This window comes from Aphis gossypii, unplaced genomic scaffold, assembly GCF_020184175.1.
Source record: "Aphis gossypii isolate Hap1 unplaced genomic scaffold, ASM2018417v2 Contig00322, whole genome shotgun sequence".
In the NCBI taxonomy this organism is placed as follows: domain Eukaryota; kingdom Metazoa; phylum Arthropoda; class Insecta; order Hemiptera; family Aphididae; genus Aphis; species Aphis gossypii.
In genome coordinates, this window is record NW_026083065.1 from 227,761 (window position 1) to 299,849 (window position 72,089).

General features: G+C 30.6%; 6 protein-coding genes across 6 annotated transcripts; 3 read left to right on the plus strand and 3 right to left on the minus strand.

Annotated features, from left to right (window-relative positions):
• Nucleotides 1-21,996: 21,996 nt before the first annotated feature.
• On the plus strand, nucleotides 21,997-23,073 carry LOC126553774 (uncharacterized). The gene is made up of 2 exons (XM_050208890.1): nucleotides 21,997-22,637; nucleotides 22,718-23,073. Exons 1-2 carry the CDS (start codon nucleotides 22,292-22,294, stop codon nucleotides 23,071-23,073), a joined length of 702 nt encoding a protein of 233 aa, XP_050064847.1. The 5' UTR covers nucleotides 21,997-22,291.
• A 419-nt stretch (nucleotides 23,074-23,492) lies between these two features.
• LOC126553754 (uncharacterized) lies at nucleotides 23,493-26,201 on the plus strand. The gene is made up of 5 exons (XM_050208873.1): nucleotides 23,493-23,511; nucleotides 24,430-24,887; nucleotides 24,936-25,278; nucleotides 25,393-25,919; nucleotides 26,103-26,201. Exons 1-5 carry the CDS (start codon nucleotides 23,493-23,495, stop codon nucleotides 26,199-26,201), a joined length of 1,446 nt encoding a protein of 481 aa, XP_050064830.1.
• A 14,691-nt stretch (nucleotides 26,202-40,892) lies between these two features.
• LOC126553755 (uncharacterized) lies at nucleotides 40,893-41,447 on the minus strand. Its single transcript, XM_050208874.1, has one exon. It carries the CDS (start codon nucleotides 41,445-41,447, stop codon nucleotides 40,893-40,895), a length of 555 nt encoding a protein of 184 aa, XP_050064831.1.
• Nucleotides 41,448-42,118: 671 nt separating this feature from the next.
• Nucleotides 42,119-52,514, minus strand: LOC126553756 (uncharacterized). The gene is given in 7 exon segments (XM_050208875.1): nucleotides 42,119-42,582; nucleotides 48,165-48,333; nucleotides 48,401-48,585; nucleotides 48,677-48,851; nucleotides 48,919-49,084; nucleotides 51,780-52,102; nucleotides 52,104-52,514. Coding segments are annotated over 7 exon segments (1,893 nt in total).
• A 1,680-nt stretch (nucleotides 52,515-54,194) lies between these two features.
• On the minus strand, nucleotides 54,195-55,151 carry LOC126553757 (uncharacterized). The gene has a single exon (XM_050208876.1). The coding sequence runs from the start codon at nucleotides 55,149-55,151 to the stop codon at nucleotides 54,195-54,197; it is 957 nt and encodes a 318-aa protein (XP_050064833.1).
• Nucleotides 55,152-58,563: 3,412 nt separating this feature from the next.
• LOC126553758 (putative uncharacterized protein DDB_G0282133) lies at nucleotides 58,564-60,363 on the plus strand. The gene is made up of 2 exons (XM_050208877.1): nucleotides 58,564-59,529; nucleotides 59,587-60,363. The coding sequence occupies exons 1-2, from the start codon at nucleotides 58,564-58,566 to the stop codon at nucleotides 60,361-60,363; spliced, it is 1,743 nt and encodes a 580-aa protein (XP_050064834.1).
• Nucleotides 60,364-72,089: the final 11,726 nt, after the last annotated feature.

The window sequence follows — 72,089 nt, forward strand, 5'->3', positions numbered from 1 at the left end:
TGCATACCTTTGCAAATAATTTAATATCATTAATACCAATTTCAAAATTAGAAGTCTTATTGTCATCACTTAATAATACACTATCTTGAGTCACTGCTACATTGTCATGTTCTGGTTCCTGACCAAGACATAAAGCGAATTGACCACTTAAGTAATATTATCAGTAAAGAGAAATATAATAAAACTTATACCTTCAATAATATATTATCTATGTCACAATTTACAGCTTCTTTTTCTTTTTCATTCAATGCTTTGATAAATACATTTTGAATATTATGACAAAATCTTGCTTCATTCTGTAGTTTTAATCTTTTTTTTTTCCCTAGTTTTTTCAGCTCCTCCTTTAGCTCTTTTATGGTCCATTTTTGTTGAGGTAGCAGTTAGTAAATTACTTACAACAATAAAAAATCACTATTTTATTTTAAAAGTAAAATCACTATTATACTATAGTAATCGTATAGTATGATAATTGATAATAGATTATTAAACAGTCCATAGTGAGATAACTATTTATAGTTTCTTTATCGTAGTTCGATTCGCGACTACAACATTGGTATTATATATAGGAAATATTATACACGTATGATCACCGCAGCCTTGATAAGAAGTTAAAAATCCCGGACTAGCCGGACGAAGATATACTATAATTAGTACTAACTACTGTCCGTGTCAGAACTTAAATTAATTATGATAACCTAGTAAATAATAAATATTAATAAATGTAAAAAAAATTCATGACAATTTATGGCAAAATTAAAAACCGTTTGCGGCCCATGGCAGCCCTTAAGCATACCGGCCCACTGGGAAGTTTCCCGGTACCCCGATGGGCCAATCCGGCCCTGCGGCAATCAGGAATAAATTTGTTTTTTTTAGGCTATGGCTAAACGAAACAATAATATGAATGACTCATTAATTAAATGGTTATCATCGGTAAACCCTTCATGCCTACCAAAAACTAATACCAGTATTACAACCACGATCGATGTCACAACTACAACCAAAATCTCTAATGTCACTACTACAACGAAAATCTCTAATTTCACTACTACTAGTACTGCTAGTGATACTACAACAATAATTTCAACATGTAGTCAACATGTCTATAAGAAATTTGCCATTACCAATGTCAATGAGTTGTTTAGAGAATATGTTTCCAGATTGGTCATTTTGCAACTCGACACGCATATTCTTGCTTAAATGAAGTACTTTGACATGTTTCCACAAACTAGAGGACTTTAGACATGCATTGAGTTCATCAGCTGGCGTTGATCGTGGAATCACCGGCAATGTTTGACGAAAATCTCCTGCTAATAAAATCATTGCACCACCAAATCGGTTATTATTGCTCCGTAGATCTATTAAGGTTCTGTCCAAAGCCTCCAAAGATTTTTTATGTGCTTTGAATGTCTTTGATAAAATGGGTGAATATGGAACAATCCAACGATTATCTATTTCAATATCTTGTTGATTTAATTTGACAATTGTTGATTTTCCATTGTCTGCTGTCGATCTGCGACGATACAATGGATAACCGTCATTACCAGTAATTGTTTCCGATATTAATGTCCGTGGATATCGTTTTGAACATTTACCATCCATCATACACGGTGAATTTTGATTAAGAGTTCCACAGGGACCATGTATCATGTTTTTGATAACTACCTCATGCAATCCAGGATCTACTTGTACATTAGGGATTTCAGCTGATATCACTGCATCAACTTCATTTGGCCTTATATTTTCAACCAACCAAATCAAAATGTGTGCATGTGGCAATCCTCGTTTCTGCCACTCCACAGAATACATCCAGCAGCGTGTCTCACCAAACACATTATGTTTTACGATGAAATCCATTAAAGATTTCAACTTTTGTCTAAAGACTCTGGCTGTAATATCATGACGATCAATGGGTGATTGCCCAGAGAATAACTCCTGATTGATTTCTATCCATCGTGGATTGCATGTAAATGTGATGAACAAATCTGCTGTACCATAATGACGAACATACGACATGGCATCTTGAGCATATTCGTGCATATGCCGAGGGCTTCCGATGTATGTTGCTGGAAGAATAGTCATCCGACCGACATTCTGTGCATTTCCATCAGTATTAATCGCATCTCGAAGGTGAATATACTCTTCAGATCGGAGTTTGGTTTGATTCAACCTGATGAATGTTAATCTTTCCGTTTCAATTTTAACATACATGTCAACAACATATTTGTGATATAATCGCCGACATTTCAATATGTGATTATCTTCATTTTCCCGAATCATTAGGCGGTATGAATAATAGTTCATTGAACTGACTTTTTTGTTGGTTTCAGAACCTGTAAATAGATTTTGTTTTAATAACATTCAAATATAAAATTAAAATACATAATATAATGACTGAGATATTATCGCCATAGCTAAACTAATATTTTAGTTACCTGCAATGGGATTTATCATTTTTATTGAGAAATCGTAGCCATCTTCACCTTGCCAAAATATAAAGGGATATTGCAGTGCATCATATGAGCGGTGTGTTTCCTTTATACGTTGTAATTGATCATTCCGACGATGTAAAACAATATCACGGGATTCCAAGTTTTCTCCAACTACAACGATAGCAACTTCATCAATAGTTGGTGCATTAAAACGTCTTGTATGTTGACCTGCAGGTGTTTTATCAGCTCTGATTACAATTTTGTGATTATCGGATGGCATCAGATCCAGGGCAGTTTTAAACAATGTAATCAATTGATTGTGTTGATGAAATAAAGTTTGTAATTGTTCTACAATAGACCTCTTTACTAAATTGTTATGTGCACAACGCAAATCAATTTCTTGTGGTGAATTGCCCATAAAATAAATTTGCAGGAATTTGTTGTCGCTATCTGACACTGGTAACAGTGAACCTGCTCTGTGATATATTTGCCCTTGTATCTGTAAATAAAAAAAATATTATGGTGTGGTATAAATTAATGGATTGTCGGTGATCAAACTTAAATAATATTTGATCTTAAAAAGTATATATTTAGTTTTAACTAATATCTATCAAATATAAAATATAATAAAAGTGTCACTGAAACTGAAACACCATATAATATGATGACTAAGTGATATATTTCGTAATGATTAAGAATTGAAGATTAGTGACACATCTTAACTTTGGTGACAGAAAATTTTGTTCGCTAAAATAATTATGAGTAACTGCTATAATACATACCTTGAAAGTTGGCATAAAATTTTCCCGAACTACATTTGTTGCCCCAAATGAAGTCATTTGAAAGCAATTGTTATATTGTTGGATATTTGTCAAAAAGTGTATAGAATCTGTTCCTATTCCTGAAACCAATGAGTACAATGGTTCTGGTGGTGGATCCAATGGTATCAATTTCACTTTACCATTTGCGCAACACAATCCATTAGCTTCGTTTTTGTATTTTAATGCCTTACAGTGTGAGCAAACCGAGTTCATAGAACCAATAACAACACATTGGTAGTTACTGTAGTCAATTGACACATCGTAACTGAAAGCAGCTCGATTCAAACTTAGTTAGTTTATTATTAGTTGAATGTCGCGCTCGCGCTTCACGCGTTTGTGAATTAGATCGGTAATTAGCTTGGTTTGTAGCATTTCTGGTTCTTCTACCTAAATTGCTTCGTCTTATAGGAGGCATATCAAATATAAATTATTTTTTCACTAATCACGAACTAAACAAACACTAACTAACTAAACACTCTGCACAAAACACGATATACGAATTTGTTTCGTGTAACAGTTGACAAAAGCAAACTCAGTAGATTAGGTAACAGACAACTTTTTTTTTTTTAAATTTGATATGACTTGAAGTCAAATCCTTTTAAGCCGTACGAATTGTTTTATTTATTTAAAAATAATAAAACACTGTTGGTTGCCATGGATACGATCAGTATTATATTATAAATATTATAGGAAGGGCTATTTTAAAAAGAAAAGGGCTATTTTTAGGGTTTTTCCAGCAATAATTCTAATTTTTCTCGCCGTAAAAACCATCCTTGGACTTCAACGAACATTTGAAAAAAAGATTTGGCCAAATTGGTCCAGGCGTTGTTTGTATGTCTATTTGCATGCATTTTTAAAAACATTTTAAATAAATGATTTATTTTATTAAATGGTTGCCATTGACTACCAAAAATAATTTAGTTGACTATTTACTGGATAGATGGCGCTTCTGTAATTTCATCACCACCTCGTCATATTTCTCTAACCCGATAACTTTCTCAAATTTTTCGTCCGTAAGAACCTTCTCCTGGCAATTACGACCCAAACAAAAAAAGAATGAGCGAAATCGGTCCAGGCGTTATTGAGTTATGCGCTTACAACACTTTTGCGATTCATTTTTATATTATAGATTATAATATAGAATAATAATTATAAATAATTTCTAACCTGTGCTACAATGTGTGTTAGTATTACCCAACCAATTATGAAAATACACCGAAGTTCGCTCATTTTCTTTTTTTTTTTTGAGAGCTTTTTTCCGGAATTCACATCCAGATAATTTTTTTTTTTTTAGACTGTTCCATCACAAAAAAAATATACTTAAACACTTATACTTAAACTGTAACATTCATTAGATACCTTCCAGTGAACAGTGAAGTGAACGCTTAACACTGTTATAATAAATAAATACAACTGTTAAATAGCAGAAAATACATGAATACGCAATGCTTGGTTATCGGCTTATCGCTATCCAATTAGTTCGTCTACGACTGACCGATACAAGTATACAATATTAGTTTATCTTAATTGCAAATTGCTCCGATTGTGTTTTTGGCTATGTCAGTAAAATCATAAAATCGAAAGTATAATATGATATGATATGACGAATGTCTTTTCTTAATCATTACTAGTGTGACTATATTGAATTAAAACTATTTAATTTGAAATACTTGTGTAATTCCAAAAAAAAGATTCAATTTTTCAATATGTCTAAACACTTTTTAAATATTCACTGGCTAAAAAATATTTACTATAATTTAACACAATCCCTGATAGAATATGGTATAGTAGTTTGGGGAAATGCAGCACATACCCATATATATTGTTTACAGATAGCTCAAAACACCTCCTTAAAAATAATCTATCACAAACCCAGGCTTTACTCATCCATACATTTATACTCTGAAGCCAAAATATTAACAGTAAAACAATTATATTATAAAAAATTATTTATTACATGTCAAAAAAAAATTTAATACAACCGGTCGTTCATACTTATAACACAAGAACTGAAAAGTTAATTTACCCCAAAATAGACACAACTAAATACTATAATAGCTATTTGTTAACTGGGTTGAAACTCTATGAAAAAATACCCATTTCTATAAAAAACTATCCCAACTTTGATACCTTTAAATTACTAATTAAGAAATGGTTATTGACAAATGAAGTAAACCCTTAGGTCAATACACATATCACATAATATTACTTTTATTTTTAGCTTTATTTTGCTAGTCTTATTCATTTATGTTATATTCAAAATCTATGTAAAAAAACTCGCGATTGTTATTTGTATATATATAAGTAACAGCAAGGTACCTAATTAATATTATTTATTCAGTTATTTTAATTAATTTATTATTTATCTATTTTATCATTTACATTATATTCTTTTAGAGGCTCACGTCTATCGATACAAGGAAACATCCTTAGTGATAGACGTTGCAGTGTAATAATAAATATTAAGTATGTACATATTATCTAAAAGCTGCTAAATAAACATTCATTCATAAACAAAAAATTAAAAAAATTAAATGTAATAAAAATGATGAGCTTAAAATTTGAAAATTGCGCCCCTCTATGATATAAGCGCCCGGGGCATGGGCCCCAGATCGCCCCCCCCCCTAGGTCCGGTACTGGACTAAGTTCTACCGTAGCAGAAGTATCTCATATCGTAAGCAAGTTGTCAGGAATTTCTGCTTTTTTCCACAACTCAGCACTTCGACCTAGAGAACTACAACAACTGTCTAAGCAAAACTATTTGCAGCTAATAAGGATACCAACATTTTTTCAAGTGCGATGGACAGAATTTTCTTTTAATTTAGTTACCTAACTCAATATTAATTTCATGGAAAGCTCTGGTTATATATATGCAAAATTCCAAAGAGAAAGAGTCCAATGGATTTTTATTATTATTAACTAATAAAGACACTATTTTTTTATTAGCATTTTTGGCAGATGTATTGGCCATATTTAGTCGTTATCAACAAACTATTCAAAGTGATAAAATAACAGACTTGGATCTTGTTAAATATACTGAGTCAGTTCTAAACAAAATTAAATCATTGAGTTCGATTAATTTAGTTGGAGGTTGGGTAGATGTACTCGAAGATGAACTTGTAAAAGGTACTGATGGAAAAGCTCTAAAAGATATAAAATTAATTGTTTTCAAGAAAAACGAAAACACAGGCATAAAAAGAGAAAAAGAAAATTTGATGACCAAACCGAACAAAAAATTAAAAAAAGAATGTTCTAACATTGTACAAAGTAGCCAAGTATTATGTATATAAATATTATTTTAAAAAGTAAAAAGAACATTAATTAAAATAAAATATTTTAAACGTGAATGTTGATGTTATTTTTTTATAATAGGTTAAATTTTAAATTATTCCACATTGAAACTAAAAATGTTATCATTTTTAACTATAGTTTGATATTATATTTCGAGATTATTACTGTTCTATTTTTATAGGCTTATTTTTAAAAATGCGTAGTTGATAAAAATCCTTAGAATAAGCCCTGCAGTTATTATTGTATTAGTGCTAACCGGACTGATGCTATTTGCTATAATAACGTTTTCGTTGACGTCTTGTTTTTTTATAGCTATCGCTTCATGTTTAATATTTTCGTCGTTTTTAATTAGAAGTACACAGTTACTTCGCGGTGGTAATATAATTTCTTTTAAACCGGTTTGTTCGGGTATGGTTAACGTGTTTTTATTATAGTCCATAATGACTTTGTTTTGTTTTAAGAAATTTCGCCCGATTATACCTGATTCGTTTATTGGAAAATCGTCGAACACGACGTCGAATTTTACAAGGACGCCTACTTCGCTAATTTGCATAGTCGTCACTATAGTCCCGATCGTAAAAATAGGTGTTTCATTGATACCTTTGATAGTTCGTTTTTCGTATTCGTTAATAACTACCTGTCCGTTTAATGCGGAGAGTTTAATGAGATTCATTTCTGCACCTGAATCGATTAATAATTTAATATACTGAGGATCGAAATTATGTGAACTACAGATTATGTGTTCCCCCTCGAAATTAGTAACTACTCTTACGTGATTTTGTTTTATTTCACTGACGGTTCGATTCATTGACTAGTAGTGGAATTTTCGTTTTCATTCTCGTTGCTACTAGTGCTATTATTTTTTTCTTCGTTATACCTACGTTTTCTACAATCTTTAACAGTGTGGTTATTTTTTTTACAGTATGTGCAGAACCTAACCTGTCCTTGATATTCTTTTTTTACTACAACGGGTTTTTCGTCGCGATTACTTATGGGATTTCTAAAACCTGTGCTGCCCGATGTGCTCGCGTTACTACGACACTCGTTTGCATAGTGCCCCATTTTATTACATTTATTACATTTAATATTTTTTTTATTCGCGTTATTTTTCCCGTTATTTTTATTCGTGTTAAAGCGTCTATTTAAATTTCTTATGTCCTCCTCTTCTTCGACAGCAAGCGTAATAGCTTCTTCGAGAGTAAGAACGTTTCGCGCTCGTAACAAACTTCGAATTGCGGGTTGTGCCCCGTTAATAAATGCATTGCGCGCTCCCGATTTATGCGTGTTCGCGACTGCGGCGGCGTCATTTTTATTTAGCCCTACCGTTAGTGCGCTTACCAAATCGTGGTAACATTTTTCGGTGCGTGCGGCGAAGCTTTTAATATCTTCGTCGTATTTTTGTTTAATATTGTATAGATTTGTTTGTAAAAAACCGATTGAGTGCGTCGACCCGAATACTTTCCGAAGGTGAGCTTCGAGTGCGGGCCAATCCGGAATACTGCGATAGCGTACTGCTTGAAAAGCTTCCCCTTTAAACTTGTTAACATTCGTTTGAAAATCATAGGTTTAAGAGTTTCGTGGACGTTTTCCATTATATAATTACATTCAAGTATATATGACGCTAAATCTGTCTCAGATCCCCCCGTAAAGGTCGGAATCATGCGTAATGCAGATTCAATTCCTAAAGTTACACTCATGATGGTTGTTCGTAAAGTTTGTGGGTTCTATTTAATTATTTCCCAACACCGATTAGGACTCTCAGACATATACTAAAGAATTTATTTGCTTATACGGCAACTTACAAAGTGTTCATTGTTTGTCCGGTCCTGTGGTTGTCCTGCTTTGAAAACTGCGCTGCGGCTCGCTTCGCTGCTAGGCTCGATTTGTTGACTTGTCGCAACTTATCCGTGATCTCTTTCCGTTGATCCTGATGTTGACACACTCGAGGTCCGCTGATGTACTTGATTTTGGGTTGGATACCAAAATTCTTCTTTCAGGTGACCCCACACCTGACACCAAAAACGTGTAGTGATCTCTCACTATCGTTTATAAATGAGTGCTTGACATCTGCAGTTGGATCAAGTTGTCGAGAAAAGATTACGGGTTTTAAAAGTGAGACAAAGACACAATGTTAATACAAGAGTTTATTAAAATTAAAGTTATAATTTGTTACAATGAAACAAGTGTATAAGAATTTGAGGACAGCACGTTAAGTAGCTGCCCGAGAAAAAGTTAATCTAAAATTTGGACATAGACTAGCTCTATGCGAATGTGAAACTAATTCTAAATTTTAAGACGGACAGAGACCTGTATTTATATGGTTCTCTGTACCCCCTGGTTGTACATGATAGAGACTAGGAAATGGACAAAAAGGTGTGTTATAGAATGTTGTCACTGTAGCTACAAAAGTGGTTTTGCGCCCAAGACACTTAACCCTGGATTGGACTTGTTGTTGTGCTATTATACCAAGGCGTGCGCATCTATGATTTATGTGCATGGCTTGTTTGTCAAAAGGGCAAGAAAAAGTTGTTTGTGGCTGTATTTTCCCATACGCTTTGATTCTTGGAAATTGCCATCAAATTTAATTACGTATCGCTACGAGTATGATAATAAAATATTTAAATGTGCAGAACCTCGTAGTATATGTAAATGAGTTAAAATAGAAAAAATAGTGAGACGACTCCGTCGGCTTACTACAGTAGTTATGTTATTATTTATTATTTAAATTAAAAAATATATTTGTATACATAATTGTATGTTGTATAATATAATTTATACAATAATTTTGTATAATTACCTATTTATCTACTGTATGATCTTTTTTTATAACTTTATTTTATATGAATAATAAATGAATAAGTATTATGTAAAATTATTGAAAAGATAAAAACCGTTTCAATGATAGCATTATAAATAGTACAATTATGTAATATACATAATATTATAATATTATTCTTTTTTTTTAATTATTATCAATTTTACCCATGTAATATAAAACTAAATTAAGATACTAAACACACGTTTTATACTATAATAAATTAATAGTTACAACCTTAATTACCTGTACACTATCTGTACAGATTATAAAGGTTGTACAACAATGCATCGTCGTATGACAGAAGCACAAAAATATATTATTATTTTTATTAATGGCATTTAACAAATTTAATTCAAAACTCAAATGTAAATAACTTTTTAAATTATTGATGCATAATGACGAGTGAAACATCAAAATTTATTAAAAAATAAACCCTACATGAATCATATTTCAAAAATATAGGTTCTCATTTGAATTTTAAAAGTTACCCCTCAAACCTCCCCGTTCCAATTAAAAAAAAAAAAAATTAACATCAAAATAATTTTGTTTATGTGATTTAAAAAGGTTTTCACATAGGTCAATTTTTTCTAATTTAAGGACGTCATGCTGAAATCTGCTGTCACATGAAATTTGGAACACCCTGTATAAGGTTTTGCAGTCTGTAAACATTCGTTCATTTTTGCCAAGACACATAAATCAAGATTCTCTTGAGAACTTCTTCGGAGCAATTCGGTCGGTAGGATCAACAAATCCAAACTGCAATGCTTTTATAGTGGTCTACAAAACATTGGTATTGAACAATTTGGTCTCACCACAATCTCCAGGTGCTAATTGTGAGGAAGACTTCATTGAAGGTAGCTTATCCTCATTTAGAAATTTATTTGATAAGGCCAAACACTTCCAAACGGATTCTTCTTCTTGTATAAATACAGCTGCTGATTTTTCAGAAACAACTAACCAATTGTCACTTACTACTGCATTTGTACAAGGACAAACAAAAACTTTTATTGCAGGATATATTTTAAAGAAATTGAACAAAGATTTATTTAAAAACTGTAAATATTGCCTTAATCTCTTGTGTTCTACCAATGTTTCTAATGACCATCAACTTATCTCTGCTAGAGAGTACAAATCTAGTTATCATTCATTAAAATATCCTTCATTATCTTTAAAATCAATTGTACACAACATAATTTCTTATGTTGGACAAAAAATGCCTATAGTTTGTCATCATGAAAATATATTTTATAACCTTTGCAACAATGTACATAATATTTTCAATTTTGATGATATTTTAAACTGTCCTGAACACTATAAAATATTTCCTGTTAAAATTGTTGAGATAGTAGTTAAATTGATGATAAATCATTACTGTAGCGAAGTTAATCGTATACTATTAGGTAAAAAAAAGGTTCGACAAAATGAAAATGACCCAATTAAAAAAATAGCTAATGCTTGGCATCTTAAGCACAGTAAACGAAAAGTACAAGGGAAATTTAGTTTAGTGACTTAAATTTAGTGGTATATGTTCACTTAAAATCATTTTTATTACTTCTAATAACGTCATTGTAACAATTATAATAATTCTAATAACAAGACTTGACATTTAATTAATTAATTAATTATACTTAATATTATAACATGAAAAATCATTTAATAATTTATTTTTGTATTTTACTTTATTGTATTGAAATAGGTTAAGAATTCAAATTTAAAATTAAAATTCTAAAAAATAAACTAATTGATTTAGATAAATATTTTTACCATCAAAATTTTTTTATATTGCATGTGTACCACAAGTGTCTCTTAATAATAAACAAAAAAAAAAAAAAAATTAAAAATATTAATAAGAACAAAAGTTATTCTAAAAGTCAGTTCTATCTGTTACATCCTGTTACATATTTATACTTAAATTTAATGTTACATTACATCTTATTGTTATTTTATAATTTATTATGCTTTTATATTATATTTATATGTATTATTTAATGTTACCTACTAAATTATTTGTATACAACTATACAATTGTTTGTTTGAAAACTTTTTAATAAAATATGATCTCTTATAAGAAAATAATTTATTTTTATTTATTACTAATTAATTCCTTTGCTATAATTTTATATCTGGACAAAAACATCGATAGTAATGATAGTTAATTATCGATAATCAAAATTATCGATATAATAATAACTATCGATGCTAGCCCTAATTTTGTTATTTCGTACAACCACCGGGGGCGCTGAAACGAGGTACACTTTTATAACATGGGAGTTGCCTATCTATTATATTATACTTATCTATGTTCGGGAGCCACGTTTATTATTATCTGAACCTTTGCCTATGACGGATCGCGCGTAAATATACACGTAAATGGTAAATGCAGCTATAATAACCGCGGCTACCTAGTACCCATGCGATTTATGTTTAATACATTATTAGATACTTACTAATTATTTTAAATGATAGTAAAATATGTTACATTCCAATAAGCGATAACAGTGTACATATTAATTATTTTGTAATAATATATAATTGATTGAAATACAACTTAATACAAATTAACTATTATATCATTAGACATTTTTTTAACAATTTATATATCATTAAATAAGTATTAGAGTATTCATAGATAATAGATTAATAACATGAAATACCTAAAATACAAGAATATATATTTCTATTTAATGAAATGTGATATTATGTACAAATTACCTAGGTATGTAAAAAGGTTACAATTACGTATACCTATTATTATTATAATTTATAATAAGTAATAACATAAAAAGTATAACACTAAAGGTACGTACTATTGTACGTATTTATTTTAATGCCATAATAAAAAACCACTTGTAACGATTTAATAATAATAGATAGGTAAGTAACATAATATAGTTTATTGCCGTCAACTAATATAACAGTACAATTAATAAAATATAATTACAATATTATAACCAATATAATTTATACCTAGTTACAAATATAATTCATGTATATAATACAATTTAAAAAAATAATTTCATTTGATATTAATACATATTTTTATTACTTAAATTTTAAATAAATATTTTTATATTTAATTTTGATGGTTTCAAACCATTTCATGCTGTAAATTTGGATAAATATTATGGGTTTTATTCTTATAACGTTGAACGTTTTTTATTTCTAACGAGTCTTCATCAAACTTTTTATTTTTAATGTACATGTTTTTATTAGACTGAGATATTAATTTATGAGTAATACTAGAAAAAAAACCCCCTAAAAGCTTTGTACTCCATCCAAAAGTTTTGTACAAAAAATGAATATTAATACCTGCATCGATGGTTGTAACTATTAATTTTGCAACAAAGAATATCCCCATTAGCCCCGACACAAAAGTTCCAACTGTCGTAAACCAGCCCCATAATTTGAATAGCTTATCTTCCACCATTTTTCCAAGTGTGTGTTTATCTATCAAATATTTAAATTGTATTCCTTGGTTTACTGTATCATAACCCATGGTCTGTCTAACTAAATTATTTTTGACTGCGTCCACTTCTTGGGGGTATATTATATGTTGTTGGAAAGCTTTCATTGTATCTTTTGTATACAAGCCGGAATTCATTAAAAAGTCTAAATTTTTGTATGCCCATGTCCATGCTGTATTTGGTTTCAATTTTGGTGGCGTTTTTATTTCCTGGACATTAGGGAAAAATCCATACCAATTACCATCTAAATTGAACGCAGGTGGATACATTGAATTACAATTAATTTGTGTTCCATATTTTTGCAAGGTATGTGTTTTTGGAGCCATATAGAATGTATGGTTGTTATACAAGACTGGTAATTCATTATAACATGAGTCTGTTTTAGTTACCTTGACTTTAACTTTTTTGCATTTGATTAAATAAATTATTTCAGCGTGCTTGATGGCCGTGAATCCAGGCCCTCCGCCCATAATATACGCGAACTCCGGAAGATTGTTTGAGGCTAATGTAAGACGTCCATGAAGTTGGCCCACCGACATTGCACAATCCATTCAAAATCTATGCCAAAATTTTGCGAGTAATTTGCTAGAATTTGCGAGTCCATTCTCGAAATTTGCTAGTCATCCCTTCCACCCCTATTCAAGGGAGGGCCAACTTCAGGTAGCCCACCCACCTTACTCGAAACAATCCAAAACGGTATCAAAAGTTTCGTCTCCATTTGCTAGTATTTGCTAGTCCATCCCCGGAATTTGCTAGTCCTCAAAAGCACCGATATGAGCTTTCAAATTTCTTAAATTAAAAATTCATATACCCATGAATGATATTTTTTTAATAACAAAAAACCGATTAAAAACGTTATTTGAAATTTGAAATTAAAATAACTAAAAAAAAACCGTTAAAATTTTTTTTTTTTTTTGGTTACAGAATGGCCCACTCAGGTAAAACCTTGCTTTAAACGTTCAACCCTTAATTATAAAAGTTAAACAATTAATACATTTTTAACTACAAAATCATTTTCAAATTTTAAATTTAATACATTTAGTCAATTTCAAATTTCTTAAATTAAAAATTAATCAAAAAAAAATCGTGCCTATGTATTTTTAATATTTTTTTAACTGCTATTGTAAAAATGTATTAGGAGTCTTGAATTAAATTCAATGTCACGCTTTTTGATCCAACAAATACAATTTTATTGACATTCATAAAAAAAAAACCTAAAAAAATTTGAAATTGTAGATATCCTTTAACAAAACTAAACAAATCAAAATAAAAATTTTATCGTAAATACAACACGCTAATATAAACAACCAGTCGAAATTGCATGTATCTACGGTCATTTGTTTTAGAGTTACACCAAACACCGAAATCGATTTGATCAAAAACCGGTGTTGTGTAAAAATTCCCGTTTTTCCATTGTTTTTTTGGTTTTCCTGACACTTGAAAACTACTAGGGGTTTTCTAATTTTTATCTACGTATTGCGTAATGCACCGAGAAAAACACAGCTGAAGACAAAAATTGAAGCTTTAGTTTGACAAGTCATTGTGTAATCTTGTAGTTATCATAGTAAAATCAATACATTTATCGAAAATAACTGAGTGTTCAGAATCTAAAAAAAATATTTGAGGAAAATTAGATGATAAAAAAAATAATAATAATTGCTGCAGTTTTATTTTATTGAATTTATTCATCTTTATCTCAGAACATCATACCTTTGATGAAACTGTTTACATTTAAATTATTTAATTATTATTATTCTTTTGTGTATTATGTTATGCATATAACAAGTGGGTACTGGGTAAGTTCATATTGTAAGGGTTAAATAAAAATAAAATTAGGTTATTCAGTTCTGATATAAATAAGTATATGTGGAGTTACTGTTTGCCGATTTACACGTTTCACATCCTTTTCTAAATCATTATATATTTCCCAAATATTGTTCATCCTTTTAGTATATGTTACATAATGACCCGAATTATGTGTAATTGCAGCAACAAGAACATATCTGAAAAAAAATGATTAGTGAATGTTGTTTTTCACTGATTGAATGACATACAAACTGTTATCCATGTTTATTTGTGTAGGAATATCTGTTAATTCACAAGAAAAAATATAGTCTTCGTAACATAAGGCATCGAGTTCAATGAAGGCATGTTGTTGTAGTATTCTTTTAATTGATTTTTGCCCATTACAAGTGGACAAATTTGATTGCAACGTGCATATTTGTGTTTCTTGTTCATGATAGTTTTCCAATATTTTTTCCAAGACGGATATACCATTAGCTATAATTTGGGAACCTTCGCTTGGACTTAGAATAATTGTTGGAGAAGACGTAACTCTTTGAAAATTACGACATTTGTAATTACTACAGTTAATATTTTGCACACAGCTAGGTTCTTCCTTCAATAATCCGTTAATAATATGATATATATTGCACTCAGCATTAAGTAAATACACATTATTAATACAGTTTTGTGGTTCAAAAATAGTTCGTAAAAGTTGTAATCGACTGTTATATATTTTTGAAGAAGAACCATGCAAAACAATTTCTTTTATAAACATCAGTAATTTATTCTCGGACGAATTAATGTATGAACGATATGAAGGAAACTCAATATATCCCATGGAAATTCCAAACACCAATGAATCAAACGCACATGTATTGTTGACTATAAATTTTTTTTGTCCAGTCTACAAGGAGTTGTCAGATTTCCATTTTTTAATAGTATATTTTTCGATGAACGAGTGTGTGCCTTGTTAGTGAGGAGCCGATCAAGTTCTGGACAGGGTTCTAAATATTTAGTCCTCCTTTTTTTTGGAGTACTTGGCATTTGAATATTTTTTTCTCTTGAGTTTATAAGTGGTCCTGTCTTTATATTTTTTAGACCTCTCCAACATTCTTCTGCATTAAATGTATCATCATCACTTATAGACTTTGTAGATAACGAAGATGTCAAATTTCCAGTACTACTTATCACATCATTAGTATTGAGGTCATCGGCGGTTATATTTTCTAAAGAATCGTCTACAAGAAGTTTTTTTGTTGGATATATTTGCTCACTTCTTACAATTTTCATATCGTTCTCTATGCTTCTTAAATGTGTTACTACAAAGCGGTCTGCAGATAAAAGGCGAGATTCTTGTTTTAAAATTGAATTTTTCAGCTGAGAAAATTCACCCTCCACAGAAGCCGAACTAGCTGTTGTATAAGGAGATTTGAAAAATGGTACCATGATGTTTGTCCACATGGGAAACTTTTTACAAATTCTCATTAAGCTAGTTTTAAACTCTGGTACATAATATGCACTCAAACGATCTCCTGCTGTTAATGAATTAGTACAAATTTTAGTTTCAATTTCTTTAAAAAATATATCCAGGCAAGATGTATTTTCTTCTTCTTCAATATCATCGGTATAATCAAATAATTCTTGTTCTGAGTCTAATGCATGATGTTCGGATATATCAACTATATTTGCGAAATTATGACCTAAAATAAAAACAAAAACAAAAAAAAAATATTGTTTTCCAACTATTTGAATAATTTACATAGTAATTACCTTTTATCAGTTCCAACAAACTAATTCTTGCATTTTCAGAAGGTGTATTAATTTCTGAAGAGTCTTTAATTTTTCCATCGTATTCATTTGTACATACAGTTAGTATATCAATTAAAATATCTTTAAATTGATCCAAACTATCACAAAAAATAATAGAACTGTGCACCTGTATTTAAAATGTAAATTTTGAGAGTTAGAATAACACATATATGTTAAATATATATCATCAAACAGGTTTGATGTGATCATATTTAAAAATTATCCCGAGTCAAAAAGCACGAGTAGAGATAATTATAAACATAATACGAAAAAAAAATAACACTAATGTACACATTTTATTTATTTATGTATTATAACATAAAATTAATTATCTGGAATATTTAATATTAAAATACGATATGTACCTGACAAAAAATTCCTTCAAATGATGCGACTTTGAACCTTTCCAACATTTCCATCGACTGATCATTTTAATAAGATTTGCAATGTCTATTCTCACAAAACAAGAAAGTTAAAGATTTGCAGTTTTTTTGTATGTTAAAATTTCTAAACAGGATTCAACATAAGTTCGGACTGTCATACCACCGCAAAAAGCTCTTGTTATTGCTCCTAAGAGTGCCATTGAAAAATCACATACACTTTCTTGTGGAGCGGATACGCCATCATTCATCCATAACATTAACCAAGAAAATATTGTGAATGTGTCTTGTTTTTCACTGATCATTTGTGTTACTGAAGTCTGGTATGCTCCATTTGAAACAACGGCTTCATACAAAAATATGTGGCTTGATAAAATATTTTGTGTTGATCTTTTGATTTTCTTCACAATACTCCCTGTTGCATCGATTGATAGGCGAATGTATGTTTTTCTTATGCTCTTATAAACTACTAACTGGCATGGTGTCCAATAGTGAACAATAAATGGCTTGGCACACACTGTATGAATGGAGCCGGCATATTGAGTATGACTTAATTCTATCAGTGACATGATTGGGCAGTTCTCCGTTATTCCTAGGGTCTTATCTCTCTCTGATTGCTTACATTTCCATAAGACTGCATTATTGTACACATTAGCTGGTAATTTTTCGCCAAAACTTAGAGAGGAAACTGCTTGTCGTCTCCAATTACTAGCACACTCTTGAAATAATTGCATACCAACCTCATGTCGTTTTTCTCCGTTTAGAGGCCTTTTTGATGTGTGTTGATGCAAAGTATCTATATTATTCATTATAATATTAATAGTCAGAGGCATACCATCATCTGGTTTTTTATTTGACCAGCCGGTAACTACAGCTGAACAATCTTTACACTTGCCTGAAAAATTTAAGAAATGTTTAGCCACACTTGGGTCACTTGCAACTAGACATCGTTTGTATATTATGTTGCAAGGGATGTTGCAATATTTAATAAATTGATCATTTATAATATTTGTCCATATGCCTTGTTTTAAAACTGTGTACTTTTTTTTGTTTTTTTTTTTCCCATATACCACATCAACCGGTGCCATTTTAACATAATCTCGATATGGAATATCAAAATCAAAAAATTGTTTATTTTCAGATATTCCATCTGATCCATAATCTGTATCCGTTGAAGACATTTTCTGTTTTTCATTGTCGGAGTAAGTTGGTTCACACTGAGTAATTGGTTTTCCAACAATTTTTCTTAATTTGGTTTGGCAAAAATGACGATCTTGTTTGACGCTTAAGTAAATTGAATGAGCACTCAATTGACCATCAAGATTTTTACTTAGCTGTTGCCACAATGGGTGAGAATATTTGATAAGATTACCATCTACATCAAATAGTTCTTCAGCAATGGAGGAAAATAAATCCATAATCAAATCCCAAGAAACGCGAGGTTTTCTTCCAGCATTACACTAACAAAAAATTAGTTAGAAAAATTAATTTGAATCCATACTTTTAAATTCCAATTTTATTTATTATTTATTAGCAGAACACAGAAATATTTATGAAATATATTATGAAAAAAAATATAGAAATTGTTGAAAAATTCTCATTTTTATGTATTAAATATTATTGGCATTATTACATTTAATTATTTATTTAAGGATAAACTAAATATTGCCAGTATATGCTAGAAAGTGTTATACTGAATGATAGTTAGTAGGTACTGGAACATTTTAAACTGACTGAAATAGAGTGGTTGATGCTAAAAATATACAAACCGTGTAAGTGACACATTTTATTTTTTAACCATATTATCAATTAACATAATATTATGTAAAATATATAGATTTAGTTTTTTTTCCTAGTAAAATTTGATTTATATACTTATTCGTATTCATTTTAAAACATTATGGTTTGAGAGGAACTTTGCGACCATTAATGCGTAATAAGAATAAGTTGGGACATTTAATCGTAACCCATTTACTCAAAAACAATTCTGACCAAAAAATTGAGGAGCGAAGACGGTTTTGAAGAGTGTACCTATTGATTTTACAATGATGAGTGTTTTATTTATTTATTGTGGTAGTTTGATAAAGGACTCGATAATTTTTTTTTTCTGAAGGAACAATAGCCCTACACCCGACACCCCAATCCATCTTTGATGAATAATATTTAGAGATTAATAAAATTAAGATCTCAAATAATAATCAAAATAATACGATGTAAATAATATCACTAATATCACTGACATGGATAACAAAATAATATACTTATAGTCATTGCTGTAGGCCTAGCACTAAATAAAAAAAAAAAAGTTGTCTAAATCATCAAAAAAACCATCAAAAATAGGTTTTAAAAAGTCGGCAAGTGAGTACCGCTCTGCTGTACATTAAGGGGTGGGGTGGACCTCAGACTAGGGTAGGTTAAATTTGAATGCAATGATAGGTATCATTGTATACGAAAAACGATTCTGAACGGAGATGATTTGTCAGTCTAGAATATTTAACGTTAGATATAAATACAAACAATTTTATGAATTTTGAACTACAAAATAATTTGCAAATATTCATGATTTTGACGAATTTTTGTCAAAATTTGAACTTCAAATGCTAATAAAAAAAAATTGTGCCTATGTTTTCTTATAATTTTTTAATCACAATAAGAATAACTCATAAGGAAACTTGTATTAAATTTTCAAGTTTTTGTGGTCATCCAAAATTTTTTTACCGACACTTCAAAAAAAAATTCACATAAAAATTCAGTAGTCTATAAATAACTCAAAAAAAGTCAAAAATTTTTGAAAATTTAACTGTACATAGATAACACTGACATAAAAATTTGGTGAAAATTTCAAGTATATACATTGATTAGTTTTTGAATTACAACCATATAAAAAAATCGATTCGGTCGAAACTGGTTTTGCGTAAAAATTCCCGTTTTTCCGTCATTTTATTTTTTGTTTTTCTCGATTTATTTGAAAACTGTTGGAAAATGTTTACTTTTTACCTCTATAATGCACCAAGGATATTCACTTTTACATCGGAAACCACCACCGAAGTTTGAAATTGAAACATTATTTCGACTAGTTATGCTGTACACAGACACGAAAAAAAAAAACATACATCATTGTAAAATCAATACATTCATCACTCCGTTTAGAATCTAAAAATATATTTATCACAAAAACTATAACTTACATATAATTGTTTATTTTACGATTTAAATGAAACATTTTGGACTTGGATCGCTTTGCTCATTCACACAATGACTTGGACCCAATTGATTTCTATGTTAATTTTGATTATTTTAAAAAATATTATATTGATAATAAATTATTATAGCATTAACTGTTGTAAATTATATATAAGTAAAAATTATAATATTATATTGAATAATTTACAATTTTTATGATTTAATGTAATAGTAAAATTACACTGTATTCCAGTTAAATCTAAAAATTTCTTATTGCCAATTGCAAGACTCACAAATTTACTCTCTCTGTTCATAGTATTTAGTATATTTATATAATTTCTATAATTGTAGTGATTTTTAATATTATTATTATTATGTTGTGTAATATTCTGTGTTACCGCCGTGCGTCGTGCAGACCACGGCGACAGTATTAACAGTCTATTTTTATTTGTTCAATTAACTTTTTATTATATTATTTTGTATATATTGTTTTCGGCGTGTGCCGATCGACGACTCGAACCGACCACGACTAAGATTAGATTGCAGTATGTCCTCTCACTTCTCAGTCTGTCTGCACTCGCTCGCCGGGTTGGGCATATTATTATAAATATATAGATGTTGTACATTCTGACAAACATTTTTAATGAAGGTGACCACTCTCCCATCATAATATTATATTCTAAACCTGTGTGTTAGTTTGTGCTTGACATTATAACACTCAAATTATTTAATATGCTAATTTACTAACAGGTAACAAGTTTGGTTGACTTTTTATAAAACAATAAAAATATAAATAATATTATTAGTATTTGGTGATAGTTGCTTTTGTTGGCACACTATCAGCCAGACAATTTACGAGCTTCGAATGGAACTCGAAGTGGAGAAAGGTAATTATTACAAACGAAAAAAAAACAAGCTTGACGAATAAAACTTTTTATTGCATAGCAAGATCGAGGTAAACGTAAAAATAAAATAATACACGAATGATTGTCGCGACCGAATAGGGTAACAATGTTCGCGGTGACAAAAATGTACGCGCGGCGTGGGTTCGTGTCGTCGTAAATAAATCCCAAAGTCGCGTGACGGAACGAAAGTTTGCTGTACCGAGAACCAGTGACTTTCCGGTTCGGATGTCGACAAAAGAGTGCCAAAACGGGAACCGCGAAATCCGCGTAACGGCCGTAACGAGCCGAGAAAAGCGGATCGGTCGCTCGCGCGGGCTGGCGGGGGGTAGCGCGAGATCGCGACATCGTTACAATAGGCATATATAGATATAACACAATAATAAATAATAATACAATAATACAATAATAAAATAATACAATAATAATAATGGTACAATAATTGTGCGCTAGCGCGGCGACGATAAACACCGCGACACTGCGTCCGCGGTGTAGTGGTGATAACACCGTATCACCACAAGTATGCTGATAATAATAACGTTATCAATAAGGTTGTGGTGATAGTCATGAACTAAGATATACACGAGCGCTTCCCCGCAGTAAGGCGTTTGGCTGGCTTATCATAAAAAAACGTTATCATATTGTTATCATTAGAATTTCAAATTGTAAAATAATCATAAATATTAAATACTAAATACTAAAAAAAATATAAAGTTGAAGTACTATTATATTATAAAGTACTTTCGCTGGGAGGGCTTCTTTATGTCACTATTTTGTCTTGATATCTGTGCATTTATGGTACAGTACTACAGTTATTACCTGTTAATCTATTTCATGTCTGTTTAGAGTAGACAAATATTATATCATTATATAGCAGACATATTATTTTATATTATAACATTACTGTGGAGCTAGAAGAGATTACTTTTGATTTAAAAGGTACCTATACATTAATATATTAGGTATATCATAATATATAGTTTTATATGTTATTTACATTTGATGAAACACATTACATTTGTCTTAGTTTATGTGGTAGATAGTGGAACAAATGAATAGTATACTATTTCTTTATTACATATTAATTACTAGAAAAATGCAGTTGTTTTTTTTTACAAGAATGGAGTTAAAGGTCTTAATATTCTAATTATCTCTTTAACATGTTTGATTTATAAAAGAGAATTATGTTTGTAATACACTCAATCATAGGTAACCGTGATCAAATATTTAAATGTATTATTTATGGTGAATACTAAAATATTCATTGTTTTCAGTGTCAATTCCATCACGAATAGGTAGCATTTGGTTCATTTACATATAATTTATATACAATCATTGTTTTCTTGTTGAGTATAAAGGCATTTGGCCAGTAATTATTTTTCTTTTTGGATATTAATAACAGGGTCAATATGGAGAAAACTGCAATTAAATGTCCAGATTGTGAAGCAACATTTACATTAAAAAAGAATATGTATGCTCATTGCCGTAACATTCACAAAATTGAAAATTTAATCAAAAAACCAAAAATGTCTCAATGTCATATTTGTAATGTAAAATTTGTGAATAAAAAGTGTTTATCTCAACACATAAAAACATTTCACGATAATTCTACGAATGAAAAACATACTAGAATAATATGTCCTTATGATTTATGCGAGGAAAAGTTATTTACATCTCTTAAATTAAGAGAACACTTGTGTGTTAAACATAATATTACAGTAGAGTTGGAAGAGATAACTTTTGATAATTTAAAAGGTACATTATACTATTATAGTGACTAATTATACGTCCCATGTTATGATAGATTTCCTATTCATTTTTTTCGTAATTTATAGAATTTGAAACATGGAAGCAAAAAATAGAAAAAGAAACAGTTTCGATGTATGTATTAGATACTGGAGCAAAAAAATTGTTTAATGGAATTCTTAAGCAATATTATTTTTGTCATCGCTCATTAAATTATCGAAAATCAGGAAACGATTTAAGATTAATAAAGTCGATGGGGAGCAATAAAATTGGTAAAACTTGTCCGTCAAAACTTGAAACAACACTAGTAGAAACTAATGGAGTTGCTTCAGTAAAAGTAAAATATTGGAAAACACACTGTGGGCATGCTCAAGAAATTGGTCGATTGAAAATTGATAAAGAGAATAGAACAATGATTGCAGGTTCTTTATTTATATACATATAAATCTTATACAGAATTATTAAATGATAATATTGATTTATGTCGTTTTTATGGTTTATGACTATTAAAAACTTTTATGTGCTGTATGGTGAAGTATTTACTAATTAGTAATTTTATACTTTGTGGGCAAATTAAATGTTTTAATAACTATTATTGTTACCCTTCATTAATTATCAATTGTATTTGTTATTTATTTCATGTTTTAGTTAATTGTGAATTTATTTTATGTTTTAATTAATTGTGAATATATTCTATGTTTTAGTTAATTGTGATTTTATTCTATGTTTTAGTTAATTGTAGTTTTATGGTAGTTTGTCATTATTCATTTGCTAAATTAAATCTGTAACATTTCTTTAGTGAGTATGTTTAAAAGTTCCAAAAATCAGAATTGATTCCATTACTAAGAGCAAAACAGGGGTATCATGCTTGGTGAATCATACTGTATAATAACATTTGTAACTAATATCAAAGAACAAACCTAATATTCATGTTGTATTTTTAATACTAGCTTATTAACCTAATAAATATTATGTATTTATATCAAATACAAATATACAGGGTGATTATTTTTATCAAATAACACTCATTATTTCCAAAAGTATTCATTTTTTTGAAAATATTTTTTTACATAGTTTCAAATTGTTAAAAAAACAACATTTTTATAAAAAAATTATATTTTTAAATATTTTTTATCCTTATAATTTTTTAAATTTTTTACTTTTTAGAATGACAACATAGATTTTTAATTTCATATTCCAAAGCAGAATAATTTTTTGAGTAATTCGATACATAAAAATCAAATTTAGGGTGAGTAGTTTATGAGTTATACGTATTTAAAGTTAAGCTGCGCAGAGTGGAGTGGTACGGGGTTACCCCGCAAAATGTTTGTCCACTACTCCGCTTGTCTAAACTTTGAATAAGTATAACTCATAAACTACTCACCCTAAATTCGATTTTTATGTATCGAATTACTCAACAAATTATTCTGCTTTGGAATATGAAATTAAAAATCTATGTTGTCATTCAAAAAAGTAAAAAATTTAAAAAATTATAAGGATAAAAAATATTTAAAAATGTAATTTTTTTATTAAAACGTTGTTTTTTTAACAATTAGAAACTATGTAAAAAAATATTTTCAAAAAAATGAATACTTTTGGAAATAATGAGTGTTATTTGATAAAAAAAATCACCCTGTATAACAGAAGCACAGACAGGATTTTTTTTGTAACGGGTTGTGCTTATAGTTTCCACCACTCCATCTATGTGCGCTACTGAATATATATGTTATTATTATTATTCATTAAATTCATGTATAAAATGGATTTGTATTAAAGTTTAAAGTATTAAAAATTATTTCAGCTAAATTGAAGGAAGGTGTTACTTGGGAGCATATTTTGGACTTTATTCGTGAAGGTGAAATTACTGATGATACTAATAAACGAATACTTCTTCTTGAACGACAAGATTTAACTAATATATCCCGTGACTTTAACATCAATTATGCTACAAGAAGACATAAAGATGATGCAGTTAGTGTTGACCTATGGGTCAATGAACTGAAAAATCAGCTTAAAGAAGATTGTCCTATCCTTTACTATAAAGCCCAAGATAAAGATGATGATTTTTTAGAAAAGAAAGATTTTGCTTTGATTATAATGACAAAATTTCAAGCAAAACAAATACTGAAGTTTGGTCCCAATAAAATTTGTATTGATGGAACTCATGGTACTAATGCTTATGACATTCAGCTATATACCATTATGACAGTGGACGAATATGGTACTGGATGTCCAGTTGCATTTTGTTTTTCAAATAGAGTACATGAAACTATATTTACATTATTTTTTAATCAAATTAAAACTAAGGTTGGCATTATAAAATCAAAAGTATTCATGTCGGATGATGCTCCAGCATTTTACAACGCTTGGGTCAATGTCATGGGACCTGCTGAACATAGGCTCTTATGTACTTGGCATGTTGATAGAAATTGGAGAGATAATTTAAGTAAGATTAGTGGAGGATCTGAAAAAAAATCGCTTGTTTACAAAACCTTGAGAGTGTTGTTACAAATGATATCTATTGATGAGTTTAAAATTTCTCTAGATCAATTTATAAATGATTTATTAGCAGACAAAGATACTGAAGCATTTGGATCATATTTTGTACAACATTACTCAAAACGAACAGAAGTCTGGGCATATTGTTATCGTTTGAGACTCGGCATTAACACCAATATGTACTTAGAATCGTACCATAAGGTTTTAAAACATATTTACCTGGAAGGTAAAAAATGTAAGCGCATCGATAAAACAATTAATGCAGTGATGAAGTTAGCTCGTGACAGTATGTTTAAAAGACTCATCAGGGTAGCGAAGAATGGATCAAATTCGAAAAGTAGAAAAATTCATGAAAGCCATAAAAGCAGTGAGTTGATTTCATCAGATAAAATCCAAATTCTAGAAGGTGGACAATCATGGATAGTAAATTCATTGACGAATCCCTCTGAAAATTATTGTGTTGCCAAAGCTGATAAAACATGCAATGAACCCTGTTTGAAATGTTCAGTATGTAATATTTGCATACATACATTTACATGTGAATGTATAGACAATATAATTAAACTTAACATTTGTAAACATATACATGCCTGTGCACAAGCATTCAACAAACTACCTAATGACAGCAGTAATGCATTTTATTTAGAAGATGCAACTATTGGAGAACAAGAAGGATTGATAGAGATGATTTCTCAGCCTTCTATGAAATGTACTACACTTAGTACACCTGGCATAAGCGGAAAAATTATTAACAAAGTAGAGCTTATCCGTAGTCTATGTGCTACAAGCGAAGTTAGTGAGGAGGAGGACATGTTACTTAATAAAAAATTGGATGATATTATAAATATGTTAAACAAAACAAAAAAACTCCATCTTAATACTGTTGAAAATGTTAATATCCAAAAAAAAATTACTGGCCAAATGCGTTTATATTCAACAAGAAAACGAAGATTACATAAAAATGATATTCATAAGCCAACTGTAAATGAAACAAATGCTATTCGTGATGGAATTGATAGCCAAAACAATGAATATGTTAATATTCACCAGACATTTGATCATGGTTACCTATGATTAGTATGATTAAGTGTATCAACATAATTGATGTATGTTTGTTTTATAAATCACATATTTAAGAGATAATTAGAATATTAAGACCTTTAACTCCATTCTTGTAAAAAAAACTGCATTTTTCTAGTAATTAATATTTAATAAAGTTGTTTAATAAGTCCAGTCTCCATTGCAGCATTATTCATTTGCTCCACTACCTATCTACCACATAGGTACATTAGGACATATAATTTATATTCATCAAATGTAAAGAATTTATAAAACTATGTGTTATAATATACAAAATATATTAATATATACCTTTTAAATCAAAAGATATCTTCTAGCTCCACAGTAATGTTAAAAATTAAAGTAATATAAATTATTATTACCTACTATTTTTTTTAAATATTTACATTTTACAATTTAAAATTATGATAACGTTTTTTTATGATAAGCCAGCCAAATGCCTTACTGCGGGGAAGCGTTCGTAGATATACAGGACTGGACACAGAGCCTTATCAGCCGGTCAGACAATGTTACGCATTACTCCTTTAAGTGGAACTTACGCTATCTGGTGATTAATTAGTATATTATATGTTATTACTTAGAAATACTAAGTAACGAGTAACGACGCACATCATTAACATCTAGTGCATAGTATAAAGAATAATGTTATTCCTTAATATACTATGTATTTTTGATAAAGTGTTTAAGATGTTTTAACTTTTAAATTTTAACCATTTATTAATTGGTTATAAAATATATAAACTGCAAATAAAAAAGGTGTGAAAATTATTTAAAATATTTATCATACTGTATTTATATTTTATATATTTAAACTAAAAATATTAGGTACTTAGTAATATAATTACAATTAAGTGTTTACTAGTTTTGACAATTTTTTTTTTTTTGAACTTAATTTGTTTTGCTCTCTATTTTGAAATAGCCAGATATTGGAGACTAATAAAAAAAGTAAAAACAGATAGTTAAATATTTATTTAGTATTTTTGGGGAACTATTGTATATTTATTTAATATTACTTCATCATTTTATGGATATGGTAACAGTTCTAGCAAAATTTTATTTTGTGGACATGGTAAAAGTTCTGACAAAATTTCATTTTTTGGAGACCACTTAAGTTGTTTTCTACAAGATGGTTGAAGTGGTAAAGACTAAAAAGAAATCTTAGGTAAGAAATACTTAATACATTCCATACCTTAGTTTATTTTTCTCATTATAAGAAACTCTTAATATAATTAGGTTTATAAGGTTAAATAGTTAAATATTTTAATTATTATTTAATTTAGGTACCTCATACATAGACGATTGTAGTATATCAGAACAATAATAGTTACTATTTTATGTTGAAGGTTTGTTATAAACGCCAACACTTAGAGAACTACTAGTAGCAATAATATGTTGATCTAAAAATAAGATGAATTGAATAAATATTTTTTTTATATTATATACATATATCCATGTAATTAAATCATTGCACTAACCATTTATTTCAAAAATTGAAGGAATAGCATTTTTTTTTAGCCTAGGCTTAGTAGCAGACAGTGGAATCACTATATCAGATGAAAAAAATGAAACATTATTATCTGTAGAACTTGAACTAAAAGAAAAAAATTAATTTAATATTATTTTATTACCAAAAAAATTAGAATAAACAATGGTAGGGATTATCAATTATTATAATTATGCAAATAATATAATACCAGACAGTTACACAGTTACCTCTGTTTAATAATAGCATACCTATTACAACTACCAAAATAATTCCTTATAATATCGTCATTAGTAAAGTGGAGTTCACACAAATATTTGACAGTAGTTTGTATGTGATTAACTTTTGATATTATTTTGGACCATATTTCAGAAGTATCTTTACTTTTCGGCGCTTGAAATATCGAGTATTTTTTAATGTGCTTTCGACTTTTACACAGTAGCACAGAACATTTGTTAACCATTTTTAAATTTTTTACCAAGGTAATAACGATATACAAAATTTAAAACAGTATTCTTAAAGCATGTACTGTATAGAATGCTATTATAATGTGTTAAAATAAACATATTTATGATTGATTTTTGAAATATGTATTTATAGCAAGCAAATTGTGTTTTAATTAGATTGCAAAGTTATTCTCATAGATTGCGCCAGATCCACTTAAAGGAGCGGCGTAACATTTACTGACCGTACCCCTCATACCCGCCCACCCAACAGTGTCCTGTATATCTTAGTTCATGGTGATAGTGGTTGGGTTGACGCACTATCAGCCAGCAACTTAGCGCCTGTTGGCCGCGTGTAGGTCGAAACACCGTTGTCTAAAGTAAGGACGGGAGCGTGAGATAAAAGTACTCGGAAGAATTTCGAGTGTTCGAAATAATATTTATTAACAATTTGCAAATAATTAAAACACACAATATCAATAAAAAGCAAAAGATACAAGAGACGAGTACGTGCGAGACACAAAAAGATTAACGTAGATCGTCGGCGCGCGAGTTTATACCGGAGAGTCGGTCGATAACCTGCAAAAAAGAACAGCTCAAAGCTTAACGAACTTGACGGTTCGGACGTCGAAAAAAGAGTGTTAAAAAGGGAACCGCGAATCGAGCGTAACGGTCGTAACGAACCGAGAAAAGCGGATCGGTCGCTCGCGCGGGCTGGCGGGGGGTAGCGCGAGATCGCGCGTCGCTAAAATACACATACATAGATATAACACACAAGACACATAATACAATAATATTATTGTACGCTAACGCGGCGACGACAAATACCGCGACACTGCGTACGCGGTGTAGTGGTGATAATACCGTATCACCACAAGGTCTTAAGTCACAGAAAATCCTAGCAAGAATAACCAAGTCCAAAAATAGCATCATATCAATTGGGCCCAAGTCCTTATAAACATTTGGAAAATTATCTAAGTTCGAATCATATGGACTTGGATCATAATTCATAAATCAAAGTTTATAACGGCCAAACTTTTAGGTACCATCTGACCATTTTTTTTGCTTATTAATAATGTATACGTTTATGTTTTTTATAAAGGGAGATTTTTTTCGAATACCAGTTACCACCAATAAGCTTTTCACATATATAATTTGATTTTAAAAATGTACTCAGGGAGTGCGGTCGCACCATCGCACCTTAACACGAGTTGCCACTGATAATTAATATACAAAACTTATATAATAGGATTATAGGTACAAATAACATGTTAATTGGATGTAGATATTAGGTAGGTACGCAGACGAGACTATAATACGAGTAGGAGGTAATAGTAAAATATATAAAATAGGTAGTAAAAAGAATGACTAGAAGATACCTTCATTTTATTGAAATAAACAATAAATGTAGTGTAATTTGTTTTACAAAACTAAGTTTGTTCGAGACTTCTGACTTAGAATTATTTATATTATATTAAATTACTTACCTTTTTAGTATTAGTATCCATTTTAAAAATAAAACTGTGTAGATCACTGTAATAAAAATAAAAGTAATTACGATAAACCTGACGACAGTCTCATTAAATCAGCGTTTGGCAAATGAATGGAAAATATTTTTTTTATAAATTATGGAACATTACAATCATATAACAAATATTTAATATATGTATATCGAACCATTCAAAGATAAGACATAAACAGACTAATCCAGCAGCATGGGAGCAAACTCATGGATGCTCGAATTTTCGTGCTAAAAATAACATATTAACATATAATAATTATGTGACAAAATAAAGGAAAACCCAGTTCATGTGTATTAGTTGTGATTTATAATAATTATATATATTATTGTAATGTTGTGTATGACTTGTGTACGAAAGCATTTGAATGTAACGTTTATATTTTATATTATTATTTTATAAAAAGCATACGGAATCTCAAGTCCGTGGTAATCACGCTAACAACAATTAATCAACATTTTAATTCATTCTACGGTAACCTATCAAAAGTTATAATAATATACTTTATAAGTCAGCAATATTTACGAGAGCATGTATGTAATGTGAAACTCAATTTTTACTCAATTTAAGTCTCTCTTAGATTACATATTTAGTAACAAATTGGCAATATACACTATAGTTATTATAATACATAATTGTAATAACTAATAAGTTTTAATAAATAATTGAAGTTAAAAAAAAAACAAATATCGTAAGTCACGCATTTTTTTTTGTTTATTATTACAAGTAAGGCTTCAACATCACCGGCCTAATGCAGAGTTATTATAATATGATAATTGTTATTTTTTCAGTTAATCTAACTTTCCTCAAATATTTTTTTTAGATTCTGAACACTCAGTTATTTTCGATAAATGTATTGATTTTACTATGATAACTACAAGATTACACAATGACTTGTCAAACTAAAGCTTCAATTTTTGTCTTCAGCTGTGTTTTTCTCGGTGCATTACGCAATACGTAGATAAAAATTAGAAAACCCCTAGTAGTTTTCAAGTGTCAGGAAAACCAAAAAAACAATGGAAAAACGGGAATTTTTACACACACCGGTTTTTGATCAAATCGATTTCGGTGTTTGGTGTAACTCTAAAACAAATGACCGTAGATACATGCAATTTCGACTGGTTGTTTATATTAGCGTGTTGTATTTACGATAAAATTTTTATTTTGATTTGTTTAGTTTTGTTAAAGGATATCTACAATTTCAAATTTTTTTAGGTTTTTTTTTTTATGAATGTCAATAAAATTGTATTTGTTGGATCAAAAAGCGTGACATTGAATTTAATTCAAGACTCCTAATACATTTTTACAATAGCAGTTAAAAAAATATTAAAAATACATAGGCACGATTATTTTTTTGATTAATTTTTAATTTAAGAAATTTGAAATTGACTAAATGTATTAAATTTAAAATTTGAAAATGATTTTGTAGTTAAAAATGTATTAATTGTTTAACTTTTATAATTAAGGGTTGAACGTTTAAAGCAAGGTTTTACCTGAGTGGGCCATTCTGTAACCAAAAAAAAAAAAAAAATTTTAACGGTTTTTTTTTAGTTATTTTAATTTCAAATTTCAATAACGTTTTTAATCGGTTTTTGTTATTAAAAAAATATCATTCATGGGTATATGAATTTTTAATTTAAGAAATTTGAAAGCTCATATCGGTGCTTTTGAGGACTAGCAAATTCCGGGGATGGACTAGCAAATACTAGCAAATGGAGACGAAACTTTTGATACCGTTTTGGATTGTTTCGAGTAAGGTGGGTGGGCTACCTGAAGTTGGCCCTCCCTTGAATAGGGGTGGAAGGGATGACTAGCAAATTTCGAGAATGGACTCGCAAATTCTAGCAAATTACTCGCAAAATTTTGGCATAGATTTTGAATGGATTGTGCAATGTCGGTGGGCCAACTTCATGACGTTAATGTAAGCCTTTGCTGTAATAATTGTCGTTCAAGTGTACATTGCTTTTGTAATAAGTCATTATATAATGTGGTTATTGTTGATTTAAAAAAATTTTCAATGTATACAAATTTTGTATTTACATAAGCATTAAATCAGTGTTTTGCGGAGAAATGGATTTTTTGAAAATTATTTAAAAACATGGCATCTGTAAGAATAAGTAATTGCATGTGTTCTGTTTGAATTACCGGGATTTCACAAGCGAATGTTTTTTTAATTTGTTTGAGAGCAACAACTATTTTGTCTGTCTCTACAATATATGTATATATACTCGAGTTGTCGTTAGTGATCGAGGTAACTAATGATGCTGGACCATCAAATAAAACAACGAAATCTTGTTCTTCGCAATTATAATGATTATTGCTCCATAGGGTTTCGCCTTTAAACGTATCAACACCATAATTATCAGATAGTTTCATTTTTGTACCCGACGGAAGAATAAGGGTGTTATCTTTACTGTTGGCTATTGCTGTACCTTCTGATAAATTTATTTTATATTTAGCCTGTACTATGGCGTTCTCTCATTCTCCTTTATTAGATTTAAAATTCGTCCCTTTACAATTTCCAAATCTGTCCAGTGATCCTGCTACAGTGTGCGAAACTAATGTTGTTTCATTCATTTGCAAATCCGTTACTATACCCCCTAGAGGAAAAGTATAGGATCGTTTTTGATGAATTTCCCAACATCGAGCATTTCCTAACTCAACAACATCGGAAAAATACCCTCCCTCTACTGATTGTGCATTTTCAAATACCGAGCATCTAGTTATTAAATAATCGACTGATATGAAACACGACTTAAAATGAACAGGATAGGTATCAGTCCTCTGTAGTAATTGTATTCTTGGTACCTGTTGTGTTTTTGATGGTACTGGAAAATCGCAGTTGTCCACTTCTAAGCTATCAAATGACGTGACATTTTGAACAGGCCCATCACAATCGTACGCAATGAACTCGGATTCAGTGAAAGGTATAGTTGTAATTATGATAAGTATTATATTTTTGATACACATCATTTTGATCGGGTTTAACCTATTATAAAAGACAAAATTAAACAAATTAACCAAAAAAAATTAATGTTATTAATTAAATATTATAATAATAACTATACTATACTTTTTACCTTATACTTATACATTTAAACATAAAACTAAAATTATTATAATTAAAATATTTTAAAATAATATATATTTAATGTATATATTTGTAAATTTATTTTAAATATTACACATCAACCAACGAAATTGGGGCGAAATAAATAATTTATAAAATCTTATTTAAAAAAATCTATTTTATTTGTAAAGTATATTTAATTTGTTCATTATTAAAATATAGTAACAACCAAAATATAGGTTATTATATAAGTACACTAAACGACATAATTATTAAAAAACATGCATTTGATAATTTGTAATTTGTTATATTTGTTATTTCTTGGTTTTGCTATTTTTTTTTACTATTCAGTAAGAATATATAAATGTATGAGTTTTAGTGCATATTCTGTATACGTAATGTTGGGTATAATACAATAAGTATTCAGGCTTACTTGAAAATAACAGTAACGCTGGTCTGGAACGTGAACTGATTTGATGCTTGTTGCTTTGATTCCTATACTGTGAATCTTCGGAGCTCCAGGAATGTAGAAAAAGTAGATTATGTACTTGTAATAAATTAACACTTTTTTTATTCGACAAAAATGAATGACAACGCGTAGAAACGATTTGAGATTATAAGCAAAGTATGGCAAAACGAATATAATAGGCCAGTATGTGTGCAAGAGACTGATGTACACGCCTAAGTGGACACTGAAACACTCGATATGAGATGATCTGTTTGGAGGTATCGTATACGCCACGCAAAGGCTTGGCGTATATAACAGATATGTTTCGGTTTCCGATTCTCTAACCGTCAAACGAGTAAATTATCGACACCTGCCGTATGAGTTTAATTTAAGTTCTTCTTTTGGTGACCACGGTAACGAGTGCTGCGCAATAGGATAATTAAATAAAAGTCCAACAGGATTTACACTATACAACTCTAAGGTTATTTTACTCCCGAACAACTGACCACGATAACGAGTACTGGATGTTCGAGGGTGAGTTATCTTTTACCTAGACAAGGTCTTACTCTTTCTCGACTGACCACGATAACGAGTGCTTGCCGAAAAAATAAGTACCACAATGTCTTACTACCTGTTTTTTAAAAGTGTTATTCACCACAACGTCTCTGTACCCACTCGTAAGATAAAATATTTTTCTCCTTCGAAAAAGGAGTAAAGAAAAACAGTGACGCTTTTTTTTAAAAAAGGAAATCAAATATAATAAAATATGTGAAAATAAAATAATATAAAGAAACGTAAAAGTACTGCAGCTCGTTGGCTACCACAATAAGCGAAACAAACAAAACAGCCCCCATCCCGTCGCAGACGTCGCCTTAAGTAGTCGTGGCAATTTTGCTGACTCGGTTTGATTGACTTTCTGCTTCGTATGTTATTTTAATATTTTGTAATTTCATTATATATACAACAGAGGGCTATATTTTATACAATTTGCAGATAGCTGCTTTAATCATTGGTGTGTTGCTATTGTTATCATATGTTAATGTTTGTGTAGCTATTTAAATAATATTCTATTTAATTTTCAAAATAATTATGATATATCCTAATGTCATTAAATGTCATTACACTATTTAACCTTATCGAAACTTTTAAAAATGTTTGAATACAGTTATTAAATCAATAGCAATATATTTAATTTTAAGATATCAATAGGAAGTCTAAGGTCCTAAACTTATTAATTTAGACCAATTATAGATATGTCATGTATGATTATGCTTGTCTTTTTATGACAACCATTTTTACAATTATTAATCTTAGTATAATATGCGCGTAATATAAAAATATAATATTATAATACGCGTTTAATATTATACGCGAGTGAACACGAATCGCTGTTATACTTTTGTCGTTTTGTCATTTCGTGCTCATCATATTTTTTTTAACGTAAAATGGATCCATCGAAAAATAAAAATCGATATCAATCCAAGAAGTTATCGAAAAAAAAAATCTGAGTTCTCGAATGAGGGACCTTTTTGGTATTCGCAGACAAAACAAGTATTTAAATAAAACATAAATAATTTTTTTTAATAATTAAATAAGAATATATTTTAATCTAACTTATTATATTTTATTTTAATTCAAGGGACAATACTGAAGTAATCGAACCTGTTGTGGAACCCATGTTTTTAGGTGCTGATAATCAACCACCATGTTCGTCAAGGGAAATAATAAGGTAAACTTTAAATCTTTTATGTATATTATACATTTTTTATCTTTAAATAAATATAAAAAAAAAATTGCTTTCAATAATTTTGACCATGCCAACAAATAATAAATAGTTTATAAATAATTAATTTTTATTTTAATTCAAGGCACAATTTTGAGGTAATTGAACCTGTAGGAGAACCCTTTTTCCTAGGTGTTGATAATCAACCACCATGTTCGTCAAGGGAAACCATCAGGTAAACTTAAAATCTTTAATGTATTATACATTTTTTAAATGATTAAATGCATAGGCGAAATGTAGTGTAATTTGGTCCAACTTAAAAGATAGGATAGTTTTTTTTCAATATGTATTATTAATAATATGTGCTCAAACAGGAATATTGAGATTTACGATAGAAATTTTTGTTTATAAATGGTTGCTATGGGGGTTATAAGATTTGAGAATAATATTTATTTATTTGTGGTTGCTATGGTAATATATAAAATTAATATAATGAATTACGGATTTTGATAACATTTGGTAACCATTTATAATATGAATATAATATAATATAATATAATATAATTCCTCTTATTGGTCGCAGGAAAATGTGCTTATGTAATACAATTTTAGGAAAATACACCAGAAAAGTTCGGAATCTGGGTGTAAAAAAACAACAACAACTGTCACTGCAGTTGTTCAGCAAGAAAATAAACTATCTTAAGGTCGCTATTGATTATGATTGAATATAATAGTTATAGACCTGATGTTATATTTTGTTAAAACCATAACAATAAAAATAAGAATTAGCGAAATAAGTCAATGGCCACAGTAAATTTAAAATTCACAGCAATAGTTAAATTTAAATTAAATTAAACTTGCCAATCGCGTGAATGCACATTGTGACTACAATAACCTTGATTATTTTTTTGCCAGACGCATCATCGGCGAGCTGGACGCTCTCATCGGATTTTAGTGCGTTAAGGTTGGGTTAGGATTATGTATTAATTGATTAATATAATCCACCGTACTATGTCAAACTTGGTATAACTTTGATATTTATTAGAGTTAAATCATACACTTACATACAAACAGCACTAGGTCCGCGATCTACCGCAGATAGATTGCCTACCTGATAAATGATAATATACTTCAGCAGTTCAGCGAATCAGAATTTTTATTCCGGGCAACAGAAAACTTAAGATAAATCTAGAACATAATCCACCGAATATTAAATAATGAATTGAACAAAGTTTGAGTCATATAGAGTTGGTATATTTAACGAGCAAGATAAATATTAGTTAGTAACATTATAAACATAGATCATTCTTATATTAATTATTTTGAAAATAGTGCTGGGATAATACACAATATAGTATGGTGTATCACATACTACATAGGTATTTAAATGCAATTTTAATATAAAATTTTCATATCTCCGTGATAAACCATATTTATATGTTTTATTAAATTTTCTCATACATAATAACACTAATACATGGCGTACGAAAATGCAAAAAAAACCAACTAATACGCGGGCAACGCCGTGTCGGGACAGCTTGATTATAATATATATATTTAATATACATTTTTTTACAGCAATAGACTAACATAACAAGTTATACTAAGTTTTATTGTTTTACCAACAGGCAACAATACAAAAACCACTTGGCACATTATTGTATTTTACCCACTGTAGTAAAAAAAAAAATGACATAACTTTGAAACTTAAGTGTTAGAAATTATAAAATTCTTATACACATCTCGCGGGGTCCGCAATCTACCACGTGTGGATTGCCTACATGATAATATACTGCTCTCATAATCATAAGAGAGTCTCACGGCAACGGTAAGTAGAATGACTATAATATTATGACTTGAGTAACTCACTGACTGATAAACGTAGAGCCTGAACAATGATAGATCGATGCTTACAATTTACACGGTACATTCGTAAAATCGTATCACAAATTTAGTGTGTAATAAGAAAGCATTTTACAAATTCGCATATTAAAGTGGTGCTTTCACAAGATTTTTGAGAATCAAAACAGTCAATGAAAATGTCTAAGTTTTGAACACCGTTAAACCAAATAGTAAATAACAAATTAATCAAAATTCGAATCTATATAGGTATACATATGGAATTTGCATTTTTAACGGGCAACGAAGTGCACGGGGTCAACTAGTATAATATATATAATAATAAGAGTATAATTATAACATGATAACCGACCTGCTGGATGAGTCCGGGCTGGTAAGGCGACAGCTCTTGATGTCTGAATCGACGAAACTTTAAGTTACCGGAATAACACCGAAGTGTAGCTAATACGTCAAGCCCCAACTATCTTGGGACTTCCGAAATGTTACTACACTTCACGGTATATATATATAAAAAGTGAACGACCACGAGGTCACTGACACACTCGTTCGGCGTACACGAGCACAAAAAAAACGAGTTCACAAAAAAATGGGCATGAGCCGGTACGGGACGAACGGTCCGACCGCTGGTAGAAGACAGCGACGGACGGGGCGCGGACAACCGGTGGTCAGCGACGCCGGTCGCCAAAAGCTCGCGCAAGCGCATCTCGGCGTCGGGAGCGGGCGAGGTGACAAGACAGTTGTCGTCACAGGCGCGAGAACTGGCTCAGGCTCAAACATCATCCCCCTATGGGAGGAATTGCCTCACATATCGTGGAATAAGGAGTAGTCGAAGGCGCAGGAACCTTGATGCCTATCCAAGTGTTGAATACGTTCTTCGTGACGGCGGTTATCGTTAATAAGAAAAAATTTATCACATAAGATGAACATATGGTTCATAATTATTAACATAAAGGGAAAAATACATATAATAATATCAAATATAAAACAAAATATTAAAGTAACAATATGTGGACATAATAAATGGTGGTATAAATAAATGTGGTATAATAAATAAAATAAATACAATAAATATAATAAATAGGAAAAATACAAAGCATAATACAAATAAAAAAATAGTTAATAAAAAATGTTTTTCCTTTTTTTTTTTATATTATATATCGACTAATGGGTCATTGAGCACCCGCCCAACACTGAGCGATTGACAACATCTTTGGTAAGCGCGAGTGGCATAAAAAATTAAACGGGTGGGCGGAAGCAATGTGCTGAAACATCGGCATGCATGGTACCCACAAGGTTCCCCCGTACCTAACACGACAAAATGAATATTACTTGGTGGGTAACAGCACGAGTTTAACCACTGGTCGTACGACGCTACCTGCTTGTGTTAAAACTCGAGCAACACGGACATGACCATTAGTACCGGGAAACAACTCTACTATACGGCCAAGTCGCCACCTTAGGGGCGGGCTTTAGTTGTCTACAACCACGACCATGTCGTCCACCTTCACATTGGGGAGACCCTTCGTCCACTTGGACCTCTCCTGCAACGTAGTGAGGTACTCAGAGGACCACCGGCGCCAGAAGGACTGATGGCACTGGTCCATTAACTTCCATCGGTCAGACAGACTACCGGCGTGCTCTGGACCCGATCTAGGCGGCACGGCGAGAAGCGGTTGACCTATTAAAAAATGACTAGGCGTCAAACACTCGAGGTCATGCGGGTCCGTCGAAGCGGGCGTAAGCGGACGCGAGTTTAGAACGGCCTCTACACGTGCTAATATAGTTGTAAACTCTTCGTAAGTAAAGATATGCGTTCCTATGACTCGTATCAGAAGTCGTTTCGTCGATCGCACCGCCGCTTCCCACAAGCCTCCGAAGTGGGGGGCGCTAGGTGGATTAAAATGTCACTCGCAAATAGCACGTGAAGTAGCAATAGCGGCCCGGCCCTCTGGGCTGTGGATGAGCGCGCGTAATTTTTTATCAGCCCCGACGAAATTAGTGCCGCAGTCCGAGAACACGTCGCTCGGTAAACCTCGACGGGCAATAAAACGATCGAACGCGGCTAGAAAGGCGTCGGTCGACAGGTCGGTCACTACTTCGAGATGGACGGCTTTCGTAATGAAGCAAATGAAGACCGCTATATAAATTTTGAAAACGCGTGATTTGCGCAGTCTGATCTCACGCATTTGTAGGGGTCCCGCATAGTCGACGCCAACTCGCTCGAAAGGTCGTCTTTGTTGGACACGAGTGTCGGGCAAATCTGCTATTAATGGCTGAACACACTTGGCATCAAACCTCACACATACGGAACAGTTAGTAATAATATTATGTAGTACCGATCGAAGCGAAACAATCCAGAACCGACGTGAAATAAGCGCGGCAAGAACTCGCGGACCGGCATGACAGGTCACCCGGTGCCAACGATGGCACAATAAATAAGCGTAATGTGAACGCTTAGCTAATAAAACCGGATGCTTACAATCGTACGTTAATAAAGAATGCCGCAGTCTTCCGCCAAAGCGAATCACGTCGTCCGGGTCGATAAAGGGCGCTAGACGGGCAAGCGGCTTCGACGAAACATGTTTACCAGTCGATAATTCGCGTTACAGAACAGCAAAGTGTACGCGCTGGGACTCAGCCTCTAATATGCGAGCGGCGCTATCTAGTTCCGACTTTTGCAAATAGGCGGGCGAGATGTGGTCCGGTTATTGACGTACTCGACGAATACCGGCGGCAATAAAACGGCGCATGTACGCCACTACTCGTAACATACGGTCATAACTAGAAAAACGATTAAACCACTCGACTTCAATTTCGTTAACACGGGCGGCGCAGGACACGGGTCGAAGTTCAGGCAGGTCACACAACGGTAGCGGCGAACGAGCATCGTCCCATTCCGATGGGTCGCTATACGCTAATTGTGGGCCGTGCCAATACAACTTGTGATGCGCTAGGGCAGCCGGCATTATGCCACGCGACGCGCAGTCAGCGGGGTTATTGGTCGAGTCTACATGCCGCCATCGACAATCCGGCAGTAAAGTGCGAATTTGGTGCACTCGATTCGACACATACACTTTAAATGCTTCGTGCGGGGGCGCGGGGCACCTAACCATGATAATACTATCGTGGAATCCGACCACGCATTTATGCCGACAATATTAAGTTGCGGGGCCAAAATGTCGCGGACGCGACTTAACCATCGAGCCAATAACAACGCTGCGTTTAATTCCAGTCGGGGGATAGTTGACGATTTTATAGGCGCTAATTTGGTTTTTGTCCCAATTAAAAATACGGACGTGTCAGCATCGACGTCGGCCATGCGCACATACACGACCGCCGCGTAGCCGAGTTGCGACGCGTCACAAAAGCCTAACAAATAACATGGCGCTCCGTGACTTGAGTTCAAATAACGCGGAACCCGGATATTCAATAACGACGGTAAGTCGGAGACGAACGCGATCCATTCGTCGTGGATATTGGTAGGTAAAGGTTCATCCCAATTCATGCCGAGTTGCCAGGTCCGCTGCATAATAGACTTGGCTAAAAACACCACGGGAGCGAACACACCTAGTGGATCGAATATGCGCGCTACTAAAGATAAAATACCGCGTTTAGTGCATACAGGCGCCGAGTCGAGACTTAACGCGCAACAAAAATAGTCCCCCTCGGGATGCCACTGTAAGCCGAGAACCTTAGTACCGTAGCCGTCGACAGTTTCGAACGGCATAGGTGCACACACACGATCAGCGGCCGGTACCGCGTCTAAAACGGATGACGTATTTGACGCCCACTTTTTTAGTTCTAATCCCGCTTTGTTTAGAACATAGATTAAATCGGACTGCAGTTTTAATATATTTGAGATTGTATCCGCCCCATCGCAAATGTCGTCGACATACGTTTGACGCGTCAACGCATTACGCACAGATTCGAAATTATCGCAATCATCAGACGCGATCGCTTGTAGCACGCGTAGGGCGAGATAAGGCGCGCAATTAACGCCGTACGTTACGGTGTGTAACTCGTATTCTATAAGTTCGTCGTGTGGCGACGATCGCCATAACACATGTTGGAATTTACGATATTCCGGTAAAATTAGTATCTGCCTATACATTTTGCAAATGTCGGTCGTAAAAACGTACTAAGGGACCCGAAATCTTGTCAAAATGTCGACTATGTCCTGTTGTAATTTAGGACCGGTAAACAAACAGTTATTCAATGACGGTCCGCGACTACTTTGCGCGGAAGCGTCGAATACAACGCGTATTTTGTTTTCGTCGATCGCCGGACGATACACCGCGTGATGCGGAATAAAATAACGTTCCGGGGACGTTGCGACGGACATATGACCTAGCGAAATGTATTCCGACATGAACGAAACATATAATGATTTTAATTGAGGGTTCGTAGCCAATTTACGTTCGAGTGCGTCAAAACGTCGCACCGCGAGTTCGCGGGACCCGACAAAAGTGTCAGCTGACGGCGGCGCACGAAAAGGCGACGGTACCGAAAAACGGTCGCACGGCAATCGTATAGACTGTTCACAAAATAATTTTTCACAACGCCCCTCGTCCGTGAACGTCGCGGGCGCAGCCTCCGGCTCCTCAACATGCCAGAACCGTTCCATTAACCCTTCAATGGAAACAGTCATAGCGACCGGCACCGATTGATACACTGAAAAAAAATCCTCGATCATATTAACAAAAAACTATGTTGGATTGACAATAATCTTGTTGCTATACAGCCAACAAGATGTTTTTCAAACCAACTAATATATAGTTGTTAATAAGATAATAATGTCAACAACATAGTATTGTACTATTGACAAATATATTATTAAAATGCTTCTTAAAATTATCAATTGAATATACTTATCAGTGTAACATTGACAATTAACCTATTATCGTAATAATAAAAAAAACTAATTTTATTGATTTTGCATTGTTAAATTAATATCAATATTGTGCTATTAACAAAATATATTGTTAAATTGATACTTGCAATTATCAATTAAATATATTTACTAGTGTAACATTGACAAATATCTTATCATCATCATAATAATAACTATACTAGTTTATCCATTCCCATTGTTAAAGTTATATTAAGCTTGATTGATTTATAGAAAAAACTCTGTTGTATTAAGAAGTTGGTTGTTAATATAAATCTCAAATTGTCAATTTATGAAAAGTATTAATTAATTAATTATATACAATATTAATGAGTGTTTAATGAACAATTAAATTAAATATTAAATTTTTTTAATGTAAATACTAAATACTAAATAATAATTAAAATAAAAAACAGTATAGGTACAGGTAAAAATGTATTTCTTTATTTTAATTCTTCAAAATATAATAATATAATTTATTGATTTAGTTCAGCTAAAACTTGAATTAATTTAGGAAAAGGTTTATCATATTTGGAATGTACACCAAAGAAATATTTTTGAATAAATAACCATACAATTTCTGATTGCGATGGATATTCTAAATTGAACAAATTGAATATCTTATAGCATACTTCAATTGATCTTAGAACCGAATGCACTTTATACATAACTGAATCAAAGTAAACCAATATTTCTCTCTGAACATCCATCGTTCCAACAATCACAATAAATGGTTGTATATGAGTCCCGTGGTTTCTTAGTTCTTCAAGATGCTGTTGCTGAGCTTCTACAGAATCTTTGAACACCATAAAACTATCTTGGGAATCTTTGATGGAGTATTTTATAAGATTTTTCTTTCCGTTGCTATCTTTAGTCACTTTTTTTGATGTAGGCGCAAACATAGCGTGTAACAAATGAAATCGTGCAGCATTTTTAACATCTATAATTAAAATTTTAAAGGCTCATTAAAAATTATGTAAAATGTAGTTAAACATAATCTACACAATGAAGTTATTCAATAAAATTTACTGAATTACTCATAACTGGTATTATGTTAGACAGTGGCGCCGAACCAACTACTCAGGGGGGCGGCTGCCCCCCTTTTTAAGGTGGTGGGTGGGTGGGTATGTTGATGGGTAGTCAGGACACGGTGTGGTACACTGGTCATATTTTATATTGTTAACAATAAATCATAAATTGACAATTGTTAATAATATGTTTCACAGCCGTGTGAATGGCGTATCGTACGCGCGTTTTTCGATATACATTATTTAAGTAACTTTAATAAGTATATCATTTTGTTATAGAAGAAATAATTGTAATTTACGAGTGAGATAGACAATTCGGTGATGTTCTATAAGAATTATCCATGATTGTATATATTATATAAATATATTTATAAGCGATAAGCCTAATGTATAAATAGAACCAAAACAAAACTGCTAATACCCTCTGTCTCCCCAGTCCCCACAACCATGACCAAGCCGTTCATTATTATTACCAAATTAAAAATAAAAATTATTTTATCGACATTCACGTAATTATGTTTGTAAGTTTGTAATCATGATCCGTGGATAATATTGAAAATGTAATTCAGTTGTTGTGACTTGTTAGCGTTCAAAACTTCAAAATAAAAACTGAATCTGTTCTATTCACGTCCTACACTCCTACTTCTTACAGTCTTACATAATTCATATTTTAATTTTAACTATTAGTTTATTTTTTACTAATATCGTATTCCGTGGTGCGAATAAAATTTAAAATGTCAAAAAATAATCACGAATGTTTGTGTGGTAAAAAAAAAGGAGTTCTGAATTCCACAAATTGGACTCGCTATATTACGTCGTGTAAGGTAATGAAAAATAAAAACACATGCTCCGATATTTCTTCGTTTTTTAAAATACCAGCGACGACCACAGCTTCAAATAGTTCAAATAATGAATTAAACACAACGAAACGACAGCGACTTGGTAAGTTGTTATTGTTTTTAATTAGGTATTATTGTTTATTTTATAATTTAAAAAGTTTAAAAAATGTAAAATAAAAATAAATAATAAACTGGAATTTTGATAAATTGATCGATTTTGGACCGAAAAATCTCTTCTATACGTAAATTAAAAAAATTAAAATGTAGGTTTTAAATTAGTAAATCATTGTGTAAATTGATCAACTTTTGGCGAGTAAGATGGGCCATTTATGTCATCCACAATCTACACCCCACTAACATCACCCAGCTATTGCCTGCAAATGCCCTGATTTATCCTTAATTTATATTTTTTCATTTAATAATTCTGCAGGAGTCATGTCAGTAATCATGTCTACAATTATTTAATATTTAATAATAATTAAAAAAAAAAAAAAAATTATTCATGTTGTATTCGCCTTTGTTGAAAAGTAATTTTAATTGCATTTTTATCACATTTGTATTTATATAGTAAAAGTAAATACTGTATGTATCCATGTAGTTTTTAGGAAATTAAGACCAATAGGTACCGACTTTAATTACTAATCTTATCGTTTAGAATGTCTAATTGAATCAATTAAATAAAAATACTAAAATAAAGACAGAATACTTTGATGTTACATGTTTAATATACTTGGGTAGTGGGTACTTATGTTTAATGATTAATTGTTTTGTCATTATGTTTTTTTAATTGCAGACACGGAAGAGACTTTTGGGACCCATTTGTTAACAGTAGCTGAGAGCACTTTTTCTGAAAGTGTTGAAAAAAATGCTGAAAGTGCTGGTAATTTATTTTTCTTATTAGCACCTACTTCAATATTCTGAGCGATACAATGAATGTATTGATATATTAATATATTTTTTATTGATAATATACATAATATTATATTATATGGTTATACAACAATTGTTACCTATATTATTTATTAGAACAAGAAGCAAAATATAGTGAAGTAGTTACAAACACAAATATTGTTGATGTACCAGGTGAAAAAATAAATAAAAAATCATCACCAATACCAGGTATACCTGCAGGATCTAATTAATCTAATTTTATTTAATATTAAGTAACTTGTTTTAATATTTTTGTGAGTTTCATTAAATTTTATAATATTATAAGAAGTTGTTTCTCAACTTTTTTGAAATAATGATAAATACAAGTTTTTTTCATAAAATAGGATACATTCAAATGTTTATTTGGTAATCATGACGAATGAAGATTACATTTAAATGTAATATCTGTGAAAATATAATTTAAAATTGTAACAATATTTAACATTCTTATTACAGTGATGCAAATTTGTTATATATTAATTTTTTATGTGTTGTGACAAAATGATACTCATTATAAATTATCACTAACAGCAGTTTATTCAAATTTTTTTTAGCTAAATTTTTAAAATATTTAACATTTACATCTCTGTTATTTATCTTATATTTTAAATAATAAATTATTATTTCAGAAAACCCAGAAAGCAAAACTAAAATAGTTATTCAAAATGATATTGACAGTAATATTACTACAGATGAAAACAATCAAATGGAACTTAATGATTTGAATTTTAAAGAAAGTAAGGCTTAATTGTGCTGAATGTTGTCCAACTAATAATTATATTATTTATCTTATAGTATCTGATATTGGTAATGATCCTGTTGTCTTCAGCAGTATTCAACATTTCACCCCAGAACTTATTGATTTTTTTTTTAAAAATGGAGCATCGCAACCATTGTCAAATGAACTTCCTAATAAAAAATTTCCAATTGATGCACAAGGGAGGTCATTCCATGAAAATTGGTATTGGAAAAAGTTGACAAATGGTGATGTATCCAGACGAAAATGGTTATCTTATTCAAAAAAACAAAATAAAGCATACTGTCTTTACTGTGTGCTTTTTGGAAGAAATGTGCAAACAAATTGGGTTAAAGAAGGTTTTAATTTTTGGAAAAATGGACCAACTAAAATTTTAATTCACGAAACTTCAGAAGACCACATAATGGCATCAATTAAAGCTGCCTATAAAGAAGCTTCTTTTCCATTATTGCCGTCATTAAAAGAAAATGCTGTATCAAACATTCTACTTAATCGTGAATTAATAAGACATTTAATCGATCTAACATTGTTTCTAGGACGACATTGTCTATCATTTAGAGGCCACAAGGAAGGGTGGCAAGAAGAAGTGTGTGGGAATTTCAAAGATTTAGCAAAGCTCATAGCGAAATACTCTCCCGCTTTATCATCATACATTACACAACTTCAAATAAAAGGAAGAAAAATTCCTAATTTTTTGTCATGGCAGCGTCAAAATCAACTAATACAAGCAATTTCTACTAATATTCGTAACACTATTCAGAAAGAATTATTAAGTTCAGTGTTTTTCAGTGTATCATTAGATACAACTTATGATATATCAAGAAAAGAACAACTATCTATTGTTCTAAGGTATATTAATAAAAAAAATGGCATTGTTTGTGAACGATTGGTGGCAGTTAGAGAAACAGTATTGACTACTGGGCAACATCTTTTTACAATGTTTGAAGATATTTGCAAAGAAATGAATCTAGATTGGAAACAAAATCTCGTCGGCCAATCGTATGATGGAGCAGCATCGATGAGAGGTGCTTACAATGGGCTCCAATCAATCGTCAAAACACATAATCCATCTGCAACTTATGTTTGGTGTTGGGCACATAGGATTAGTCTTGTTGTAGTTGATGCAGTTGGCAGTTGTGTAGAAGCAAGGGATTTGTTTGGGAACTTAGAAACCTTGTACGATTATATAGGAAGCAGCAAAAAGCGTGGCGGTTTATACTCTGATTATCAAAAAATGCGATACCCTGGCAAATCCCTTCGAAGGTTGAAAAGGGTTTCAACTACTAGATGGTCATCACATGCAAGTGCACTTCAAACAGTATTTGATACATATGATGCACTTATAGACCTATTATATTATTTACAAGCTGACTCTTCGTCTGATCGTGTTTGTAGTGTTAAAGCAAAGAGCTTACTTGATTATTTACTATCTGAGAGATTTATTTTAACAGGTTTAATATTTAGGAAAATATTTGATTTAGTTAATCCACTTAGCAAATTTTTACAAGGAAAAAATGTGGATCTTTTAAATGCCGTATCTTATGTTCAATTTGTTCTCAAAAAAATGCAAGAACTTAGAAATGAAACACAGTTTAAAATAATTGTTAATGAAAAAATCGTTTTTTTGGATTCCAGATCTAATGATTTTTACTTTATCACTCTTACAGATATTCGCACCAGACGTGTAAAAAAGATGCCAGGCGAAATGGCGTCAGATGACCAACCTATAATTAGTCCCATAGATAATTTTAAAATAAAAACTTATTATACTGTTATAGACATTATTTGCACACAAGTGGCTGAGAGATTCAATGATCATTCTACGCCTTTATTTAGAGATATATCACTTTTCCAAAAAAAACGACTTAAAGAAGTTGCAGAACCCAATAATTTGAGACTTCCTATCGATGCTTTTAATGCTTTTGAGCAGGTCTATGGTAAATTTGTATCTGCAGAGAATTTGAGACGAGAATATTTACAATTTGCTAACACTTATTTTGAATTTGAAAAGTTGGTGAAACTTCCAGAAAAACTACATCAACTAGATAATAATTTTACAGATGTTTTAAATTCTGATGATAATGATAACCAAAACACCGATGAAGACAGTTCTGAGGAAGATGAAAAACCAAAAGATACAATACATATGCTATTTGAAGTATGCAACAGATCAGAGTTGAAAAATATTTTTCCCTCACTCTATACTGCACTTTGCATTTCACTTACTCTCCCTGTGTCAAGTGCTTCTCCAGAACGTGCTTTTTCTAAATTGAAATTAATAAAAACACGCCTTAGATCAACGATGTGTGAAGAACGATTAGAATCACTCATGATGATTTCATGTGAAAAGGATATTCCAATCGATACAGATGAAGTTATCAAATGTTTTTCATCATATAGTCCAGTTCTTTTAAAATTACTAACATAAGTAAATTGAATTTATTTTGATAGATAATGATGAAAATTATTTTGATGCCTGTTTTAGTTTTTCAGTTTTAAATTTTTGACCTATATAATTTTAACACAGAAAACAATTATTTTTAATACTATGTGTTTGTTACACATCAATGGTTTTTATTTTTATGTTTTGTTTGTTATTTTGTTGAGTAATAAGTTCTAATTTGTATAAATAAAAATGTTGATAAATTTAATATAACACTAATTTTTATCCTTGATGTAGTAAAAATTATTGTAGTATTAGCACTCAAATATTAATCCTATTGTATAAATTAATATTTTTAAGGCTAAGCCATTAGAACCACTTTAACCATCTTGCAGCTATGTAATTTATCATTATAAAATTTAAGGTAATTAAAATTGTGTGTGTGTGGTGGGGGGAGGTACCAATCTATTAATTATTATAAGTTTGGGTGGGTATCTAAAATATTTAGTTGCCCCTCCAATTAAATTTTAGTTGGGCGCCACTGATGTTAGATACAATGTATTATTAATTAATCAAAATTCTTACTTTCATTTATATTAGCATCATTATTATTTACTATAGTTTCTAGTATTTTACAACAACTATTATCTTTGACTTTTTCATCTAATAATTTGAAAATTTTGTCTGCTTTGTCATTAAAATCTTGATAAATATTATGACTATTTGGGAATAAAGCATTATAGTCAATATCAATCTGAAACATAGTTTAATAATAGGTGTTAGGCAATGTATTATTTTTATTTAAAATGTTAATTATTTACTAGTTTATGGCCGTATGGAATTAAATATTGTTTCCAGTTTTTTAAAATATCTGTCGTTGATGTAGAAGATTTTATATTATTTATATGATAGTTAATTGCTGCTTTCCAGTTGGCCTCTAATTCTGGGTAAGTACTTGTACCATGTTTAAGCACATCTAATATGGAATCTATTTCATTTTCAGAAACTGAAAATATTAAATATTTAATATATAAAAACAAGTAGATATAATATGTATATATTAGCATATAAAATAAGATAAATTCAATAAAATTTACCAAATTCTCTCTCAGTCCAGTTGGTTTTATGGTGGTTGTCAATATTCAATTTGTTTTTGACAATTGTCGAAGGGACTAATCCATTATTTTTTAAATTTCTTAAACAGTTATAATATTTTGCATATAATTTGCCTTTTGGATTTTTATTATTTCCAATTTTCATAAAATATATATCCTGTAGGTACATATTTAATCATCAAATTAAATAACATTAATTATAGATAATCAATTGAAATAATTACTTTTACTTCCGATTTGAACATTGCCACAATTTGATTGGCAATAGATTCTGCCAAGCTAACAGACATTTGTATATTTTTTGACAGTACACATCCAATGAGTATGTCTACTAGTGTGGATCGAATACCATCATTTAGTTTATTATTTTTTTCATAATAATCCAATATGAGAGCACCTTGTATAGTTGAATTCAAAACTTCATCAACTTTCAATTCATTATTAGATAATTGATGCGATATTTTATTATCTTTATTTATATTTATATTTTTGTTTGAAGAACACAAAACTTCACTTGCATTTGTAATACTAGCTTTACAGTTTTTATTTACAATACTTGTATTATTACTTTGCCATTTTGCAAGTGCATATTCAAACTTAAAAATTATTCCCCAAGGAAATTTTGAGAATAGTTTCTCCACATGTTCGGATTTCATAGTAGCGAGGATTGTGATGTCAATTAATTGATCTACAAAAAAATTGAAATAAATTCATTGACGATATATAAACTAATGGTCATAATGTTTATTCAAAGTGTTATCTTAATTTATTGAATATTTTAAATTTTAACTTTCAATTTAATAAAAATAACTTAAAAAGTTAAAAATGATCATAAAAGTTATTAGCTACATCTGAATTTCTTACCAACACAAGTTTGATATACACATTGTAAACCCCATTTTTCAAGTAATTCTTTAAGTTTTGGTAAATCTTCATATGGGTAATTATAATCGAACATAATATCACTCTCAACAGTCTCAACATTAATGTTATTTGGGAAATTAGATATCTGACCAATTTCGGTTAACTAAACAAAAAATGAAATAATAATTCTATATTCTATATACCAACTATATTTTTTATTACAAAAATTGAATAGTACATACATTACAAGAAGAATTGTCATACAAATTTCCATAACCTGTGATAGAATTATTAATATTCTCCATCTTGGTTAATGGTTAAAATTCACACTAATTATATTGCCAAATTTTAAAAACAACAGAATCTATAGTTTAAAAAAAATAAAAATAATATACAGCTCTAAATACAACATTACAATTTTAAATATAATACATTTCTAATTTGTTTAAAGCATAGTTATTTAATAAAAATAAGTAATATACCCAAATAATTAAATTAAATTTATTTATTAAATTAATAAAATTCTTTTAGACGGATCATTTTTTGACCTGATGATATTTTAGTAATATTTATTGGAGGTCCACTAAATTCATCTACATTACAAATAAAACCATAATTAACCACTTCTTCGCTATGATCTACACTAAAAGATTCATAATGAGAGTTAAAATCGTTTAACTTTATTTCATTAGCCAAAACATAAACTTTACCATTTTGTCTATTAACTAACAACATTTCACATATTTTAAATAAACATATTTTATTACAATTTTTTGTTAAAAAATAACCAGCTTTATACACAATTCCGTTTAATTTTAGCTCAGTATAACAGACATAGTCTAACGCAGTTACATTGAGTTCATTATTTATATTTTCTGTATAATTACTTTGAATTTTGTGTTTATCATTCACAATAATTTTTTTATCAGATAATATCATAAGACTATGGGCAAATTTTAATTGCATTTTTTTTGCTAAAGTTAGCGTAATATTTTTCCTGGAAGTTGTTGACCTAGCATACATCTTTAATTCTTTGTGTTTACCTTCATAACGAAAACACCAATAATGTCTAGGAGGGCCTGAATTCGTTATTATTGTTGGATAGTGGATCAAAAAGTGATGTTTCGGTTTTAAGGTGTCATTGAAAAGTGTTATATACATAGAATTATGATAAGAAATTAGTTTTTTAAGGTGGGAAATCGCACTATCAGTAAAGGTATATGATAGAAGAATGTCTATAATTTGAATTAATGAAAGAAAAAGGTTCCAAACTTCATCATTTTCAGGGATAAGATCTCCTACCATAAGGGGAAAAAAATGAACAAAGGTCATAACTTCCCTAGCTGACATTTTTAAATATTTTTTTTCTAAATGAATCATTTTTATGGGAGGTGAAATGTTACCTATTTCAATGGGTCCATAATTAAAATTCATTTTACGATTGTTTAAAGTTTCAAGTGAAAACAATTTAGCAGTAACAATATAATACTTGATTATGTTACACAAATCATAGTGACAAACACCCTCAAACAAATCATGCATTATATCTATACAAAAATTTTGTGTGACGTGGAACCCAGTCACTTGATTTAATAATGATTCGTGATAAACCCCTGTCTCTGCAAAATTCATACTAGTAACATCATCAGAATAATTGTGTGCATTGCGCAAAAGACTCAAATCTTCTTCAAGCATTGTTATAGTTGAAGCTTTAGAAGCTTTACAAAAGCGACAAAAAAAGTTTGCTGAGAAAGATTTACTAAATTCTAATGAGCTATTTAGACCTAAATTATCTCCAAGAACTATGCCTAAGACAAAATGAACATGAAAATCACCATCTTAAGTTTTAATATCTATCCCTTCATTTTCAAGTATATTTATTTCGTTTACTAGACTTTGTAAACATTTATCATTACCAAATGATTTAATATCAATGTGTTTTACTAGTGCAGCTAAAAATATAGTTGATAATTTTGAATTGTTTTCTGATAATGGAAAACTATAATATAGAGCTGAAATAGACTGAAATGTAGCATGTGAGCCTAAGGGATTATTTATTTCAAATTCATCCATGTATAAAAAAAATGGAAATATTATCTTTTCATTAGAAAATAGAGAAACTTTTTGTTGCCAAAGACTTCCTTGAACAAAATGTTCAATAGAAGTACTTTGATTGTTTTTATAGTAATTTTACCGAGTATACTGTTCTTTAAAATTATCTCCATTTTCAAAGAATTTTTTAAACTGAAATTGTAAAGGTAAGAGAACACCTTTAGTGATTTTTTCATTAAAGACAGATTCACCATTGTAGTGTACAGGGAAAATTTCATTATTAATGGTAAATTGATTTATTTTAAATAACAGTTCATTCTTTATAAGCCAATTTACTAAGCGATACTCAGTGTTACAATATAAAAAAGGATTTTCTATAACAGAAGCAAGTCTATGAAATTTAGCAACCTTAATTGGTTCTTTAATTTCATCATCTACTACATTCTTCAGCATGGATACAATTGGTTTAATTATTTTATTTAATATACCTACCAGTTTGAATATTAGTAATGTCTGCTCTAGTAAAATTATTATTATTATGCAAGTTTACAACAAATTCTATTGCAGATTTATATAGAGATTCACTAACTAGATCAAAATCAAATGGATTATTAGTTACATTATCAGTTAAAACATTATCATCAATTAAGTTTTCAATATTGTGTGGTGGTAATGAAGAATTGAAATATGATTGGTCTTGTGGTTGATTATTTGATGGAATGTTTTCAGGGAAATGTTTGTTTTGAATATGTCGTTTAAATGAAGCTAAGCATAGAAAAGATTGTGTACAAGTCCCTTCACAACATGTATAATTACTATCAGTTTTAAGTAAATGAAAAATTTTAAAATGATAAACTAAAGATTTCCAATTATCAGCATTAAATTTACATAAATAACAAATCATTTTTAAAAATTAACTTACAAAAATATCTAGTTACAATACACCGCCAGGTAGATACAGCAAAGTGATGTAGTTCAATCATAAACCTTTAGAAAACACTATTACCCACTAAATATTTGTTAAATGAATAACACTGCCTAAATAAAAATAAAAATATATATAGGTAGGTATTGATAAAAATTAGAAATAAATAAATTATGTTTCTTACTTGAAACGTACTGTGATCATCAAAATATTCAAGCTTTTTAAACGAAAAGCAAGGCTCATTTAAAACAATTTGAAAATACAAAACTACCAATGTAAGTATAGGGTATTAGGGTATAGCTACAATACACTGTCAGGTAGATACAGCAAAGTGGTGTAGTTCAATCATAAACCTTTAGAAAACACTATTACCCACTAAATATTTATTAAATGAATAAACACTTCCTAAATAAAAATAAAAATATATATAGGTAGGTATTGATAAAAATTAGAAATAAATAAATTATGTTTCTTACTTGAAACGTACTGTGATCATCAAAATATTCAAGCTTTTTAAACGAAAAGCAAGGCTCATTTAAAACAATTTGAAAATACAAAACTACCAATGTAAGTATAGGGTATTAGGGTATAGCTACAATACACTGTCAGGTAGATACAGCAAAGTGGTGTAGTTCAATCATAAACCTTTAGAAAACACTATTACCCACTAAATATTTATTAAATGAATAAACACTTCCTAAATAAAAATAAAAATATATATAGGTACTATTATGTAGGTATTAATAAAAATTAGAAATAAATAAATTATGTTATACTTACTTGAAACGTACTGTGATCATCAAAATATTCAATCTTTTTAAATGAAAAGCATGGCTTATTTAAAACAATTTGAAAATACAAAACGAACAATATAGGTTTAACTGGTAAAGGTATAAACAATACACCATCAGGTAAGTGATGTACTGATGTATTTAAATCAATAACCTTTTTAAGACACTGGTAACAACTAGATAACTGTTAAATTAATACTTATATGCAGACGTGCAGTATGAGTTCTCTCAACGGACATTTGGCATGAAATGTTAATTGTCAATGTCGAAAGTACGAATGACGGATTAAGTTTAATTTTTGATAATATTATAATAAAAATATGATAATAGTGTTGTTACGAAGACAATATATCGTCAATTCTGGGGAATCCCGACTTATAAATATAAATATTAAATGTTCGAAGAACACAACGTACATGATAATATCCATAATAGACATATTATTGTTTTAATAATATATTATTAATTGTATTATTTTATTGTTCATATTGTTGACAATATGCATATTCAAATTGGTTAAATAATTATAAATTCAACAAACTTATTGTCATTATAACAAATTATTGTCTATATGACAAATGTAAGCATTGTTCAAGTTTAATAAGACGATATTGTCAATGTTACCAGGGTTTTTTTTTTCAGTGTACGGGTGAGCCTCTAGGTCGGACACTGGACCAATTAAGATCCAACCAAAGATCGAACTAAACGCTGTAGGTAAATCGGTGTCCACCGAAATTTTCCGACCGTCCATAATTGACGCGTATACATCGCCGCCTAATAATACATCAACAGGTGAAGTGTTATCGAATGACGGATCGGCGAGCGCGAGATTAGAGTACTTATCTTTAATACCCGAGTGCAACGTTGTTCAGGGTAAGTCACTCGTTATGGCGGGCAAAACCCACGCATTTATAGAGAGCACAGGTTCGGACGCAAACCGCGGCTGTACGTTACACTCAACGCGACCTTGGACATTTACTACGGGAACCCCAGATAGACCGGTTATCGGGGCTGTCCAACGGGAACGCTTAAGGCCTAACCGATCGGCACACGCAATTGTAACGGCGCTTATCTGCGACGCGCAATCTATCAATGCGCGCATTGTTTGCCACGACCCGGAACGATCGCGCATATGCACCAGCGCGGTACCTAAAATTATAGACGACGCCTTATGTGGCAGGGGACGCGGCACGGACGCACATAACGACGCTTCGGCGGCCGGCGACTCGTTTCGAACATCGCGATCTCTACTGGACGACGTATGATGAAGGAGCGAATGGTGTTTACGTGTGCAGTTCTGACAACTCGATTTAACATTACACTCGGGAGCCCAATGTTCGTCACTAAAGCAATTAAAGCATAATTTCTTCTCGAGCGTCCATCGAGAGCGCTCGTCGGGACCCCAATTTTTGAACCGCGAACACGATGTTAGTGCGTGCGAACCCGCACAGCATGGACACGTACTATTTGATCGGGATGTGACTAAAGACGTCAACCGAGGCTTTCCTGTGTACTCTCCCCCCGTTCGGAACTGACCTGTCGACTTGAACGACGCATTATTATGACTACTCTTGTGAGATTCGCCCACGACTTCGAGAATGGCCACTCGGGACCGGAGAAAGTCTAATAATTGTCCTATCGACGGGTAATCGGTTGAACTATTCGCCTCAAATAATTTGCGGGTAGAAACAGGTAGACATCGAAAAGCTATAGAAAATAAAATAAAAGACCCAGTGTCTGGTATTTTTAGCGCGTCTAATAATGAGAGGGATTCACTGAACGTTCCTACGAATGTGTTCAAGTCATTAAGCGACTCTTGTGTCATGGCCGACGATTGAAGTAACTTGTCGACGAGTGACGTTGCGACCAAACGCGGTCAGTTAAACTTGTCGGACAACGTATTCATTACTAACTCGTAATTGTCCGCCGACACCGGTATGCCTCGGACAGCGTCGGCTGCGGCACCCTTTAAACAACCTATTAAATAGTACATTTTATCAATGTTCGATGAATTGTGTCTCTTATCGACAAGAGCGAGAAATCTGTCGCGAAAATTGGGCCACGATCGGTAATCACCTTCGAACGTGGGTAGAGGTATATCAGGTAAGCGGGAGAGTGACTTGACCGGGTCCTCGCGCGGCTTTTGAACGTTAGACGTCCCATCTCGAAGATATGACAAATCGACGGCGTCGGCACCTGTCGGGATTAACCGCTGGGCAATATTTTTAGCCGAGTTAATTAGTTGGCGTACCAAAAATGTTTGCGCCGATGCCGCTCCTACGAATACTGCGGTTGGCGGCAACGACTCGCGGGGTGATGGGAAAGGGAAAATAGCCAATATATTACAGTAATAATTATGACAAATGAAATATAATAACAAACGATATAACGCGACAAATATAAATATAAATTACTATAAAATAATCGGCTATGCCGAGCGTCTAGCGTATACAACAATAATATAATATATATAATAATAAGAGTATAATTATAACACGATAACCGACCTGCTGGATGAGTCCGGGCTGGTAAGGCGACAGCTCTTGATGTCTGAATCGACGAAACTTTAAGTCCCCGGAATAACACCGAAGTGTAGCTAACACGTCAAGCCCCAACTATCTTGGGACTTCCGAAATGTTACTACACTTCACGGTATATATATATAAAAAGTGAACGACCACGAGGTCACTGACACACTCGTTCGGCGTACACGAGCACAAAAAAAACGGGTTCACAAAAAAATGGGCATGAGCCGGTACAGGACGAACGGTCCGACCGCTGGTAGAAGACAGCGACGGACGGGGCGCGGACAACCGGTGGTCAGCGACGCCGGTCGCCAAAAGCTCACGCAAGCGCACCTCGGCGTCGGGAGCGGGCGAGGTGACAAGACAGTTGTCGTCACAGGAGCGAGAACTGGCTCAGGCTCAAACACTACCTGTCATAAAAATAGAATGTCGCAACCATTTATTGCGAAATTATGGAACAAAATTAGTAGCTCTGACGTTAAATACTAAGTATCCGATTTCGTTGAGAAAACATATAAAATCAAACATATTACGATTTAGATTTTCAATAACTAAGGCAATTGAATATCGTAATAGCTTACATGGTCAAACAGACAATCAAAAATCAGTAGGCAAGTTAATTATTATAATTATTATTTATTTATTTTTGATAAAATTATAAATTAACATTATTATTGTGTTAAACATTACATACATTATTATTTAAGGATTACGACAAGATATAAATAACAGTTTTCGACACATTTTGGGTGCCCATGATCGATGTGAATCATACTTTTGTAAGGGTCCACAAGCAAATGAAAAAAATATGATTGAAGATGCCGAAAGATCAGGGCTTGTGAGCGAAGTATCAAAAATAATATCTCGTTTAGTAGCGAATGTTGATAGTTTACTGATGAATGTTGACAACAACGTGTGTGAACAATTCAATAGTGTAATTAATAAATATTTAGCGGGTAAACGAATAAATTACTCTCAAAGAAATTCATATAATGCTCGAGTTGAAGCTGCGGTTATATCATGCAACTCAGGTGGAAAGTTCTTCGGTTAATGCATAAAAATATAGTCAATGACATAAGTCCAGGTGAATAGTATATTAGTATGGCATTTTTATATATTATTATTCTAAACAAATAGTTATACCTAATATTCAAATAATATAATGATAATGATATTATTATTAATTACACTTATTATTTTACTAAAACTGATGATATGTATTATATTATTATATTATTATGTACTAGTACATGTTACTACTACTATAAATATATAATGTGTACCGAGTATAATATTATAATAGCCAATAAGTATACATTGTTATAATTCGTATATTATTTACACGAATCATTTACACAAAATGTATATTTTTTCTCTAGGAGAAATAGGAAAAAAAATGCTTGCTTCTAGTGAAAAGAAAAGATGTCGGCCAAAATCAAAAAAACTTCTTTTTACCGGAAATTCGGAAAAAAGGGATTATAATGGCCCGGATAAAGATTATGGTTTAGCTGAACCGTTGCCAGAAGATGGTATTTCAAAAGAAGTATTAGAAAAAAGCGGGCAAGTAGGTACCGCTCTGCTGTACATTAGGGGGTGGGGTGGACCTCGGACTAGGGTAGATTAAATTTGAATGCAATGATAAGTATCATTGTACACGAAAAACGATTCTGAACGGAGATGATTTGTCAGTCTATAATATATTATAATTGTTGTATATATAATGAAATTACAAAATATTAAAATAACATACGAAGCAGAAAGTCAATCAAACCGAGTCAGCAAAATTGCCACGACTACTTAAGGCGACGTCTGCGACGGGATGGAGGCTTTTTGTTTGTTTCGCTTATTGTGGTAGCCAACGAGCTGCAGTACTTTTACGTTTCTTTATATTATTTTATTTTTACATACTTTATTATATTTGATTTCTTTTTTTTTTTTAAAAAAAACGTCACTGTTTTTCTTTACTCCTTTTTTCAAAGGAGAAAAATATTTTATCTTACGAGTGGATACAGAGACGTTGTGGTGAATAACACTTTTAAAAAACAGGTAGTAAGACATTGTGGTACTTATTTTTTCGGCAAGCACTCGTTATCGTGGTCAGTCGAGAAAGAGTAAGACCTTGTCTAGGTAAAAGATAACTCACCCTCGAACATCCAGTACTCGTTATCGTGGTCAGTTGTTCGGGAGTAAAATAACCTTAGAGTTGTATAGTGTAAATCCTGTTGGACTTTTATTTAATTATCCTATTGCGCAGCACTCGTTACCGTGGTCACCAAAAGGAGAACTTAAATTAAACTCATACGGCAGGTGTCGATAATTTACTCGTTTGACGGTTAGAGAATCGGAAACCGAAACATATCTGTTATATACGCCAAGCCTTTGCGTGGCGTATACGACAAAGTGGCGCCCAACATAGGCTCGATACTTCACGGGATTACCTCGAAACATCGTTTGTTTTATTTTATTTAATTTTATTGTTCGTGTTTATAAACTTTTGATTTTTTTAATTTAACCTGAGTTTAAACGTAGTGAATAAGTATATGTGCCGTCCATAAAGTGAAAAAAAAAAGAAGAAGCATAGCGGTTTTCAATATAACTCCAAAGAAAAATCACCACAGTCCGGAAACAAAGGTACCCATTAACGATAATGATAAAAGAAACAGAGATAAACAATTCTTATAATAAATAAATATACTAAATTTTTATGTCTTGATGAATGATTTAAAAGATACAAAGTCGGAAATCTCAATTACTATTAATAAAGCCACGGACATTTACGTTCTAAAAAAAGAGGATCTAATAAAATATTGTAAATTAAAAAAATTAAATTCAGCAGGTAGATCATCCGATTTAAGATCCAGACTTAGTAGGTACATAAAAGGCATTTTAAGCCCAGATGACGTAGAAAATACTCTAAACAACGAGGAACGTATAGAAATTATAAATAAATCAATAGCCGAAAAAATTGATCTTGGAACATTAGAAAAAGAAGTAGGCCTACCCAATTCAAGTCCTGAAACCTCTCAAATAAACACAGAACTCACAAATAAACTCCTCCACACAACCATAGATAGCTTAGAATTATTTGACAATTTAAACAATAGTGTTAACCTATATTCAAATAAAGCTCAGGATATATTAAATTCAACCGAAATAAATTTTTCCGAATCTGAAAAGAAAACTTATAACTTAATACATTTAGATACTACCAATAATCTTGAAAATACTACAGTCCCATTTGAAGGAAATAAACCCGACGAAAATAATAAAAAAAATATTTTAAATCAACCATCATATACACGCAACACACAAAACATGTTTAACCAAGGCTCAGGGAATAAATATATGGTAATAAAACCAGATAGCTTTTCCGGACAAGGGGATATTAAATTATTTTTTAAACAATATGAAAAAGCAGCAGAAGTAAATAATTGGGACAATAAAGAAAAAATAAAATTCTTGTCAATATTTTTAAAAGACACAGCCAACACCTTTTTAGAAAATTTAGAAAATATAAGAGAAGATTGGACATGGGAAGATTTAAAAAACGAATTTCTTAGTGAATTTCAACCAATAGGATATTCAATACTTTTAAAAAATAAACTAGAAAATAGAAGACAGGAAAATTCAGAATCAACTAGGAGTTACATCACTGATATAGAAAACTTGTGTAGACAGGTGAATAAAAATATGAATGAGGAAGATATATGTATATATATATTAAAAGGATTAAAGGAACCAATTTTAAATGCAATTTCCCTACATGACAATAGCAATTTAAAAAATATCAGAAATAACTTAAGAAAATTCGAATTGATGCAATTTAGAATAAATTCTAGGGATACAAATCAAAACGAATACACTAAAATATTAAGTGAACAAGTTCTACAATTAAACAAAAAGACAAATGAAAGAGAATTTGAAGAATTTAAAATAGAACTAGAAAATAGAGACAGAGAACATAAAAAAGAGATTAAAAAATTAAGTGACGAAGTTAAACAAATAAGTTTATCTGGAAAAATCCAAAATAAATCCGTAAACTTCGTAAACGATAATTTTGATGAAATGAATAATTATAGCCGTTATAACGGTAGAGGTAGTAGTTATGAGAAAGAAATGAATTATCAAGCACCCAGACGAAACTATAGAGACAAAAGTCCATACCCGGAAGATTACAATCGTAAAAATAGAGAATCTAATATGGACAGACAATACGGTAGAGATAGGTCACTATCCAGAGATAGGGAATATTACAACAGAAGACAAAGAGAACCCAGTCCATATAGAAATAATAATAGAGATTACAGAAATAGGTCAAATTCTAGAGACAGAGACAGCAGCCGAAATAATTATTACAGCTCAAAACATGAATACAGTAGGGACAATAGCCGCGAAAGAACACCAGAACGATACAGAGACAATTACGAAAAAGAATCAAAAAAAGTAACATGCTATAAATGCAATGAAAAAGGTCATTATGCAGACAAATGTACCTTATCAAAAAACGATTAAATCCCGAGTCAAAAGAAGATTCGGAAAATACAACTCGGGAATATAATTACCAAATTAATAACACAATAATATCTAATGAAGAAAATAACGAAAAAATTGATTACTTACAATTCGTGGAAAAATGGTATAAAAAACAAAATTCTAATAAAACAATTAAAAATGATGACATCGAAAATAGTGAAATCGAAATTGAATACATATACTCAAAAAAAAAATACGTTGAAACCACTAACCGAATTCCAAGAATTTTTATTACACAACAATACAAATAAAACATTTAGTAGTGACTACGCAGAAATTACGGGTGATATATTTTCTTTAAATGCAGATGTTGCAATTGGACACTGTGTTAGTAAATGTTTCACGATGTCAAAAGGAATAGCCACACAATTTGAAGCACAATTTAACAATAAGGACAAACTGATTAATCAACGTAAAAATATTACTGAAGTATCACATTTAAAATTAAACGGCCAATGGATTTTATACCTTATTACAAAAAACAATCACTATGAAAAACCAACTTACTCAAATATTTTTAAAACATTGGAAAATACTAAACAATTTTGTACTGAAAATAAAATCAAAACATTAGCCTTACCAAAAATATGCTCGGGTTTGGATAAAAAACAATGGGATATAATAGCTGACATGATACGATTTATTTTTCAAAATTCAATAACGAAAATAAGAATATTCACCTTACCAAAAAACGAAAATACCAAAAAGAGCGACATTTTAAATACTAGTTATAATATAATTTCAAATCAAAACTTCGCAGAAAACAAAAACAAAGATAACAAAATAATAATAAATACAGAATGTGGACAAAGAGTATTATCAATGAAAGTAGAAATTGATGGAACTGAAAAATACGCTATATTAGATACAGGCTCAAATCTGTCATGTATAGATTACTCATTAATAAAAAATAAACAACCTATTAAACCTAAAGAAAACATTATAATAACAGGTGCAGACAATCCAGAATTAAAACAATTAGGTAAAACAGAGATAACAATCAAAATAAAAGATGACCACTACCTAATAAATGCATATGTAATTAAAGGACTACGTTGCAAATTGCTCCTAGGCAATGATTTTAACATTAAGAATAATGTAATAATTGACTTTAAAAATAAAAATATACAACTTAACAAGAATGTTATCATGCCAATGGACAATAACTGGTATGACTATCACAAAAATAATATTACGAAAATTAATTATATTACCAGTATAAATTATAACAAAAGAAAAGAAAACCAAACCAAAAACGAAAATATAACAATTCCACATGAGCCAAAATTAAAATATAAAAATATTAATACAGACACGAATAAAGACGAGAAAAAAAATAAAGAGAAACATTATTTAAAATTGGAAACACAAATTTTAAATAAAAATGAAAAATGCGTTCCAGGGAACACTATCCCAAATTTGTATACACAAACGTATAAAGGCATGACAATAGGTAAAATAGAAAAAACAAATGATTCTGTCAACAAAGAAACAATCTTAACAATAATTAATAAACCGGAACAAGAAATTAGTGATAAACAAGGAACCGTTATAAGAATATCAAATGAATTAAATAGTGAACAGAGGGAAAAGGCAAAAAGTCTAATAAACAAATACAAACATTTATTTACATCCGACCCGCTGGACATCGGTTGTGCAAATGTAGAACCATGCGAAATTAACTTAAAATCAAATAAACCAACTTTTCAACCTCCCTACAGAGTAACGCCAACCCAAAGGGAAAAACTAAAACTTTTAATAGATCAAATGATAGCCTCTGATATAGTTGAACCCAGTAGAAGTAGGTATGCTGCTCCAGTATTTTTAATACCTAAGAAAGAAATTGGGGAGTATCGATTTTTAGTCGACTATAGGAAACTAAACGATGAAACAATCAGTGATAAGCATCCTATACCGAGGTCACAGAATTTGTTTAGGAGCCTAGAAGGAGCAAAATACTATTGCACGATTGACATGGCCCAGGGTTATTTTCAATTACCAATAAGGGTTGAAGACAGACACAAAACTGCTTTTATTACAGATTTCGGCCTTTATCATTTTAAACGTATTCCTCAAGGTTTTAAAAACTCAGGACCAACATTTCAAAGAATAATCAATAATTTATTTAGTGATTATTTATATAAGACTATGGTCGCATATTTAGACGATATTTGTTGTTTCGGGAAAAACTTTGAATCATCATTAGAAAGACTAAGAAACATTTTTATTCGGCTGGACGAGGCAGGACTAAAATTAAAAACAAATAAATGTGTATTTTTTAGCTCTAAAATAGAACTTTTAGGACACGAGGTTTCCAACAGAGGAATTGTTCCATTAGAAAAAAATATAGTAGCAATAAAACAATTTCCTATACCTAAAAAAGTAAAAGATGTAAGGTCATTCATTGGGTTAACAAGTTACTATAGGAAATATATAAAAAACTTTGCCAAAATTGCAAGTCCATTAATAGATTTAACAAAAAAGGAAAATAAATTTAGTTGGGGCGAGAACCAAAATAACGCTTTTAATACTCTAAAAAACTTAATAATTACGGCACCCGTTTTAGCACATTTTGAGGACACGTACCCGGTTTTTGTCACGACTGACGCTTCCTTAGATGGGCTTTCAGGTATTTTAGAACAGGAAAACCCGGATGGGAAAAAGCATCCAATTGCATTTGCATCTAGGAAACTAAAAGGCGGAGAAAAAAATTTTTCGACGACAGAATTAGAAATGTCAGCCGTAGTATTTGCACTTAATTATTTTAAAAAATATCTTATAGGTAGGAAAGTTACTGTTTATAGCGACCACTCAAGCTTACAATATTATAAGACGATGAAAAATCCTTCATCTAGAATAACGAAATTTATCTTCAAGTTATTAGAATTTGACTTAGAAATTAAGCACAAACCGGGTACAGGGAACTTAGCTGCAGACTGTTTATCTCGATATCTAGTAGAAAATATCAATACACTAATTACTGAATTAAAGAATTTAGAAAACGATGACCCGACAGCTATCAATGATGTTAATACTGATATATTAAAAGAAAAACAACAATTGGATGAATTTTGTATCGGCACTATTGATGCAATAAAAACCAAAATTAATTCTAAATACAAAAAGAAATCTAGGCAATACTGTATAAAAAATGAATTACTTTATTATAAAAATTGGACACCCCATGGAGCAAATAATCTATTAGTAATACCAAAAAGTTTAATTAACACTATTTTGAAATCCTACCACGAATCAGTTTTCAGTGGACATTTTGGTGTAACAAAAACCTTGGTTAAACTAAAACAAAAATACTACTGGCCCACAATAATTCAAGATACTATACAATTCATAAAAACATGTGCTTCTTGTCAAATGATAAAAAATCCGACAGGTAAAGGCCATGGGTTATTACAACCAATACCTCTAACGTCAGGAAAACCGTTGCAAAGATTGACATTCGATTATTTGGGCCCATTACCCACTTCAAGAAGGAAAAAATACCTTATTGTAGCGACTTGTAACGCAACAAAAATGGCGTTTGCAAAGGCCGTCGCAAATGCTAACGGAGCTGCAACAATCAATTTCTTAATGGATTTAGTAACATCGTACGGAGTACCAAAATACTTTTGTAGCGATAGAGGCACTCACTTCAAAAACAGAGAAGTAGAATACGCGTGCAAAAAATTAGGTATTACGCAATTATTCTCTAGTGCATATCATCCTCAATCAAATGGAATGACAGAGCTCATGAATAAAATAATTTGCAATAGTTTATCACACTATGTAAATGAAAACCAAAAAGATTGGTCATTATACTACAAAATGGTAATTTACGCCTACAACTCATGTCCAAGTTCGAGGTTAAAATTTAGTCCATTTTATTTACTCCATGGTATAGAAGCAAACCAACCATTAGACAATAAATTAACAATAGACAATGAATCATTTAACTTAACGAAATCCTTGAAACAGTTACAAACAATTAGAGATACTATACCCAAAATTATCGAAAAGGAGCAGGCTATTCAAAAAAAACAGTATGACTTAAAACACAAAAATATTAATTTTAACCCGGGACAAAAGGTATTAATAAAATTTGATTTCCATGAACCAAATAAATCAAAAAAACTAGCATATAAGTACAGGGGTCCTTTCACGATTATCGAAAAATTAACAGACGTAAACTACAGAGTAGAACTGATATTACAAGGAAAAAAGGAAATCGATGTTATACACGTACAAAGAATGAAACCATTCTACGAGACAGATATACCACAAACATAGACGGTGTATAGAACATTTAAGCTACTATATATATAAATAAATTTGGAATATAAAAGTTAACATAATAAAAATTACCGAAATTCCTATATAAGAATACACCACATAAAAACACATAAACACGTACTTATCCTAATCACAATAATCATATTAATACGATAAAATAACGGTACAAAACAATAAGACAAACACGATCCGGACGCTAAGAAGAATTATCGTACACTAACAAGCTTCAACAAAATCAGTGAAATGAATAATACGATTATTTAACAAAAACAATATACATAATAATATATTATAGTCCTACGCTAGTCTGATAAGAACGAACAACCAACAGATTAAAACGCTACTATACCGCCGTTTGAAAAAAAAAAAAAGAAATAAAAAAAAAAGAAATATATATATATATATATAGACGGTTAATGTACAATATATTCCGCGTAAGCATAAAACAAACACCCGGCAAAGATATTCTGCTGTACCTCCTTTACATAAAATATAAAAATTCATGGATTCCTAGAAATATTGCTAACTATTAAATTATCGTAGAGATCATAATATAATATTATTAATCACCTACAAGTAACAATGAGCATAAATAATGTTTTAAATTATTTTATTTATAGAATGACAAATTAAAAATTCGTATATACGCACAGAAATACATAATTGAAGAGTGACAAAAGCATTTGAAAAAAAAAAAATGGGACATGTTAAAGCAATAGAAAAACAATTATCAAGCATGAAAATACATGTTACCTTAATCACCGTGTTTTTTATAATAAAATCCAGTGAATCAAATTCTTTTAAAAATGAACAATTTACGAACAATCCAGGAATATATTTTGAAAATATCTCCCCATTGTTCTTAACTGTCTCACAGTGGAACTTAGTAACCTATTACAACATATCTGATTATGAACAAAATTATGCAGCAATTAACCTATATTATATTAATCTAAAAGACCTTTGTGATAAATACCAATCAACTTATGAAAAATTAACAGAAACTTGCACGGAATTACAAAAAATTAATTTTCAAACTATCAACAAAATAAACGAAGAACACGAAATTGTTCAACAATACCTTGAAATTGACGAAACCAATTACAACACAGCTAAACAACGAACAAAACGAAGTTCATATTTCGGCGGGATTGGAAAATTGCAACGAATTTTATTTGGAGTGCTAACGGAAGAGGAAGGAGAAATATTTGAGGATAAGATCAGAACACTAGAAGAAAAACAAATAAAAACCTTAATGATTCAAAAAGAACAAATCAAAATATTCAAAAGTTCATTAGATTCAGTGGAGGAAATTACTTCAAGCTACACAAAAATTAAAGACACCATAGATATTAATATGAATAAGCTAAATAATGAATTAAAAATACAAAAAGACGAATTAAAAATCTTAAATATAGTAGAATCAATATTACTATATAACTCACTCTATACTGAATTACTAAATCAATACGCAAAAGATACCACCTTATTATTAAACATAATAACAAATGCACACAAAGGACAGCTTAATCCCCAAATAATTAAACCAAATGAATTATTGACACAACTTAAAGATATCAAAACAAATTTACCATCAAATCTAAATTTACCAATAGAAATAAACGCTAAAAACTGTTTTGACTTTATGAAATTAATCGATTTAAATATTTTTTATGTCAATCATCTAATAATATTTGTAATAAATATACCACTCATAGAAAACATACCCTTTAATCTTTACCATATCATAAGTTTACCGGTCCATGTAAATAAAAACGATTTTGTTTTTATTCAATCTACCCACGAATTTATAGCGGTAGAAAAAAATAAACAGTCTTACATATTTTTTACTCAAAATCAAATTAATAAATGTAAAAAAACTAAACAAAAACTAATCTGTGAATCAAATATACCGATTTCAAACAATATTAAATCAAGCTGTGAATTTCAATTATTTACAAAAGAAAACAATATGCCAGAAAATTGCGAAATAAAAACGGTACCAATATTTAGTGACTTATGGCACCAACTAGGAAATAATAATCGTTGGATATACGCAACCTATAAACCCATTGAGTTAATCGTAAGCTGCCAGGACGAAGTAAAGAATATAGAAATAAACAAAACAGGAATATTAAGCCTAAATCCGAATTGTAAAGCCTTCACTAAAAACAACATTATATTAGCTAAATATCTGGGAAGAAGCAATTTTTCTAAAGACTACGTACCACAATTTCACTTATCTAAATTAACTGAACACTTCAATGACAAAATAAGACAACAACCCGAGGGTGAAAACCAAATTAGCCTTAATACAGCGGTGAAGTTTAATGATTTAAAAATATATGCAAAATCAATGTCAACCTTAGATGAACAAATAACAAATGAATTAAGCTCAAAATCAAACGATAAAATAAAAACGGTACATTCTGTAGGAATATCGACGATAGCGCTAATATTAACCGGAATTATCCTATTCAAAATTATAAAATCACTCAAGACAAAAAATAAAACTAAACCATTAGACACTGGGAAAGTAGTATACAATGCTCAGAGCAACCAACTTCAAGTCCAGGATAACACAGAATCAGCCTAAAGATAAATATTAAGATTAATTAAACATTAGGTAATAATTAATAAATATGTATAATTAAAAAAAAAAAAAAAAAAAAAAAAAAAAAAAGACTAGTTTTAAGACAAAAGGGGGAAAATAGGATTAAGCAGAAAACTAACCATTATATATTAACCATTTATTTTTATTTTATTTATCATAAAATATAAAATTAAGTTAAGTTAGAAAACTAACCATTATATTCTTAAGGCAAAATGTCAACAAAAACAAAAATGTAAAATAATACAATTAAGCAGAAAAATTAACCATTTATTTTTAAGATACACATAATAATGTAAAATTAAGACAAAAAGCAAATGTAAAATAACTCAACTAAGCAGAAAAACGTAACATATTATTATTATTATTATTATTTTTTTTTTTCGGAGTACATATAAAATTGTAAAATTTAAACCAACCATTTGTAAAAAAAATTGTGTACTACCTACTATATAGTATAAAAATGTTCAAAATTAAATCAAAACTATTTCAAAACTTAATGAAAATAAATAATATCAAGAAACGAGAATCAAAGAATATAAATTTCAAATCCATTATTACAGATGGACAAAAAAGAAGAAGTCGCGAGACTAGAAAAAAAAAATCAAAAATGTCCAATTCAATATAAATAGGATCCAACAAGGTAAAGAAGCTTACAATAGAAACAAAATCAGGAGGATTCGAAAACACGAACCACAACAGCAAGTAAAAAAAAACAAAACAGCAGATATAATAGCAATAGAGGAAAAAATAAGAAAGAAATTTGAAAACCTGGTGGATTTTATAACAAGGGAACAAAAAAAAAATGATATTACAATGTCGTATAACCACAAATAGGTACGTAATATATATATATAATATTCCCATTACAAAATACCTATGTGTAAAAATAAAAAATATGAGGACATATTTTATTTGTAGTGATGGGACTGTTGTATATAAAATGAAATTACAAAATATTAAAATAACATACGAAGCAGAAAGTCAATCAAACCGAGTCAGCAAAATTGCCACGACTACTTAAGGCGACGTCTGCGACGGGATGGAGGCTTTTTGTTTGTTTCGCTTATTGTGGTAGCCAACGAGCTGCAGTACTTTTACGTTTCTTTATATTATTTTATTTTTACATACTTTATTATATTTGATTTCTTTTTTTTAAAAAAAAAAACGTCACTGTTTTTCTTTACTCCTTTTTTCAAAGGAGAAAAATATTTTATCTTACGAGTGGGTACAGAGACGTTGTGGTGAATAACACTTTTAAAAAACAGGTAGTAAGACATTGTGGTACTTATTTTTTCGGCCAGCACTCGCTATCGTGGTCAGTCGAGAAAGAGTAAGACCTTGTCTAGGTAAAAGATAACTCACCCTCGAACATCCAGTACTCGTCATCGTGGTCAGTTGTTCGGGAGTAAAATAACCTTAGAGTTGTATAGTGTAAATCCTGTTGGACTTTTATTTAATTATCCTATTGCGCAGCACTCGTATACCGTGGTCACCAAAAGGAGAACTTAAATTAAACTCATACAGCAGGTGTCGATAATTTACTCGTTTGACGGTTAGAGAATCGGAAACCGAAACATATCTGTTATATACGCCAAGCCTTTGCGTGGCGTATACGACATAATTAAATATTGTCATATATTTTATTTTGAAACAAATATTTTATTTTTCAATTAGGACTCATTTGCATTTGGCATGGTTAATCAACTATTCCAAAATCATTGCATGTAGGTAGTTATCATAATTCACATAGATAATATCTATGATAATTCAAAATACCTTATATTATCATAGATATACCTGCTATACCATAAATCACATAATATGTGATAAATAAATAAATAAATAAATAATATTGTACACAGCCAAGGTTTATAGATTATTATCTATAAACCTTGCACAGCTGAAGCTGCTGGTATAGATAATAAACTTTATCTATATCTGTGATATTTTATGTTTTGTTTACATTCCGTATGTTGACATTGTTGGTTGATTACGGTTTTTAAAATTTTATTTCTATTATGAATTAACCATGTAATCGTTTTAAATTAATATGATTCTACGTCGTGTTAATTCCTTGTGTAACAATTACATATTAACATCAAGACGAGCCATTTCTTAAAGATTTCATTATGTAAGTTTAATAAGTACCTATCACATTAAATTACTTATTTACTTATAATTATGTTTTTTGTTTATTGTTTAGATATTACTAATGGCTGAATTTTATCATCAAATATGCATATTATAGTGTAACCAAGCTCAGCTGATGTTATACTCAGTGTACTATAATACAAATTGTTATTAGTTTCTCAACTGGTAGACTTAAGTACAGTGGTATTCCAAATAATTTGACCTGATTACTATGGACTATTTACAATATTAATAATTCAAATAAACCATTAAATAAAAGATTTTTTTTATATTTTATAAAAATAACAGTGGATTAATAAATTTCCTAAATTCTAAGTTCAATAGATACAGAATTGTGTAAGAATTTTGTATCACACAGCACATTGAGTAATGACAAATTGTTTATAAGATTCATAGTTCACAGTACATCAACGATATCAACTAATAAAAATGTTTGCACTGTTAAACCCAATGAAGGCAATTGAAAGATTCATATACTTTCAACCCTTAAATTAATTAAATATTTTGAATCTGTAAAAAATAACAAATTTAATGTAATAAATTAGTATAAACATATATAATAAGTGGCTTTTTAAGTACCTATTTACTTTTTACCTTTAATGTATTATAATATATTCAATAAATTGTTAGTATTCGAGTTGTATCATAGTTAAATGTACAATGTAAAATAATATGAAGTATTATGAATAAATAAATTAAAATAAAATCTGATTATTTATTTTTAGTCACTGTATATTATAATCATTTACTTGACACAAAATTACAAAATATCATGTCCTAAACAATTTAAATTATGTATGGAAAATAACATCTATTATACAGGCTAAAGTCATCTAAATACTTAACAATTGAAGATAGGCTTTGCTGTATAACTGATATTATATAAGTTATTAAAATATGTTATGATTCTAGGCGAATACATAATGAATGTTGATAATCTTAAGACCGCACAATTAAAATTGTAGTTTGTATTTTGAGGATTGAATACAAACATACATAGTATAAGGTATTAAGGTCAGAAGTGTGGATAATAATATATAGTTCGATATTATTTAAATAAAAATAAAATCTAGGTTTCTGCTTATGTTAAAAATAACAATTATTATAAGGTTAGCACCCTCACACTTTTTATCCAGGCTTGGGACTGGCAACTCATACATAATATTATGTAAGTGAATAGTTGGTGGTTTATACGTTCCTTTTTGAATCCAATAACAGTCAGATTGTAATATTGTATACTTACAGGTTAAGTTTACAATTTATTTTTAGCTGTGTTATGTTTTGTTTTTTTCCAATTGGAAAATATTTTTACATTCTTTTTAGAATAACATATACATCTTTGCTGTTGTTTGGCCATCTTTTTTCTGCAACTATTGTGTCATTGGCGCAAACCCAATTGGAAGTTCCTTGTCTCAGGTATGTAATGTAATGGCCAGAACTCGTGTTTTCTCCCATATGTAATATTGCAGCTTGAGTTTTGTATTGTGCTCCAGCAATTTCCAAAATAGAGGTGGGTACGCCACTAAGTTTTAGATCTGTTATCTTGTTGGGAACAAATTGACCATTTACAAATGTTGGAATAAATAGTTTTAGTTGAATTACTATATACTCATTTGCCACTATTATCTGATGTTTATCTTCAGAACTTCCGATGTTATTACAATTATTGCATTTGTAATCATCTAATGTATTCCAAACATTTTGATTTGTTGAAAATAATGTTTGCAAAGTTTGTGATCTGTGCTGTGTGTAGTGAGCCGGTCCTGGTATAGATGGCTCAACACGATTTTACGACGAAGTCCATTTTGTCGTCTATCTTCTTCGGAAAGCGTAAGAAATTTGTAGTAAATAAACAACTCGGTTTTTATAAGTTTGAAAATCAAGTTATTTATTAACTGAGACAGAGTAAAATAATAATATTAACGACTGACCCGATGTGTTGTTAAGTATAGAACAACGCCACCGGTCCATGCGTACTTGAGGCTTAACTATGTCTGAATCTTAATACTACCACAACCTTTTTTATATAAAACTAATCATGGACGTAGTCCCCGAATATACGTGTGTGTCATGGTAAACCGGAACACAAGTTTCGTGTTTACTACGACACGATTATTAAATGCGTATTAGCTTTCTAAATATTCATATAACTAGCTCTATAAATAATATAAATAATATACGTATCTTAATTCTACGAATTCATATAACAAGAATATAATACTAGATCTATAAATTGGATATATGAAATTATTGCAAATAGTATCAGCTCAAAGGTAATAAAAAATAAAGTAATAAAATAGTAATATGGTCGGATTACTACATGTGGAATCTCAAAATGTAGAATCAAACTTGTAGGTGCATTGTTGGCCGTTGTATGTTTACAAGTATTGCAACGAATGGTATACAATTCTTGAAATCCAAATAAAGATTCAAATGTAGGTCTACTACGGTGCATAAGTGCTTCTAAAAATTCTATACAATCTTGTTGCTGTTGCAGAGTATATAATATTGTCTCGTTGTCCAAATATTCTCTGATTGTTCGAGTATCACATGATCCACTATTACTTGTATATTCGTGTAGGCTATGTTGAAGTGTTGGTCCGAGTTGATTATTACGAATTTCATTTACAAGAGATTGACAATTAAAAAGAAC

Bases quoted from the DNA above. Each gene is read 5' to 3' on its own strand.
- LOC126553774 (XM_050208890.1), top strand. From the start codon at position 22,292: ATGGAGAAAACTGCAATTAAATGTCCAGATTGTGAAGCAACATTTACA. The intron at 22,638-22,717 runs GTACATTATACT...CGTAATTTATAG, and splicing joins AACTTTTGATAATTTAAAAG to AATTTGAAACATGGAAGCAA.
- LOC126553754 (XM_050208873.1), top strand. The intron at 24,888-24,935 runs GTACATGAAACT...ATTAAAACTAAG, and splicing joins CATTTTGTTTTTCAAATAGA to GTTGGCATTATAAAATCAAA. The intron at 25,279-25,392 runs GTTTGAGACTCG...CAATTAATGCAG, and splicing joins AGTCTGGGCATATTGTTATC to TGATGAAGTTAGCTCGTGAC.
- LOC126553755 (XM_050208874.1), bottom strand. From the start codon at position 41,447: ATGATCGAGGATTTTTTTTCAGTGTATCAATCGGTGCCGGTCGCTATG.
- LOC126553757 (XM_050208876.1), bottom strand. From the start codon at position 55,151: ATGACACAAGAGTCGCTTAATGACTTGAACACATTCGTAGGAACGTTC.
- LOC126553758 (XM_050208877.1), top strand. From the start codon at position 58,564: ATGAATGATTTAAAAGATACAAAGTCGGAAATCTCAATTACTATTAAT. The intron at 59,530-59,586 runs GTGAATAAAAAT...AAAGGATTAAAG, and splicing joins TAGAAAACTTGTGTAGACAG to GAACCAATTTTAAATGCAAT.